This window comes from Puma concolor, chromosome A1 (assembly GCF_028749965.1).
Source record: "Puma concolor isolate L17-30 chromosome A1, mPumCon1.1.hap2, whole genome shotgun sequence".
Lineage (NCBI taxonomy): Eukaryota > Metazoa > Chordata > Mammalia > Carnivora > Felidae > Puma > Puma concolor.
This window is the reverse complement of record NC_141667.1, coordinates 193,846,178-193,908,798: the sequence shown is the minus strand read 5'-3', so window position 1 is coordinate 193,908,798 and position 62,621 is coordinate 193,846,178. Positions and strand designations below refer to the sequence as shown.

At 38.3% G+C, this 62,621-nt stretch overlaps 1 long non-coding RNA gene across 1 annotated transcript; it reads left to right on the top strand.

The window, feature by feature from the left end:
• Window positions 1–18,002: 18,002 nt before the first annotated feature.
• Window positions 18,003–36,731, top strand: LOC147584703 (uncharacterized). Its single transcript, XR_015252622.1, has 2 exons — window positions 18,003–18,170; window positions 36,418–36,731. It is a non-coding gene; the product is annotated as an uncharacterized LOC147584703 (long non-coding RNA).
• Window positions 36,732–62,621: the final 25,890 nt, after the last annotated feature.

Genomic DNA, 62,621 nt, shown 5'->3' with positions numbered 1-62,621 from the left:
GGGGGGGGGGAGGGCTGCTGTAGAAACTGCAAGGCTAATTCTCCATAAGTTGCCCCAATGCCCCAGTATAGTCATAAACTGATCTCTCAAAGCCAACTCTGGGATAGGGTAAGTCCACGAACCATCATGCGACTTCCCTGAAAAGTTCTTGTTGCTAAGACCCACTTTTAAGAAGAATAGATAACTATATTTAGAAAACTCTGTGGATGTCTATCGTGTGTGTATGTGTGTGTAAAACTGCACTCTCCTGGTTTTTCCTCCTACCCTTGTGACAACTTGTTCTCAATCTCTTTTGCTCTTTCTTCTCATTCTAGATGTTCTAGTGAGATAACATTATCTACTGGTAGAGTTTCAATTGCTTACTATATAATAAGTACTCACAAATGCAATCTCAAGGCAACACTGCTCATTAGGGTTTGGAGTCACATATCCGACTAATTACTAGACAGCTGCTCTTCAATGTCCTGTTGACCCCCTTCTATCCTGTGACCTGTGACCTGCATCTCAGTGAATAATATCATCTTTACCACATTTGTTCAAGCCATAAACCTGAGAATCCTTCCGATTCTTCCTCTTCCCTTACTTCCCACATCTAATCAAACCAGGCCCTATCGACTCTTCCTCTCCAAAATCTCTTAGATCTACCCATTTCACTCCACCTTCTCTGGCACATGCAGTCCATGACTCTGCACCATTTCCTGCCTGGCTTATTAGCTGGGCTCTTTGCCTTCAGCCCCGGAAACTGACCTCTCTAAACTATAACTCAAATCTGCCAGTCTTAAAACCTGCCTTAAAGCCATCAATGGCTCCCTCTTGCTCTTAGCATAAAAGCTAAACCTTCTAACGTAGTTTACAAAGTCCGTACATCCTTGAACTCTGATTCCCTCATGGCCTTAACTCTTTACCCTTCACCTCTTAATGCCACACTTCAGATGCCACACTTCAGATTTACTTCTCCATCTTCCCTCATTCTGATTGTTGCCTTTTACCTGGTTATCTTAACTCCTCACATGTGGATGATGCACTGAACTTCAAGTCTTGTTTCTATGAGGCTGTGCTTAGGAATCCTTCTCTAATGTTTCAGCTCCAAGTTATAGCACTCCCTATTGCCCCTCTATACTCCAGCACATCATACATTTATCTCTGTGCATGATGGTCTCTTTAGGAGTTTCTATTTTTCACCCTTCCCCCACCAGGAGGACAATGACTTGCCAAATGTCCAATATGTACTATGTAGTTAATAAATATTTCGATAAAAAAAGAACAAATGAATTCATCAAAACAGGAGCCATCAATACGAACAAGCTCCAACTCATCGGGTGAGGCAAATATGTCTCTTTCATTCTTTTTTTTTTTTTTTTTAAATTTTATTTATTTATTTTTTTCAACGTTTATTTATTTTGGGGACAGAGAGAGACAGAGCATGAACGGGGGAGGGGCAGAGAGAGAAGGAGACACAGAATCGGAAACAGGCTCCAAGCTCTGAGCCATCAGCCCAGAGCCCGACGCGGGGCTCGAACTCACGGACCGCAAGATCGTGACCTGAGCTGAAGTCGGACGCCCAACCAACCGACTGAGCCACCCAGGCGCCCCTGTCTCTTTCATTCTTAAATCCAGTGCTAGTAGAATCAAATTTAATTGAACAGAAAGAAAGTGAGGGAAATGGTAGGTCTTTCAGGATTCTTAGAGATCATCCTCCTTTGATGGGTGAAATAACAAAGTCCCAGAGAGTGTAAGTTATTTCATTATCATATCAGAGGATGACTCCTTTTACTCCTGAGCCAGTATCCTATTTTTTCAGGCATTAACATTTCCGCTGCTTTGAGATATATGAAATGGTAACCCACTTTTTGAGTTTGCTTGTTTTAATGTTTCTTTTCTGGCTATTACTAAGTTGAACATAGTTCTGATATTTATTGGCCAAGGTAGGTTTCTCTTTATTCAGCTGCCTGTTTGTATCATTTGTTCATTTCATATTAGATCATTTTTTTCTTATACATTTTTAGGAATTCTTTATACATTCTGCATACTAATTCTTAGCCATTTGACTTGCAAATATCCAGTAAATTTGAAGATATATACAATCTGTGACCGGTAGTTCCATGCTTAGGCAAATACTTTTGAGAGAGTCTCTCGCACATGGCCAAAGAAACATTTAAGAAGATTGTTCTTGTGGTGCTAAAGGCACAAAATTGGAAATAGCCTAAATGTATATTCCGTAAATGAATAAATCACCAATTTATGGTATACTCACATATTGGAAATGGAAGCTTAAATTTATGAAGTGGCTGTACACATTGTTAGCATTGATGAAGTCAGAAAATATGTTGCCCCCCAAAAGCAAATAACAAATCAATACACAGTATTCCATATACATACAATGTCACAAAACAATTCTTTGAAAAATATACTTTTTAATGTTTATTTATCTTTGACAGAGAGAAAAAGAGAGACAGAGAGCAAGCAGGGTAGAGGCAGAAAGAGGGAGACACAGAATCTGAAGCGGGCTCCGGGCTCCGAGCTGTCAGCACAGAGACTGATGGGGGGGCTCGAACTCACGAACCGTGGGAACATGACCTGAGCCGAAGTGGGACGCTTAACCAACTGAGCCACCCAGGTGCCCCACAAAACAATTCTCAATAATGTTTATAAGTACATATATGTAAGGTAAAAGCAAAAGACAGAATGCACATCTTTGAGGCCTGCAAAAACAAGATGAGTTGGAAGAGCTTAGAGAAGAAGCAGAGTTCTAGTGATGGGAGAAGTTTCTAGTAAAGAGGGTGGTGGGACAACGCAGACCATGAAATACCTTGCTAGCTGACACAGAGTTGGAAAGAGTTGTAGACTTATAAACATTATAATTCCTGGAAGGAGAAACCTATCAGTGGGAATAATAATGTTTGATTATACCTTTATGACCCATTTATATGAATAGATTATAAGAGATGAAAAGGAACTCAAAGCTCATCTTGAAGTTCAACTCCTTCATTTTAGCAACAGAGAAAATAGGCTTAGAAAAGTCAAAGTGTAAAGATAAGGGAAGATAGTTTGTGCCAGAATACTGGGCTACAATGAATCCAGTCATTCGATATATATGTTACTGGCTGACTTCTTAATTGGTGGGTCGCCTAATTGTACCATAGCCATAGTAGGTTTGGGAAAGACTGGAGCAGAGAATAGATACATTTTGATTAGGTATGGATTTGTTTTGATGAATGGGCCATAACAAGGTAGAGTTTTGAACATCAAACAGGTATCGCCAAGTGGGCAGTTGCCTGTGATATGGGGTGTTTTAGAATGGGGAGACATAGGACATTATAGGGGTCATTGGAGTTAAACTACCTCACAGTTTTGCCTGGATAAGTCCTACTTGCTAGCTGATCGATATCACATTGGAACCATTTGGACCCTTATGGCTCCAATAAAGATTATCTCATTAGGTAGCCCAAGGCCAAGAGATAACTATAAGGTCCCTCTGTGATGACCTTACAGAAGTTGACCTAAGGGGTCACCACCATTGATGGGTTGTTTTTGACTTTTCTAAGGGTTTTCTTCTGGTATGGCAGGTTGTGAGATCAGAGAAACACCAGTGATGTCCACCTTTGTCTTGGTGACATCTACCTCAGGCTCACTGTCGGTTCCAGTCCAGATAAAGGTAAAGGAGGCAGCATAAACCACTTTGTCTAAGTTAGCTCATTCATCAGCTTTCCCATCATAATTGACCTCACATTCCCTCAGAGATACTGGTCTATGGACACCAGAGAAGCTGGATATCTCCTTTGACATAAACATATGGGGTTGGTCAGAGATGAGATTCTTTTGAAGGTATCTTCAGGAGTTTCTTCCACAACATATCAATACTGTGATGAATCAGATTAGCTAATTGCATTTTAAAAGGAATAGGGAGTTTGTCCTAAAGCAGAGATGTAAGACTGGCAGGTTTCAGCATGTTGATGATAGGCTAGACCAAATAAAAAACATCATAGCTTTAACCTTCTCCTGGCCAGCTCTTAGACATCTTCTGACATCTTCAGGTTAAGTCCCTCTATTTTATACATTCTCACAACTCTACACTTTCCTTTGTAGCACCGTTCAGTTTTTTAATTAAATACTCATTGGAATAATATGTGTTTAATGTTTGTCTGTCTAGATAACTCCATGAGTAAACTCCATGAGTGGAGGGATCAACCCTCTCTTAGTGTTTGCAATATTCTGGAGCCCTGGCCTGGTATCAAGTTTATCATAGGCACTCAACACTGAATGTATACATGATTAAGTGAATGAGTATAAGGAAAAAAAAAATGGAGTGGATCAAGTATGAGTGGATACATGGATAGTATTGGTGCAGCAGTAGGATTATGTAGGCCACCATGGGTTAGTCCCTGTCTCTCAAGCAATCAACCAGGGGTGAGGCAAGAAGCAGCAAATGTTTTAGGGGCAGAACAGAAAACTCCCTGGCTCATTGGGGGGGTACCAAGAACCTGTTTCTGAGAATAAAGGAAATTATTCCTGGAGAATAATTATTATCCAGTTATCCCTGGAGGTATTCCAAAGTCAATTTTGCCTATTTAAAATTTTTTCCTGGGTTAGCCACACCACAATGCTCTGAGTGATTACTGCGATGTCACCCTGCAGCCTCAAAAGACAATGATGTCTAAAGAAGAACCATGAGAGTGTTTCTTCAAATGTAGATTTAGTCCTTATGGAGTTTGTAAGATTGGACCCTGGTAATCCTCAAATCTTAACACAATGGTTCCTTGTAACCAGCATTGTCTTTTATGACTTAATTGAACTACCCATTAGTTAGATGACTCAGGACATAAAGGCATTACGTAAATATGAAATATTATTACTATACCATAACCATTTGATTCCAGATGACTTACCTTAAAGAACAGTGTATTCACTTCCACTTTCCCATGACATTTAAGTCTTGGTTTATGAGATTCCCAGAATGGGATGTTCAAAAAATTTAGAACATAGAATTTAGTTGTCTGTGTGATCTAGCTACCTCCCTGTTTATGTGCTATGTACATTGGTCAAAAATATAGTAGTCTTATATGATGTGAAATATTTTATCTTTGGTTCTGGATTGAGGAATATAGATGTGAGTTTCATAGTGATCACCACTGTTCTTTACCTTAAAAATCAATATTTCAGGGGTGCCTAGTTGGCTCAGTTGGTTAAGCGTCCAACTCTTGATTTTGGCTCAGGGCATGATCTCATCGTTTGTGGGATCAAGCCCTGTGTTGAGCTCTGGGCTGACAGCATGCAGCCTGCTTGGGATTCTCTCTCTCCTTCTCTCTCTGCCCTTCCCCCGCTCTCCGGTTCAGAGTAAACTAAGAACTCCAAGTTAGTGTTGCTTCTTTTGAAAATGTTGTGTGCACTTACAAGTTAAAGGGTTTTTCTTTTTTTCTTTTCTTTTCTTTTTTTTTTTGTATATGAAAATTTATTGTCATGTTTTCGTCATCAAAACTTATGATCTTGGTCTTTCCTTCTTGCCTTTGTCTAAGGCCAAAAGAGAGACATTGCCTACTTTGACAACCTTAAAGTGAACTCCAGGAATATCACCAACAGTATGCCTTTGCAACCAAATCCAGCAACCAGAACCTCATCATTTTCCTCGATAAAAATTCAAACAACCATAATTGGGCACAAAGCTTGTGATTTTTTTTTTTTTTTTTTTACCATTCTTGATCAGCTGGACCCTGACATACTTCCTGATGGCAGAATTTGGCTGTTTGGCCTTCAACACTTTTTCCAGATGTGCTGTTTTTCTAATAAGGGGGTATCATTAGTATTTTCAAAAATATAACCTCCCTGACTTCCTTTTGTTTAAATTGAATTTGCTTATAGCAACATGAAAGCTTTTTCTTCTTTTTTGAAATAGACAATGATCTAAATTTCTTTAAAGTGATAGACTTTATTTTTAAAAGCAATTTTAGGTTTTCAGAAAAATTGAGCACAAAGTACCGAGTTTCCATTATTTTCTCTCTCCTCTGTCCCTGAAGTTCCTCCTATTATTAACATTTTGCATTAGAGTGGTACATTTTTTACGAGTGATGAACCAATATTGATGTATCATTATTAATTAAAATTCAAAGTTTATATTAAGTTTCACTCTGTGTTATTCAGTTCTAATGGTTTTGACAAATGCCATGTAACCATTACAGTAATATATAGAATAATTTTCCTACCCTAAAAAATCTCCTGTGCTTTACTTATTCACCCTACCTGCCCTTCCCCAAATGCCTCAATGGTTTCATTTTATTAAAAGTAGAATCATATTCTTTTAATGGCAACATAGAAGAATGCCAGAAACATGGCAAATACCAAATGGACATGTATACTCTATTATTCTCTATTATTTTCTATTATTATTTTCATCTTATTACTCTGAGTTCTGCTTTTGAACAATACATTGATAAATATGAATTTAATTTCTCAAGAAGCTTATCAATGAATTCTTTTCATCTATTTTTATCTCTAAATTCTCTGGAATAAGAAGAGCAATTTTCTTTCTTCCTTCCCTCCTTCTTTTATCAAAGGTGAGAGAGAGGTACTGAATTGTCAACCGTGGTTGATGGTAAGTACAACCACCTCTCGCCTCCAAGTCATACACTCCCATCGGTAACACCATCTTCAGCAGCATCAACATTACCAAGAATCTTTATTAAGTACCTAAATGTGCACACTGCTGTTGGGCTTATCAGAAGGAACTACTTGACAGCCATTCTCTGGATCCTTGAGACTTGAGACTTGCCCAGAACTTGTCCTGCCTCCTAGAAGAGGTGCTGAGATTAGGGAAACCTTTCACTCGGCTTTGCCAATCAGGCTTAGAGCCCCGAAGTGGATACCTTCTCTCTCAACATTGCTGCAATGTGTTGTAGAATTAAAACACATATAAAAGATGGCAGAGGCAGTATCTCTCCATTCTTGAGCAAAGGAACAGGAATTTCCCAGCTCTGTAGCAACTGAACTCCCTAAAGAATAGCTTGCTTAATTCATATGAATATTATATTACCTTCTTTGGCATTCATAGACGCCAACATGTCCTCTAGAGCATGGTACTTAATTGTTTTTCTTATTAGTTCAAAAATAAAACATGTTGGATACATTGCCATGGCTGCTTCTCTAATTAATAAAAAGACTGTGTTGAGTTTAAAAACAACTAACTCTTTTCATGTCCAAGTTACTTTTAGTAGCTATTATAAATTATTACCTCCTTCCACATCAGAGGTGTCTTATGACTAAAGGAGGAGACTGCCCCCATGATGCTCTTTAACAATGACTCTTATGTTTCTTTTGGTAAACTCATAATGTTAATTACACTCTGCAACAGATGGAGTGCCTTCCATCAAGGACCTCAATGCACCTTACAAATGTCATGAGTCATCAAAGCCCTTCTTTAATGGAGGTATCTGTGGTCACAATTTTATAGTTAAAGAAGCACAGAGAAGGTAAGTGTTTTTGTTTTTTTAAAGTGGAATATGTTTTAGTCAAAAGACTTAGTCATCTTTTACGAAGGCAGAGACACTCAATGACTACTGAATGAAACTCAATGAATATAAATGAATGAAATGGTTCGTCAACAAGATTTGGCTATCCTGGCAATGAACACCTGGACCATAGTAATTATTTTGAAGAGTGATGAATAGATCAGAAAGGATTTACTGCTAATTAATCAGTCTTTACAATGATTGGTGGAGAAAATGGTGATTTAACCACCATAATAATATAGTAAATCTAGAAAATAGAAATGACCAAACATTTTAGTAACATTGATAAAGAAACATTGAAATTTAGAGTTAGAAGATTCTAGAGATTGTTTAGTCAATCACTTTAATATTTCAGATAGGAACAGTGAAATCCAGAAAGGTTAAAGGGGCTTGCATCAAATTATTCAGCTTTTAAAACCTTAATTTAATTTCTTTATACTCCCTCCTCCTTCAGAAAGGGTTTAATTTGACTCAGTCACTCAGCTAGAATCTAGGTTCCTGACCTAAATTTATCCATGTTTCCACTAAATTCCATTTTATTTTATTTTATTTTGTTTTATTTTATTATTTACTTCCATTAAAAAAAACTTTCACAATTGTCCTTCTGCATTCTAACAATCATAAAATTATAGAATTTGAAAGTTCTAAGGAGGTCACTTTTGTCGATCTTCCTCTTTTAATTGGTGAGGAATCTGATATTCAGAGAGTTTAAGGGAATCACTCAGGTTGTGTGGTGAGTTACTGGCAAACAACTGGAATCTCTATTCCCTCTTCTTTCACTACCTCAGAATCTGGAATTTAATCTATAATCAAGATCCCAGTAACCCCAAACACCAATATAATTTCATCTTAATTTTTTTGAAATCCTCTTTTACTAAAGACAAGTGAAAAGTAAACCAGCTAATATTAGGGATTAAAAAAAAAAAATGTCCAGAGCATGTCATTAGGTCAATAGTAATTAAGATTCCACCCATTTATTTGATATCTTCTGAACTTGTGAATCAAGACAGTGATGACTATACTTATCATAAAGGCACAGGTACTAACGATCCCAAAGTGCTTGCTGAATTTTCAAAGATTGAACCATCTCCATCAAGGAGGTTGTATATTTTTGTTCATGATAAAAATTGACAGCCATAGGTAAAATGATGGTAGTCTTGATTGGAACAACTAAGTAAAACAACACATTGATTCTTAACCATCATTGACAATTAATAATTTCTAGCATTTTTAGGTGTTGAAGTTTGCATCATCCCTGTCTACAGCAGTAATTCTTTAAATGGAAATGTCAAATAAAACAGAAGACTGCTCACATGAGTTTTCAAGATGGACTTTTCTCTTATTTTACATAGGCTTCCTTCTGTAAAAGTTGTCACACAATTATACACTTTGGATCAACTTGCCTATATCTATTTTTTTTTTAATTCTAAAATGAAAGTATTCATACGGAAGAAATCTTGCAATATAACAATTACTTTCCATTTGTATGATGGTTTTAAGTGGAGTTGATAAAGACCTTCTATTATTGAGATGAGAAAGGTGGGGACAGGGTGGGGGTGGGGTGCTGAGGGGAGTGATCAAAACTTTCCCTTGTGCCATAGTTACCAAATCCTCAAGTGCTCCTGCTGTGTCCTTAGTTTTCTTGGTAGATATAGCAGACCTAGGGAGGTTTGTATTGAGCTCTAATTCTGCAAATACTCACCTCTAGACTTATTTGCTATTACTGATAATTGTTCTGCTGCCTTTATAGCTTGTTTTCTTGACACACATGAGCTCACCATAGGAAAATGATTCTCTGCTATTATTTGTATAGGAAATTAACCAAGGAGTTCCCCATTACTCTGTTTATCTCTCTGTGTATGCTAGGGTCTTTGAAAGGCTGTAAGTGGAATTTGTACTGTGAATTGAATGTTAATAAGATAAGGATGGGACGCCTGGCTTAGTCGAAGGAGCATGTGGCTCTTGATCTCGGGGCTGTGAGTTCTATCCCCACGTTGGGTGTAGAGATTGCTTAAAAATAAAATCTTTAAAAAAATAAGGTGAGGATAAGAAACAAGTTTATCCTTTCCTTTAGAGCCCCCAACTGCCCTGTGAGCAGGAACATCCTCTCACAACAGGCACAATGTCCCACTTCTACACCCGGTTCTCCATGAATACGTCACGACAACTTCAAGAGACCCTTTCAAGACAGTTTGAATTTTCTAAGCAAATCACTCAAGAAATTAGCATCTTCTACTTCAGTTAAATGCTCTGTTTTATTAGGAGAGCTCTGAAAGTTTAACATGCTGCTCTTCTTTTTACCGTCTTTTTCAAGAACAGTAAAGGGTTAGCAATGGTATTTAGTACAAGAAGCAAAGCATTTCAAATTCTTTAAATAAATACATCAATAATCTCTTTTATTCTTGTATTTTCTAAGTACAAATGCTTATTTTTATAGATTGTCCTTTTGTTCAGCTCTTACCTTCCTTTCCTTGTCTAGGCTCTTAACTTCAATGTAGAAGAGACAAGGGAGCTATAAAAAAATATTCTAGGTTTATATGTAAATGATGACCAGACAGAGAACACTCAGATGGGAAAGTTGAGACTCTGCAATTTTTTTTTTTTTTATTCTTCCCTAGAGCTGATTGATAGGGAAACCTAGGGGCAAAGTTCTAATCCATGGTTATCACATTTTGTGCTATTACCTCTTCCACCATCTGAAATACCGAAGTGTTTAATAGCAGCTGAAATGGAATCCACATCACATCTTTTCAAATTAAATAAATGACTTGAATTATTAGCTTCATTTGTTAGAGAAAGAAATAAGGATTTCCGTGTATTACCTGAACCCCAAAGCATTGGCCATATAACTAGTAATTGAAAGTCTAACTTCAAGTTCTGGCTCTAAGAATTTGAATTCCGGTCAGTTCAACAAACAGGTAAGGAGTTTTCAGCAATGTGCCATGCACAAGGCCATTTAAAAATTGTCATATGGGGGAAAAAGAATCAGAATGAAATCAAGGTGAGTTTTCAGGCCACTGATTTTGGCTTTTAAAATTGTGACTGTTGAGAATTATATACTTTTCAATGTAGTCTGTTCTGTAGTCAGGAAAAGAAAAAATGAAGAGAGAAATGTGGTGCCCAGTGAATACTCAGGTATAGGAGTGGAGTGAATAATTGGTAACTAAATTATTTCAAACTGATTGAAATACAAATTTACTTTTATACAACAGAAATTTAAAAATGTACGTGCCAAAACTCTGTATATTACTGTAATTTCTAAGAGCCATATCTATCAATAATAATAACTGAATCTTTATCATATACAAAGCATGGTCCCAGGTGCTGAGAGGATCCAGAAATAAGAATCCAAGAGGCTTATTCCGAGCAGTGTTCACCACTAGGTGCTAACATGGAATGCGTGCTAATATAGAGTCATGACTTTTGTTTTACCAATGACAAAAGTCTTATGTCATTTGCATTATCCATTCAACAGCCTTAGTTTATATAACCTCCCACTTTCAATAGAATCTACAGAACTTTCCTATTGACTATTTTTTACTGTATCTTTTTAACATCCTTGTAATCAAAGTAATGCAGTTATTATTATCTTTATCTAATGGACAACAAACTGAAGTTATTAAGAAATGAAGTCAATTGTTCAAGGTCAAGCAAAGTCGCCTGACTGCCCCATTCATTTTTCACTAAACTTTCCTGCCTGAAGGATACTTGAGCTTTCTCAAGAAAAGTTGGAAGACACTTAATAATTTTTTTCAATAAAACTTTTTCTAATTAAAATATTTTACTATAATACCATACAAAGAAAGGAAGGGAAGAAAAACACCTCTCATCCCACTCACCCAGGTGGTTTTTGTAGATAATTTTCTATGCTCGTATAGCGTTTAGAAAATGAGATTGTATTACAAGAACTGTTTTGTGTCCAATTAATGTTGAATGATTGTCTTACTAACTGTGAGAATGAACTATAAAAGAATTTTTCCCCTCTTTGTAGCTTGTGTTCTCTGCCTTCCATCATTTACTTAGTATATTTCTTATTACTAAATGATGTTCAGTTGTTTGGAGGTAAAATCCATACCTGGTTCACCTTTATTTTTAAACTCCTTAGCACTTAGCACTGTATACTGATTAGAGTGTGTATACTCAAACATTTGTTAATGAATGAATGGTTACTTCCACTGGGGAAAATACAACACCAAGGCATCAGTGACAGTAAATTCTCTGCTCACTGAGCTCCCTGATGTCTGTGGCTGGGTCTTTTCTAACGCTAGTAGCGTAGATGGTAACTGAAAGCCTAACTTGAAATTCTGGGTCTCATATTTCTAATGTCTACTTCAGTATCTACCTGGTTCCACACAGGCATTCTGTAAGTGTTTGTGGGATGAAGAGAGCAAGGAAAGGAGGAATGGGAAGGACAGTAGCTTATGCTAATGATGCTCAATTGTTTCATCCTGTTTAAGAGCCACGGACTGGGGCGCCTGGGTGGCTCAGTCGGTTAAGCGTCCGACTTCAGCTCAGGTCAGGATCTCATGGTCCATGAGTTCGAGCCCCGCGTAGGGCTCTGTGCTGACGGCTCAGAGCCTGGAGCCTGCTTGGGATTCTGTGTCTCCCTCTCTCTCTCTGCTCCTCCCCTGTTCATGCTCTGTCTCTCTCTGTCTCAAAAATAAACATTAAAAAAAAAAAAAAAAAAAAAGAGCCACGGACCACTCAAAATGCTTTATCGGGATCATGTCGTTTACCTCTATGAGGTAGATCCAATCAGTTTCCCCATTGACAAAAGACAAAGCACAGAGAGAGAAAGTGATTTGCCCAAGCTCACACAGCTGATAACTGGTAGACAACAGGATTTAAATTCAGTGTTCTTTATCACGGAGTTATACTGCCTCTTGATAGAACCACATGGAGTTTCAGTACAGCACAGACAGGAGGGAAGGAGGAAAGAATGGTTACTAGCAGAGCATCAGTGATAGCCGATACATGATAGTGGTAGAAGCACTAGAGAAAGATCCAAAAATCTTACATCTCAATAATAATCTTTCCTGATTCATTTGACTTCATCTAATATCTCTGGATTCACTATTCTAATCTGCTAAACGGGTATAATCATCCTAGAACCGATTTACTCAAAGTTGTTAATTTATGTAAACACAATTTCCACTGAGTGAAGTATAAAGTCCTGGTACTATGTCAGCTGAATATTCTGATCGCCCTTACATACATGGCACAGTGCATGTAATTAATCTGTTATGCTCAACACATCTTCACGTAGCAAGTAAAATTGACCTTATTTGACTCAATAGAAGCACTAAAATGAGCAGTAATAGACTCTCCATACATTCTTGGCAAAGGCAGTTTGATAAAATACACACATCTTAAATATTATCATAGACTTTCTATAAAATTTTTACGATGGAGCATGGATGGAGTCTCAGCTTAGTGCATGATGCATTGGGCCTTACCCACCCACCTTCCAACACAATGGTGGGGAAGAGGGTGGGAGGGGGTAAATGTCTAATCAGAGGAAAGAGCTCCACCTACTGATCAACAATTCCACTTCCTCCCACAGCCTTGGAAATTCATGTAATCTGCACCTTTGGGAGCACAATTACCGCTACCCCCACCCCACACACAGGCAAACATACAAACCCTGTCATTTATTGAGCATTTATTACTTGACAGACAATTGACAGCTATTTCCATTAGTTCTAAAGGCAACCTTAGCAGGAGTAGTCAACGGCAGACCTGAACCCAGATCACCTGCGCTCAGAGCCTGAGTCTGCCATTTTCTAGGTGTGTGGCCTTGGGCAATTCACTTTAGCTCCCTGGGCCTCCATGTCCCCGTCTGTGAAATAAGGTCTATAATAACATCTATCTCATTGGGTTGTTATGAGGATGAAACGAATCAATGTTTTTGAAGAGTTTACAAAAATGCTTGACATATAGTAGGTACTTGTGAGAAAGATTTCAAGAAGGAGAGAATGGTTGAGGAGGCTGAAGTTTATAGAAGTTTGTCACAGAACTCTTCCAGAGGAGCTGAACACAGACTGTGCTCTTAAGCACTATGCTATGTATCTTCTTCATATGAGATATATCATCAAAATATAACCTAAAGGAACTAAGGAGGATATGCATTTTGGGATCTTGTTCACTGATGGCGACTTTCTATTTTAATTGTTTCACCTTTTCCATATTAGTTCTCCATTCTTATCTTGGATTCCTAATCGGTGCCCAACCCCCCAGATTCATCCAATTGTTACTATAAGAATTTTCATGAAACCTAGCAATAATTCCCCCCAGATTATTACGGTCACAGAACATTTCTCATTCTATTTTTCTGGTAATTTTGAGGGCTTTTCCTAAACATCTCCTTGCTATTGCTTACAAATTTCTTATTTCAAGGTTCTGTCTCAACCTGATTGTTAAAACCACTATCCAACTTCTAATATAAAGGCCTGCAGCAGTAATGATCATGTGTTCACTATATTGAAGCTGCTTGTAGGAATGCTCACGAGGATCATAAAGGAAAGACTTCGTGTTTTTTATAAACTTGAATTAGTGCCGCTAAGGCAGTAACTTCAGACTTGCTGGAAGAATTTGGAATTTGGGTGGAACAGTAGGATTTTGATGACTCCTAACTGAGGTAAATAGGCTAAAGGTGGAGGGAAATATTAGACAAAAGTTCTGAGCATCAGAAACCCCAAAATGAAGATGAATAAGAGACAGATCCATAGGAAGACTGGTAGCCTATGGTTTCTTTTCCTTCCTGCATCAATTAGAAGGTATAGTCGTGATAAAATGATATGTGAGATGGGATAAAATATTTATTTGAGAACATTTTCCCGAAAATAATTAATTGGGGTGACTATTGGTGATTTTTCACACCATTTTAAGCATGGTTGGATCTCTTTATATTTTACATGGGATTTACAAAGTTTATTAAGCACCCAGGGGGAAACAAAGATAATCAAAATGTTGGGAAATAGAATACATGAAGAAAAAACAAAGGACTGTGGGGAATGTAATCTTGGGGAAAAGCAATTAGGGATAACATAAGGGTTTTCAAGTCTATGGATTGCTATTTGTTAAAAAACCAAGTTATTTGTTCCCTATTTCAATAGAGATCAGAAATAGAAATGGACTTGTCGCAAGAAAGCTTATGTTTACACACAATAAAGAACTTCTTGATTAAACTCTAGAACTTATGAGGGAGGAAAATTGTGGGTCTTTGCTTTAGGAAATCTTTAAGAATTGAAAAGGTAAGCCTTGGGTAATCTAATGTGGTGTTGGGTTGAAGCAGAAGGCTTAACTGGAATTTCTTTAGGTCTCTTCTAGTACTTAAATGTCATGATTGCATAAATAAGAATGCATCCACAAAGCAGGAAGAGAAGTAGACAGAACAATCAGGCGTGACCCACTTAGCAATACAGTTGTTATTCCTGAACAAAGATTTTGGAAATCTCTGTTTTGAATTAGAGTTACAATAGCCAAAACCTTGTGACCACCTTGGAAGATTCTGGTTGGGCATTCTTTTTTTTTTTTTTTTTTTTTTTTAGCTTTATGGGTAGGGTTACCTTGAGTAACAAAGGACATAATTGGACAAAGGACATTTGTGTGAAAATTTGTGACGTGTGTGTGTGTGTGTGTGTGTGTGTATCTAAAAACAGTTCATGTTGTAATAAATATAATATCTTAAATAAATTTGTCTGAGACAGACACAATTTAGTCAGTTACTTTTTGGTAGTTTTCTAGTGATAGATCCTGGACTGAAATTTAAGGCTGATGTCTAAATCTGGAGGTGATGGTGAGATGTCCCCCAAGATTTTGGAAATTAGGTCATCCCTTATTATTTTTTTAAGGTTAACTTTAAAAAATTGAAGTTAAAAAATTCTTGCACAATGGCTATGATTAGCCATTTAATATGGTAAATGGAGAATTTAGGAACAATTCACACTTGAATCAAGGTAAACTGAAGAAATATCAGCAAGGAGAACTAGAATGTAGTTCTAACTTTATAAGAAACTTAGACATTTACTTCTTATCCTGTCCTGGAGAAAACCTCTGTGAATATGACAAGACTCATCAACTATGGAAGCTTTGAAAAGGCCAAGTCACAGAAGCCAAAATTATCAGGGGAGACTTGGTAAGACTCTCTTCTATTGGCTGAATGTCTTACACTACTTAAGGTTCTCTTAGTCCTCACGTTCTGATTCCATCCATACTCACCAAGATGATTTGGCTTTCCACACCACTTGACTGTGGGAGATAGATAGATCTGCCAACTCAATCATTCTAACCTTTTTGACAGTTAAATTTTTCATTGTAAATGACTTATAGATCAGTCCCTGTGAGCTGAATAAATGTAAATCTACTCAGGAGAGATGGTTCACCATCGGCATGCTGATATTAGTGGTCTGAATCTGAATCTATAGGTTTCATATCCCGTTCTATTCTCCAAGGCAAATGCCAACATTCAGGGGTTTTATTAGCCTCTCTCTCTCTCTCTCTTTCTCTCATTACTTGCCTTCTTCAAGCTGAAAAGAAAATATGATTTAAAAATATTTTCACACAAGTGACTTTTCAGCTCATACACATGAGAACTCCCTCACTAGTCCTAGAGAGTGGAAGTGAGAAGACCAAGTTAAGACTCAGGAGAAAGAGGAGAGACTCTCAGGCTGTCCAGCAAGAAGAATTCTTATGCCACAAGTGAGTGAAAAATGACTCACAAGGTCAGCAGACACACTTATCAGAGACTTTGTGCCTCAATGATTTTGAAATATAACAGCCCTGGTATTTACTGCGACATATATTAGCAGTTTAGGAATGGCTTTGTCTAGATAACTGGGGTCTCTATGGTGCCATACATCATAAAATTCTATAGATATACGTGCATTGGCTTCAGATGGTAATGGGTTTCCTGACTCTTGCACAAGCACTCTAGTGGATCTTGCTACCACACCAACTCTAGTTGTGACCTTATCAGATTTCATAGGCTAACTAGGCTTTGGCTCGGGCAGTTTGTGAATGGCAGTGGTCCAAGAAAAACCAGGTGCTACAGGAAGTGGAATTGGTGATTCAGTCAGGTGCATTCTTCCTTATGATTCAGGCTGACCCACTAACTCATCATTGTGAGTGGGCACTCTGCTTTCAGGGGTGCTTATGAATAAGATGTATAGTAAAGGTCTTAATCACTTTTGCTGACTGAAGAGCTTTCACAGAGATTACTCTATGTAATGCTTTCAGAATTTCAAAATGGAGGAATCAATTCTATTGTGGTAATAACTGTTATTGCTAATACCATTTTAGGTATGCTATATGCTCTACTTCCTATCTTTACTCAGTATTGAAATGTAGAATATATTATTACATACTCAGGCATTTTGCTCAGAGGTACTTTTGCACTTGGCAGTGGGTAGAATGTATTTCTTCTTCTTTTGTTTTTAATTTGTCAAATCTGTGGACTTTAAAGCAATACTTATAAGTAAGGTTACGTGTTCATTTCATTTGTTTACGCTCTTTCTTTAGAACTTAAAAAGGACTCTGAAGTAGAAGAAAATTAGTAAATAAGGAAATGGAAGCAAGAAGAAAATACAGCTGAGAATGTATGGCAAGAGAGGAGTGAGCAAACATATATTAAAATATCTAAAGCACATATTATTGCTAACCTATAAAATACAATTATAACTAACTATTCTCGCCTAACTCAGAATAATGATTTAGGTCTTTCACTTTGCTGTGAGACGGATCCGAGTTTACATCTGAACTCTGCCATATACTAGCTATGTCATTTTGGGCACGTTACTTGATGATATAGACTATAAAATGGAGATAAGAATAGTATCTACTTCAAAGACTTATTAATAAGTATTAAAGAAGATAGTCCATGTAACCTATTTAGCATGATGTTTGGTACATAGTAAAGTCTATCCAATGGTAACTTTTTATTATGATAATAATTATTATATTAATTCCCATAAATTGATGATTAGATGGAGAAGTTCCCAGTTGCCTTTTTTTTCTTAACAGCTTTACTGAGATTCAGCTGCTTTTTAAAAACACGTATGCTTTTGAATATTAGAAGAAGCATGAATCCAGCAAGTCGTGAAGCATATGACATCATTCAAATCCATTTTTTCCTAAGCACAGAGCAGGATCTCTCAATGACACCCCCAGTCAGCTCCTTCAGGGCTGCAATAAGGTTCTTGCTGTATTTCAGCCATGCCTTCTCCTTGTCACTTTCAACTTTTCAAGGCTACATCTGTGATACCTAAAGGTTTTGATGGCCAATACAGGGATCTGTTAACAAGATATTCATTAATTTTATAAACAGTTGAAGTTTGCAGAGACTGTAGTTTTTTGGTTCGTCTTCATTTTGAAGTGACTTGAAGATCTACTTATCTTTGCTGCCCCTCATTGTGCATGACATGGAGAAAATGGAATCTTACAGGGCTTTGGCAAATACCTTGTATAACCTGCACAGATCCTCACCTAATCCTTCCGTCTCTTCTTCCTTCTTGAGGAGCTGTCCCTGATTCTCTGCCATAGGCACAACCACCTACTTATTGAGAGTGAAGCTTTGATCCTGAAATACAAGCATTATCATAATGAAGCTGAAGCTGCCTTGGGCAAGATCACAGCTCACTATGAATTTGGGGAAATAAAAATCTGCCAAGGAAGGTAAAACCAAGGGGGCAGGGGCTGGTTGTGGAAAATGAGGGGACCTCACTTTCCTTTCTAAAAATGTTTTATGACATTAGGGAAAAAGATCTAATTCTAGGTATTGTTTATTTCTTGAGGGCATCTACTATAAGGAAAATAAATCATCTGCCAAAAGTTTCTTTTCAAACACCCCATATTTTTTTTCAACATTTCTTTTTATTTTTTTTCTTTTTCTTTTCCTTTCTTTTTAATTTTTGAGACAGAGAGAGAGAGAGAGAGAGCACGAGTTGTGGAGGGATAGAGAGAGAGGGAGACACAGAATCAGAAGTAGGCTCCAGGCTCAGAGCTGTCAGCACAGAGTCCAACGAGGGGCTTGAACCCACGAACCTCAAGATCATGACCTGAGCCAAAGTCGGACGCTCAGCTGACTGAGCAACCCAGGTGCTCCAACATTTCTTTTTAAAATATAGTGATAATGTTTACCTATAATTCAGGTAAATTCAAGACTAGCAGAATTTTCCATCTGAAAATAGAGCAGCCATATTTGAGGTGATAAGCTTAAGTGTTCTAGAAATGAGCTCATCAAGCCCTCCTGTGCATTTCCCCAGCATCTTCTGTGAACCTTTGCCTTTAAACAGATATTCAATTAAGTAGAGTGGTTGAACTGCTAAAATAAAATCTCTGCACTGGGTGTATTTGTCCTTGTCAGTTCTTACCTGAGCAAATGCAGATCTTACATTTCAAACTTTTGTATAGTCTCTGAACTTGTTCTCTTCTCAAATTACCAAATATGGTTACTTTGGTGAGCTCTGGAATCAGAGTGGGTTCAAGTCCCAGTTCAAGCACTTAGTTGTGTGCCTTAAAGCAGGCCATCTTGGGGCACCTGGGTGGCTCAGGTAAGCATTTGACTCTTGGTTTTGGCTCAGGTCATGATTTCACAGTTGATCAGATCAGGTCCTGTATCAGGCTCTGCGATGGCAGTGCAGAGCCTGCTTGGGATTCTGTTTCCCTCTCTCTGCCTCTCTCTGCCTCTTTCTCTCTCTCAAAAATAAATAAGTAAGCTTATTTATTTATTTATTTATTTGTTTGTTTGTTTTTTTTCCCCATTTTATTTATTTTTTATTTTTTTTCAATATATGAAGTTTATTGCCAAATTGGTTTCCATACAACACCCAGTGCTCATCCCAAAAGGTGCCCTCCTCAATACCCATCACCCACCCTCCCCTCCCTCCCACCCCCCATCAACCCTTGGTTTGTTCTCAGTTTTTAAGAGTCTCTTATAAGTAAGCTTTTTTAAAAAGAGCTAGAAAAAAAGCAGTCCATTTCATTTTTTTTAGTCTGAAATTTTTTCATCTCTAAGCTAAGTATTAATAATAAGTTTGTGAAGGTTAATACATGTCAATTGCTTAATGTCCTACCTAGCACATACAACTTGTGTTATCTATTGCTGTATTATAGTCATCAGTATTTCAATGTTAAATGTTAACTCCAAAAGAGATCAGTTTAAAGGATATGGATATATGATTTATAAAAGGAGAAATTCAAAAGGCATCTAAACTTATGAAGAAACACCCAAGTTCACAAACACCCAGATAAAGGCAAATTAAACATTGATCATTTGTACTCAACAATTGAAAAAGATTATTGAAAATGATAATTTTCTGCTTAGGCAAAAGCACTGTTAAACAGGCAGGTACTCTCGTACCTAAGTGCGAGATTATAAATTGTTATAACCTTTTGGGAATATGTATCAAGGGTTTTAAAAGTTCTCATACTATTTGACCCTATAATTGGATGTGTCCCTTAAGGAATTAGTCAATGAGGCTGTCAGAGATTTTTATTAAAGCAATATATATAATAATGATAATTGTGAGACTAATGTGTGAAAAGAGATGAATGGTAAAATCTACCAATGGGATGTTGTGAAATTTAAATAGAGTTCTTATAGGGCACTTAAGGTTAGGAAAAATACGACAATATTATACAACTGAATAGAGTGTATGATCTCACTTTGTTATTACATGTGTATTGTATGTGAGTGTTAGTGACACCTTTAGACATCTCCACATGAATGGCCAATAGGCATCTCAAACTTGACCTGTCTACATCCTAATTTTTTTATTCCCAGCCTCCAGTCCCTAAATCTCTCCTTAGTCTTCTTCATCTCGACAAAGGGAAATAACATCCTTCTAGTGGTTCAGGTCAAATCTTTCCTGAACTTCTCTCTTTCTCTCATACCCACACCCAATCCAGCAGCTAATCCGTTTACCTCTTCTTTCAAGCTGTCTCAAATCTGACCACTGTCCATCTCCAGCTGCTTCTCTGGCTGAGGCCTCTGTCACCCTCTGGCTAGGTCACTGCAGACGGCCCCCGGACCTGAGTGCTCACACCAGCCCTTCAACCCACTGTGCTCTTTCTCAGCACAACATCCAGGGTGAACCTTTAAAACACGTCCAATCATGTCACTCCTCTGTTCAAAGCCTCCAAAATAAAGCCAGCTCTCTTATTGGCCTATAGAGGCCATTCTGACTGGCATTTCTGCTCTCTCTCTGAATTCATTCTCTACCACTCTCCTCAAACCATTGGTTCCAGCCACTCTAGCCCTTTGTGTTCTTTTCCAGTGGGCTTTTCCACCTACTCTTTCCCTCTACCAGAAATGGTTCATGTAGCTGGTGCCATCACTATCTTTAGGGATTTGCCTGCATGTCACCTCTCCATGTGACCACTCATGTTAAAGGACCCCTTAGATCCCCTGCCAGAACCTTCAAACAAGCTCTCAGGGTCCGTTTGTGGGAGAACGTAGGGTAGTCGAGCTTCCAAGACTCCAGACACATCCAAATGAGACAGTGCACGTGGATTTCTTTCTTTCTTTCTCTTCTTTCTTTATTTCTTCTTTCTTTCTTTCTTTCTTTCTCTCTTTCTTCTTTCTTTCTTTCATAAAAAGACCCCCAGCCTTAAAGCCCCAGTATTTCCTCTCTCTGCTCTCTTAGATAACCTTTCAAAATAACACTCACCACCAAATGACTTACTTATACTTTCCTTATGCATGCTTTCTCCCTCATAGAATGTAAGCCCTCTGAGAGTTAATGACATTTTTTTTTTTTTGCTCACTGTTGGATCTCTGTTACTTAGAACGCTGCTTGGCTTATTTATTGAATAACCAAGCAAATGAACAAATAACATATCTTTAAATTAATTCGATGTTTTTTATTTCCTTGTTTATACTTTTCTGTACTTTAATTTTCAAAAATGAGATTTTTTTCCTTACTTTTATTATCAGAATAAAAACCACTATAAATATTGTTCTTTTTAATTTTTAACTTGGCAATTGCTTAGTAATTTAAGGACTAACTGAATACATGAATCTTCCAGTCTTGTCTGTATTTTGTCTATGGAGCTCACTATACAGCCCAAGTCAGCCTGATAAAGGGCGAAGTTATTTGCCTTTCCTTAACTCTTTAACTCTCACTTCCCCTTTTTCATGGCATTATTGAAAAATACCATATTTTCCTCACTTTCTAAATCTGAATCACTGTGTATTCAATGGTGAGTTAATTCCTTGCCTGTCCTTTCAATTTATTACTACCATTATGAATACCTTAATTACTTCACTGTTTGTAACCTTTACATTTCTATCACCCCTCTCCTCTTCTTCCAGTAGAGCAAATGCTATGTTGTGGTCGGTGTATCTGTGAACATACAAAGGATGCTAATATTTATATGATGGTCCAAGTTCTGGGAATCTGGTCTAGTCATTTTACATATACTGTATCCTTTTATTCTCAGAATAACCTTTTTTAGCAGCTATTATTGTCCCATGTGACAATGAAGAAAATGAAGCTCGGGGGGCTTTGGAAACTCACCGAAGAGCACACAGCTAGGAAGTAGGAGAAAGCACATCTAGCTGACTCCAAAGCCCACACTCTTTCCACTTTTTATAATACACTGTGGTTGCCTCCCAGCTTGCAATTTGTTTATTTCTACATTTATACACTGCCTCTATTCAGAAAGGATTTGAAGGAGATGATGCTATTGTTATTATTACTCTGGCTTCTACCTCCATTCTGCCCAAGCCTAGGAGGCTGGGGAGGATGGCATGGGCTGGAGATGGGTTGGGGGAGAAAGCTCATCCTGTCCCCACAACCTATCATCTTTAGCATCAATTACCAAGGGTGGGGAACTTGTAACAGAATCTGTAATGTGGGGTATGCCTGGTAGAGGCAGTGTTGGGGGTGTTTGCTATAGGGCGATTCTAACCTTAGCTTGGTAACCACTAACTATACTAATAGGTCTTTGATTTAGAGTTTCCATTGGTACTTTGGTGACTATTTTCATTGCAAAATGACTTTTTCTTTTGATTTTTTTTTTATTACTAAACATATCCTTATTCAATCTTCTTTGTGGAGAATAACTTCATTAGTTTTTAAGAAGGGAAAAAGATGGTAACTAATGTCTGTGGAGTAACACTTTAAATATATTATCTTGTCTAATCTTCACAAATCCCCACGAAATAGATCTCATTATCCTTTTTTTTTTTTTTTTAACAGATGAAGAAATTTGGGTGGAGAAAAATTAAGTAATTTACATGGCAGGGCCCTAATGTAATTCTGTGGGACTTTAAAGTCTATTTTCTGTCTACCACTTTGTGTGTTCATTCTAGATTTTACCTATCTCTGCAAATATTGAGATATGTTGGATTATGGCTCTGGCACCCAGGATCTTTTTAAAAAAGAAGAACATATAGAACAGTTTTAGAGTTTGAGGCTGCTGAGGAAACCGGCGTTATTCCAACCAAGTACAGAAATGCAGCCTCCTGGGCTTCCCAGGAGGTCTGAGCATTGGCATACTATTGATGTATCTATCTATGACTTGCTTTCTGATTTGAAATAGGTCTCTACATGTTTGTTTGTAATAAAAAGATGTTGATATTCCTTACCAAAATTAACATTACCAGGCTGATTTGATGTGTAAACATTTGTGTAAGAAAGTTTAAATGTTGACTTGTCTGGGACAACATGAGGATTAGCAAAATGGCTTCCTCAGCTCCCTTTCTTATTCTGACGGATATAATTCTATTGCTAAACTCACACTGCAGTCATATGTTATTAATGATATATCACTTATCTAGAATGTGATCTTCTAAAAGTTGCTTGCACTTGGGAAGAATCAAGTTCATCTCTGATGGTATTTAAGGGGCTGTAGAAGTAAACTAGTTCCACCAGTGTCGGGAAACTGTGAGTCATTCCATCTCTCATGCTATCTGACTCTGAATGAAGAAGGGCAATGTTCACATAGAAACCGTATAATTTGTCACGTTGAGAACAGACTGATCTTGTTCTAATGCTCTTGCAGAACTGCAGATATCTTTATATAAGGAGAAGTTTTCAGAATTTAATAAAATAAGGTTCAGCCTTAAGGAATGTGACTAATACATCTGAGATGTGTGACTCAAAACACGAGAAGGAAGAAATGCTTGTAGTTTTAACATTTGAACAGTTTTGAGTTACTTGAGTTTTTTTTTTTAGAAAAAAATAATAGCTCATTGTTTTCATACTTAAAACATACAAAAGTTCCTTTAGTTCATAGACTTAAAGGAGAATCAACCACTGGACAGAAAAAGATAAAAAAAAAAAAAAGGTCCCTAAAGGATAATATCTTAGTATTGTTATCTCATTAAAAAGTGAAAATACTTGATGCAATTATTTGCATATTGACCTTAATGTGTGATATCAATCCCAAGATAATTTCTTAAGGTATTTTTCTAATGTCCACATTTCCCTGAGTACTTCGTGCCACTCCTAGGTGTGTGTGTGTGTGTGTGTGTGTGTGTGTGTGTATGATTAGGTCTGCAGACTTGTGGGGACAAGTGTACATGCAAGTGCATGCAAAGGTAATAGCCAGCCCATCAGGGATGTCAGACATGCTGTATATTGGAAATGGGCGACGTTCTGTGTTTGATGACCCTTGCCAAACTGCAAAGTGCAAATTGGCAAAGTGAGTTTTAGCACTCACAACCATAGTTTTGAAGATGGAAGAAATACATATTTACTCAAATCCCTAATTCAATAGAGTTGCAGACTGAGGATTTCTTTATAGCACATATCCCCCCTTTTATACTTAAACATGCCACAGATTGTTTACCTCACCACATAGTAAGGTTGCACAGTGTTCTCTCTTATGTTCTCAACACTTACTGCATAGCATATAGTTACAACGAAATACCTGTTAGCTACTGAATAGATGAATACATGAATAAGTGAATCAATGGTTAATGATAGAATGAGTCTCAGAAAGGCTGTACAAGCACACAACCAGGAAAAGAAAGCCAGGTATTTCTTATTCTTCTATTTTATAGTCCCTGTGAATTCTCTTTAGATGACTTAATTCCTTATTCTCTTTTACTCTTTATTCCTGGAAATACCACCTGTTCTTAGCTGAACCAGGCCCTTCTTTCCCCTATTTTCACTTCTTTCCCAAAGTTTTGTTTAGTGACTGGAAAAAAAGCAACTTCTTCCTCAACTCCACTTTGTCTGAACATGCAGCACACATGAGTCACTCATCACTTCTAAGACACAATTGAGCCTTCCATCGTTCATGTTTGCTATAAATATTTACTGCCCTGATCTCTGATGTACTTAATGTTAACACAATGTCTGGGCAACCTCAGACCTTTGATATATCTATACTAGCCTCAGTATTTGTCTAGTCTAAGATCTCAAACTAATTTAGGTTCTAAATACGGGATCCATTCCAGTTAAGTCAAGGTTTTTGACAAAGTTGAAAACACTGTGTCTTTTTTTCTGGGTTGTTGTTCTAGGTGTTGTTCTAGAGAATGCCTATATGTCTATCCATCTATCACCTGTCCCCAAATTCTTCTAATGATCTTATGGAGTAGAAGGTGTTAGCCCCATTTTTTTTTTTCAGATGGGGATGTTGAGACTCCAAGAAGTGGAGTGACTTTTAGTGCTACATCCAGGATTCAAAGTGAGATCAGTTTGATTCTTCAGATGAAGTTTTTTCCACGACACTGTGCACTTACTTCTTCCCACTCTGTACTTGTAGAGGTCATTTAAAGGCACTGGGACCATTAAGAACTGACCAGTGTGTGCCTATCAGAGCAGACAACTACTCGTTACCCCTTGCAGGTCTCTAGATCCTGGGAAGGCAGAGAGAACAGGAGAAAACAAGGGTGTAGAAAGCTGTTCTCTTGACACATCTCTCATCCCAGTTTATAGTGTTACTGAATGGGGAGTAAAGAGATATGACCACTTCATATTTTCAGAACCAAGGCTCATTAATCTCCCTTTCATATCTATGGGGACACTTCATTTTTACTCACTTGAGCTCAGAATACCAAGTTGGGGTGGGGACATCAGAGCAATTGGTCAGTTATGTTTTAGAAGGCATTTGCGTATGATTTCACATTACTGCTATAAAAATATTCTCACACTTTTCCATTTTCACAGCTCTCATTCACTTTCTCCATTTGAATACTATCTATATTTTGAATAAGTAGACATGCAGTGTCTATCTTATGAGATTTACTCTAAAAGGTGCCAGGGGGATATGAATATGTATAGTGTCACTTCTGCTCCCTTTCCAATGGAGGAGAAAGGCATGTGACTCTTGCAAGCTAAACTGAGGTCAACGCTATAAATTCCCTCATTCATCCCTTCCATCAACAAACATTTATTAGGCTCTACTATGTGAAAGACATAAAATCGTAGAATAAAAGGCAGACTGATAACATGAAGGATGTGCAGATAAGGAGGTACAGAAGAGAAAGAACTTACAGAGAACAGAGAAGGTTTCATGAATAATGTGGCATTTGTACTATATCTTAAGTAGAAAATTCTATACAGATTTATAAGAGATGGGGTCAGGTTACAGAAGGGAAATGGTAAGTTGGCCAGTTTTAATGAAAAAAATTTGAAGAAAGCAAGTGAGGAAGAGGCCAGAGAGGATTAAACTCTTTCTGGAAGACAGGAACCACGTTTAACAAGATTGCTTCATCTTGTCAGTATGTACTTGGAGTGATGTGCAAACCTCACAAATCACAAGTGTAGATCAGTAGGCCAGAAAATATATTTATGGAAGACATGGTGGTGGTAGTAGTGGTGATGCTGTTGGAGGTGATGAGGACTGTGGTGATCTGGTGTTAGGGCTGATAGAAGAGGAAGAGAGGACACAGTAGGAAAGGCAGAGTATTGGGAAGGGAATGGAGATTCCACGTTTTTCCTGTACCACATTATTGGTGAAAGTCTATCTTAATTCTACGTAAGGAATGCAACATCAAAGGTGGTATTAGGCACAGGGGAGATCATGAAATTGATAATACAGTAGATTTAATAGTCAGCTAAACTAATTAAAGAAGGCTATGAATCTAATGAATGTGATCAGGCCTCTTTCAAACAGAAGAAGACCCAATTAAAGACAAGTAAAACTGCTAACAAGGGAACAACCTAAGATATATAATTAACCTGTAGAACTTAGTGTCAGAGGATAGAATTAATGGATAGTATTAATTTAAGTAGAACTGTAAGATGTAAAAAGCATTTGGCACTTACATGAATAAACAATGTTATTAGTATCTAATATCCCAAGAGATAAGTATCATTATCATTTGTTAATGTCACTTAAGATACTGAAATACATATTCTATTGCTTCCCTTATGAAGTTCAATAAATATAAGAATCTTACATTATACAGGCTTGAGTTAATTAGGAGTTACATGAATTCCATAGTGCAACATTGTTGAAATAAATAGAATCGACATAGCAATTAATCTATGTTTTTGTTGCCAGAATTGTTCTCCCTTTTTTCAGAATTCCCATTAATATTATTTTCAGCTGGTTTTCAATGTCCCTACAATGGTTTCCATTATTGCCCTAGGGACATTATTTTTTAAAAGAATAGTTGTTGCTGTATAGCAGCTTTTCTTTACTCATTGGCTTCTTTCTTTCTTATCCATCAACTAAATCTCAAGTCCAGATGTACATTCTTAAAAAAAAAAAAAAAAAAGGCAAAAGTTCTTACTCAAGTCTTACATATATATTTATTTCTTCCTTCTAATGGTGCAATTCCATATTCTTGAATCCTTTTTTCCTGAGCTGATTTCTTGCGTGTATTCATTAGTTTTGACAAACATTTTGGGATGCTGACAGAAGGTTTGGAATGGCAGAGGGAGGGATGGCTTTGGAATATGACGGGTCAATGTTTAGATTCTGGCTATGGTGCATAACATCCAGGTGGCCTTGGACAAGTTGTTTGACCAACTTGAATCTTGTCCTTCATTTGTGAAAGTGGATGGAAATGCCTCCCTAGCAGGTTTCTTGTGAAGATTCAAGACAATGTCTGTCTAGTGTCCATATGATGGACACTCAAGAGGTGTAGGCATTTGGGGCTATTTTCCTTACTCTGTGGCAAATGCACTGGCCTACTTTAGTTTTGCACTCCTGTGCCTTAGGGAAGAATTCAGAGCAAAGTGTCTTTTAGCTTTTTTTCATTTCTGCTGCTGCTTCTTGCTTTCTATATATTTTACTTCTGGAATCTCATTTCATGCCTAACTAGACTCTGAGTCTCATCAGGAGACTCCCAGGGCTCCTGTCTATTTTCCAGAGTTGGTATATTTGTGCTGGCTGACTAGGCTACAGGGAAGGCCACCCCTGCATCCTCGGAGAGCTCACTTTGATGCAGACAGTGTTTCCTTGTCCTTTCTTCCAGATTTATGGGCTATTGTAATGATAGGGAAATAAAAACTTTATTTTATGAAATAATTTTGTTCCTGATTTATAGGAAGGAAATGACTTCGTAAGAAGGAGATTTCTTCTACTGTAAAGGTTCAAAAAGACATGAATGATATTTCTGGAATAGTAGAGAAAATTTTATCTGTTTATTGCTGCCTGCAAAATAGATAAAATATTATGAAGCTGCAACATAACATAAAACGTACCTGTGTGTTTCCTTGTTGCTAGCTTATATTTTTAGTGCTTGGCTGTGTTTTAGCTTTGGGTTGTTTTAGAAGTATGTCAAACAGATAGTGCCCCCAGACTTGAAAATGGGAGAGGAACAGAGAAACATCCCCAGAACGAAGATGAGAAACAGAGATAGGTAGAGAGGGGAATAAAATTCAAGTAGTTAGGGTGCTAGGAATCAGGGAGTCTTGCAAGTTTAACTGAGTCAGGGTTTGCAAAGGAACTGCAGTAAGTTTGGAGTCCAATGCCTGGTATAGGGCATTAAGGCAATAAATATCTGTTGACTGACTGCTGGCAGCTACATGACATCTTCCAGTTCTCCATATAGAAGAGACCAATCCCTCCTCTTCCTTTTAGTCAAACCTTATAAGGAAAAACTAACAACTTCTTTAAACTACTGGAGAGAAGACTTCTACTTTTTCTTTCACCCTTTCCCTCTCAAAGTCTCGAGAGCAACATCCTGAGGTTAGGGCAAGGAGAGATTGCATGTGTAGCTCAGGGGTGCTAGGCTCCCCCCCGTTTCTGTCTAGTCTCTCTAGAAGGTGGACACCTACCTGTCCTACGTCTGTCCCTCCCATCAAGGCACACCTGTCTCAGGGCTTAACACTTACTACCAAAAGACAGGTCAGAGGCCTACCTGACCCTGGGTCCTGTTGGGGGCACTCATTCTGCAGTCTCAGACATGCCTCTTCACAGTTCTTCCCACAAAGGTTTCCAGGTCTAGATTTCTGGGAAATTTGAGGGAAGTCTCTTTCCAACTAAAAACCCAATCTTATTTTCCAGTCCAGGCTTACAACAAAAAGGTATTTGGATTCCTGACTTTTGAGTATATGTTTCAGTGGATGTCAGTCTCAGAGAGGGTAAGAGGATAAAGTGTGTTTCATGTTCCTCCTTACAAAATGCAAAACTTCAGACCTCATCATCCCATGGTGAATTCACTGGGGAAGCTTGAGAAATAGGCCCAAGGGCTAATTTACATCATTATCACTACTATCATCATCAACAACAACAACAAAAACCCTTGGAGAGATCAAGGCTGTGGGCTAAGCAGAGGTGGGAGGTGTGGGTGCTTATTAAAACACTGTTCATTGGTCTTTTTTTTTAATGTAAAGTTTTGATTATATTAGGTTGTTTATTGAACACAATGATATAGTCTAAAGTATGGTGTAGCTGTATGAGGCTTGTTGAGATGTATGGCAACCCAATGGCCTTCTACCCTTCTCCTTTTCTCCAGTGGAAACCACTTCTCAACTCCTATCTATAACTGGTTCTTTTGGTATTTACCTCCAAATGGTTACTTCTGGATTTTGAACTTATCGACATTTCTTATTGACTTAGGCTTTATTTATTGACTTCTCACTTTGGAAAATAAGGATCTGGGTCTGTTTCACACCCCATCTACCTCCACACAAACAACCTTCCTGTGCCCCATTTTCCTAATGTAGTTACATTGTAATGTTGGCTACTTCAATCTTCAGGATTGCGTTATTGTGATTGTGAAAGAATTACTGGCAGCTTAATTCTATAGCATAAGGTCATTGCTGCTCCTTTTCTGCACTACTCTTTGTTTTTTCATGGAATTAGTAATTGTCATTAATTCAAGCCCAAACTCGTGCGTTAGTGCACTAGTTATTCTATCAGTTTCACTTTTGGAAGATGTCTCTCCTGGAGATGACCAATCTCGCTAGTACAGGCTGGTGCTCTACTGTCATCTTGGGATCTCTTTTCACTATAACCCTGAGGACTCCCTTCTATCACTTTTGCACTGAATCCATTCCTTCTTGGACACTAGGCCTTGTTCTTTGCAAGGAGGACATCCTCCGTTCGTTTCCTGCCTAAAACACTCAGTCTAGAGGAATCAGATGTTATTTTCCCCAGAGATGAGTCTCTAGTCATGTAACTCTCCTCAAAGTTAATAGAAGTGAGTTACTTCTTATGATTCAAGATTTTCCAAGCAATTTTATATTATCACTAGATTATACTCTCATAATGAGAACCATCCATGAGAACCTTATTGGAATTTAGAGTTTAGTCTATTATCATGATTAAAAACTCAGATTTAATAACACTGAAAACACACACACACACTCCTTTACTTTTGAAAATCCCATATGACGGATTCACGACACAGTGTTTCATCTTCCTATTGCTGCTGTAACAAGTTATCACAAACTTAAGTGGCTTAAAATAACACAAATTTACTATCTTACAGTTCTGAAAGTCAGATGTTTGAATTGGCTTTCACTGGGCTAAAATCAAGGTATGGACATGACTGTGCTCCTTTCTGAAAGTCCTATGGGAGGATCCATTTTTCGCCTTTCTTAGCTTCCAGAAGCTACTTTCACTCTTCGGCTTATGGCTCCTTCCATTTTCAAAGCCAGCAAAGACCAGTGGAGTCTTTCTCATGATGTCATCTCCCTGGATCTGACTCTTTTGTTTCCCTTTTTCCCATTTTCCCCTAGTGCGATTACTCTAGGCCCACCCAGGTAATCCAGGATGATATTCTTTTAAGTTCAGCTGATTAGCAAATTTAACTTCATCTACAAGTTTGATTCCTTCTTATCACGTGATGTAAAATAATCACAGGTTTGGGGGATCAGCACATGGACATCTTTGAGTGGCCATTATTCTGCTGCAACATGCAGGAACTCTTTTTTCCTCTAAAATGCATTCATTTTTGAAATAGATATGACAGTCTTTAACTTTGCACCCTGAAACTATTGATTTAATGGCATAGGACAAAAAATGAGCAATAATTCATTCAATCCAAACTTGGGCAATTTAAGTCGGCAAACAGCTGGGACCCTGCGTTTGTCCTCAGTTTACCAACTTCTTTGGTCTTGATAAAAACAGATACTTTTCCACCATCATAATCTAGACAGAGAAAATATTATTTTAAACCACTTGGTCCTAAAAAAAAAAAAAACAACTCAGTATAAGTGGTTTAATTCATTTGATAGAAATATAAACTTTTACATTCTTCACAGTACTTTGGGTGGTTTTACTTACAGATTTATTTCATACAATTGATTGAAAATAAAGTTATTAGTGTCATTATACCAACAATGAAAAGAATTCTAACAGCAGTATACACCACACAATTAAAATAAACACACACACACACACACACACACACACAACCACATACCTCCCTATTGTTAATAGTCTAGAAGTCAGAGTCAAAATGGAAAGATTTGTTGTAAAGATATTAACACACTAATAATCAATCATAGATTATTGCTTCAAGAGATACATTGAAAGTTAAAATAGCAGGCATTTTCCAGGAAAATGAATATGTAATACTCTAAAGGGCTGCATCTTTCTTTGGTCCTTCTAATAGGCTCATGGTTTCATTTCCTTTGTTTTGCTCAAGTCAGTAATGCAAATGTTAAGCTCCCTCTCTCTATTAGTGCCCCTTTACAGTAAGTTGATACTTTGGTGCTTTTAAGTGGACCTAAATGGTTTTTAGACATTTTCATTTCTGTTTTCTACCAACCAGGAAGGCCCTAAGGGTGGAGAGTCATGCCTTCTTTGCAATTCTTCACAGTTCCTATAGAGTTTATTACAAACTTAGATTTTTGTTATTCACTCGGGAATATAATAGTTGGTGAGTAGTTGCCTGTAGAAATGAACAGGGAAAGAAACGTTGTTTACATGGGGAAATGGTATAACTTCTAAACTACTAAAGTACATTTTTGAAGCCCATTTTTGAGTTGAGACTTAGAGTGTAGAAAACTAAAGGTTTTATAAGATATCTTTTTTTTAATTTTTTTTTAACATTTATTTATTTTTGAGACAGAGAGAGACAGAGCATGAACGGGGGAGGGTCAGAGAGAGGGAGACACAGAATCTGAAACAGGCTCCAGGCTCTGAGCTGTCAGCACAGAGCCCGACGCGGGCTCGAACTCACGGAACGTGAGATCACGACCTGAGCCGAAGTTGGCCGCTTAACCGACTGAGCCACCCAGGCGCCCCATAAGATATCTTTATCTAGGGTTATTATACTTTAAATTAGTGATGCTGTCTCTCTGAGCCCAATGGTTCAAGAATCAATTAAAATATGTTAGAGTTAAGCTTGCAACCACTCATTCTGTCCCACTCCCCAAGTTTCTAATTGTTTTGGGTGCCCGATTTAGAGACACTTTATAAAACGTGATGGTTTTCTAAGCTATAAACTAACAGGCAACTCAGAATATGTGTGTGGGTCATCTTCTATCTCCAAAGTTGGTGAAGTAAATTGCAGCAAATGACTCATTTCTCACAGCTCCAGCATGTTAAATCAATGAGTGTGTTTGCTTGACTCTTGTCTCCTAATGAGCTGAAACAGATAGAACATTTCTCATGCATCCAGATGGGATTATTTTGGAAAGTAAACTAATGCACATGCCCACACAAAATTCCTCTGCTATCTCTGGCCAGATTCTGTTAGCTGCTCCCCAAGATGATTTACCGGCCATATGAGACTGAGCTGCTCCTGAATGTTATTGGCACCATAGGAATTCTTCCAGAAGACAAATTTTTCTATTTTTCTTTGTTCAGTTTAATAATTTTATGTACAGTATTTTTTTTAGAGATTTTAGATATTGTGTTTGTATGTGTACCTATGAGTGTGGGGGAGGTTTACGTTTTATTACAGCGGGAGGAACTGTATGTTAGTACAGTTATTTGACTTTGGATTGATTATTTATGTCAATGATTGCTAACATTTAAAATTATTTCACAAAGTTTACTCCCCTTAATATGTAAAATTCTCTTATGAGTCACTAAGAAAAAGTACAAACAACCCGAAAGAGAAAAGGAATTTCCTTTGGTTATGTAAACCGGAGCAACTTCTAGAGGCATTTTTTAATTTGTACCAAAAGTGTGATAAAATATACTTTCTGTGCTGCCAGCAGTTACACTTCTAAGATCATATACTAAGGAATTAGTTTATAATAGCCATAGGTCAAATCTTAACACAAGTTTCGCTACAATGCTATTTATTAAAAATAAATAAACACAAAGGCTTGAAATAACCCAACTGCCCCCAAATAAGGAATTGGTCCATGTTAGCTCAGGCCCTCCAAAAACAGAAGCCAGGATAAAATTAGCAATACAAGACGTTTATTAGGGTAAATGGCAGTGAGGGGAAAATGCAGAGGGAGAACCATCACACCGCAATGCAGGTCTCACCCTTGTGAGAGAGAGGGGGAAGGAAGGAAGTTTGAGCGAAAGAGCTTTAGACAGTGCAGTTGAACAGTTTTGGCGAGGTTGAGAGTTCTTAAGCCAAATTGCCTATCAAAGAAGTCCTGTGTCTCTCAGGAATGCTCATGGGAAATGTGACCTTTGCTCAGATTCAGTGGTGATTCAGAGAGCAGCAGCTGAAACCGTCAGTCAATTATACTCTATGCAATAGGAGATTTAGGAAGAGTATTTTTACAGATACCAAGTGTTAAGCAAGTTTTGGCATGACCGCATATGGATTTAATCATTACAGTTTACTGAAAGAGATGAATGTTGACAAGGAAAAGTATTATAATTTATTTTTCTTCACAATTCTATGTTTAAATTTATAATTAAAATATTAATTCACTTAAAATTTTAATTAACTTTATATCCTTTATCATATACATAAAGTAACCACAGATCATCTTTATACCTTTTAAAATTTGGGAAAAAGAGACAACTGAGATTCGAAAATGCACTAGAAAGACACTGCAAAGACAGGGGCGCCTGGATCGCTCAGTTGGTTAAGCCTCTGAGTCTTAATCTCGGCTCAGGTCATGATCTCAAGGTTTGTGAGATGGAGCCCCCTTGGGATTCTCTCTTCCTCTCTGCTCCTCCCTGGCTCATGTGCTCTCTCGTGTGCCCTCTCACGTGCTCTCTCTCTCTCTCTCTCTCAAAATCAATCAATCAATCAATAAATATTTTTAAAAACTAGAAAGAAGCTACAAAGACAATTCAGTCACTTCACATTTACTATAATTTTTCCTTTCCTAACCTTTGATGCTAAGTTTTAATCACAATAACGAGAAAGGAACTTATGAAATTCCATATTGAGCACAGGTCAGTCATACATGAATATTAAATTGAGAAAAGTATTCCAGTTAAAGTATAAGGCTATAACTGAGGTTATTGCTTTAAAATATTTTAAAATACAATTCCTCTTATTTTTCTGGAAAAGACATGAAGTATGTGCGGTGGATACAAGGCTAAATAGAGAAACAGACCTTGTCGATTACTTAGACTTTATATTGTACATAGGAAAGGCCAGGGGAATAACAGGGTACAATGACTAATAGCAGTAATGAGTAATACCAGTTCACACTATGATGAATCTGGGACCTTCTCTTTCTGACCATGGCATGTATGCACAGAAGATCAGCACCCCCCCAAGGGTGAGGAGAATAGGTGGAGAACAGGAAAACCCTCCTGCTGAGGTAGGATTTTAAATATGTCTGCTCTGTTCTGTGTTCCCACACATCCACCTGTGAAGTACATCATTCAGTGATGATTAATAATTTCTGTGACGATGACCTTTGCATACATGCCAATTTGCAATTAGCTACTTCAGATGGAAAAATGGAATTTTAGAGCTGGAAGCAACCTTAGATTACACTAGTCCCATGATAGTCTATGAACAAGAGTCCCATGGTCAAATAAGCTTACATATTATTACATGGCACAGCCCCTCCACTTATGATAGTAATTAGTATATTAAAAGATATGAGAAATCTTGTTGTAAAACTCCATTTGATTTTTAAAATATAGTATTTCTTTTTAAAAAAATTTTTGTTTAGTGTTTATTCTTGAGAGAGAGACACAGAGCGTGAGTGGGGGAGGAGCAGGAGAGAGGGAGACACAGAATCCGAAGCGGGCTCTGGGCTCCGAGCTGTCAGCACAGAGCCCGACGTGGGGCTCGAACCCGCGAACCGTGAGATAATGACCTGAGCCGAAGTCAGACGCTTAACCGACTGAGCCACCCAGGTGCCCCAAAATACAGTATTTCTAAATAAAAGTAAAAATCTTCCTCCATGTAAATCTCATGTTTCTTCATGAGACACACTGTGGGAAACCAGAATCTTATCCTATCTTTTCATTTTTATGTGAAAACTTTGAGCTAAAAGGGTTCAATTTACCTGCCCACAGTCACATAACTGGGTTCTGGAAGACGGTGCTAAGACCAAAGCTGGCTGGCTCAACAGTGCTACTGTTAAAGGTCACGTGGCCATTTTGCCATCTTTAGGTAAAGGTAGTTAAACTAAGACCTTTGGGAACTTGGATAAAAACATCTACAATAGCTGATTCAGAAAGTGTCCAAATATTGTGAAGTGTACCAAAATGACAAGTAGAAAATAAGATTCGTTCTCGTCTTCCTTCCTCCTCAGCTACTGTTTTCAGGATGTGTTTTAGATTATTGGGCTGAAGAGCAAATTTCCTTGAGGAGCCGCTTCTGAGTAGCAACTTATTAATTGCTTCTGAAACGATTTTGAGTTATGTTTCTTTTATTGGATTCCATTGTGGAATCCTACAGAGTGTGCTGCTTTTTCTTCGATGCTTTTAGAGTTATTATGAAGGCATCTATTTGGCCAAGTGGAAAGCAGACTGAAACGCAACCCTCTAAATGTACGCTTTGGGGTGATTGTAGATTCTTCATCTCCTAAGGGAGACTGAGCATCTGGACCCTCAGTTTGCCCCTTCTCCTGCCTTGAACACTGAACTAATTTCCCAGAAGATTAGAAGTAGATTGATGTAAGGGTGTGCAGGCTGGGGGTCAGACCATAGGCTAACTGGCTCTTCCAGTTGTTGATGTTTTTGTTAAAGTTTCCAGTGATCTTGATGCCTCATGTTGAGTAAGAGATCCAAGAATGTAGCCAGGTCGCTGGACTGAGACCAACTATACAAATTCTGAAGCTCTGCTGGGTTTGCACCAAGAAACACAGGTGGTCTTACCGAGCCACTTCAATCCCAGCCTGGCCCGAGAAGAGCAGCAAATACCTGGGCGTGTTTATTATTCTCTAACAAATATTTTCCCATTTATTTCATTTTTAAAACAACCAAAGACAAAGCTTATTCAGCTGTAAAAATGAATTTATGTCTTGATTCGGTTGACTTTCCTTTTGTATTTTTCTCGGCAAAAGGGAAAGTGCTGGGAAATGGTAATTAGTTGTACAAGGCCATCAATTAAGGAGCCCTTAAAAGAAAGTGTAACCTGACGTTTTTTTTGCAGGGGGTGGAATAAGGGTCTCCTGGCTTACTCAATTATTTCTGGACTCTTCCACAAAGACCCTCTGAATGTTTGTTTCCACAGAGATCTCGACAAACACTGGAGACTCATCAACCGGAGTGAATTCCCTCAGTGAAATCGCGATCCTCTGCCAAGAATCAAAGGTCATCCCAGTGGAGTGCCGTCTTCGTGTTCAGCCGCTACGGAGTGTCTGGAACAGAGTGAGAACAAAAATGATCCCAGTTTGGTGCCCCCTGACTCTTTCGGGAAGAATCCCAACAAGACTGCCACCGGGAGTTCAGAGAACACATTTGAAGACTGGGGAAGGGCCAGGCTAAACAAGGGAGAATAGTGATGTAAAGACAATAAGATAAAGGAAATAAATGACTCAAAGACAAGTTTTAAGCCAATATTTACACCCATATTGCCATATTTACAGCTTAAACACTATGCCCCGAACATGCAGGAAGTAAGTTTTTATGAGTCTCTTAATGAATGTTAAGTCAATAATATCCCAAACAATGGGCCCCAGTGAACTTTCTTATGAAGGCCATCCAAGTGAGTTATTCAAATGTAGTCAGCTGAACTCTGTAATGCACATTTGTAGAAAAGAGATTTTCAAATTAGCCATTTCTGATATGACAGAAAGCTTTCTATTTCTTATTTTATTCATTTTAAAATGTATTTATTTTTGAGAGAAAGAGAGAAAGAGACAGAAAGGGCAGAGAGGGAGAGGGAGACAGAGTATCCCAAGCAGGCTCTGCACTCTCAATGCAGAGACTGACGCAGCGCTTGAACCCGTGAACTGGGATCATGACCTGAATTGAAATCACAAGTCGAACACTTAGGCAACTGAGCCACCCACGTGCCCTGATAGAAAGCTTTTTAGACCATGACATAGAATTAGGAGAAATTATCAAAAGAAGCCATGGCATAGAATTAGGAGACTTCTATAATGCCTGACTAAAAACATCTACACAGCAGATTTTACTGTCGACAGAAGCAGTGGTCAAAGAACAGGTGCCACCATCACCATCATCTAAGAGAATAATTACCCATGCAGATAAAACTAATTAAAGGACCAATTAGCAAAATAATATGCACAACTGGAAAGTTCGCGGCAGCCAGGCAACTGAGCAGATAGAATGGATGGGATCAATGGCTTGGTGCCACGTAATCAGGAACTGCTTTTTTTTTTTTCTTTCTGGTCTTAGAGACATCTGACCTATATTGGCTCATTAGCAGGTCCAGATGAATGATCAATAAGGCAGAAACACTCTGATCTCATAAAACACAAGCCCAGCAAAACTACCACTCAACTCTTTGATCTTAGTGAGATGCTCAGATAGCACTTCTAAAACTTGTATTTATTTTTTGGGTGCCCCATTGTTCGGTCTCCTCCGGTTGCATTTATAAGTGTAATAGCAAATGACAGTCCTGCCAGTCCTCCTTAAAATGTCAAAGACCACGTAAAACAAACCTCATTCAGAGACATTGCCCTCATGTGCATATCGTGCTAGACAACCAGCATCACAGAGGGACCTCATATTTTGAGCCCATTCAGTCTTGGAAATTCTAACTTTATAAGAAAAAAAAACCTTCTGATCGCAAGAAGATAGTACTCTGATGGCTCACATACAAATTAGTAGAAAATTATTGTCTCTGCTGATAGTCAAACAGAGCATCACATCCAATTCTCTACCTGGAAAGACTCAAACTTCATTGTCACTCAATTTAGACGAAAACCTTATTATCACTTAATGTAAAGAGAAAGTTGTTTATATAGCTTCTACCCTTTCTTAAAAGGAAAATGTCATTATTCAGGCAAATGTTACTGTAGAGTTGTAGAGGTAAAACCATTGGTGATAAATATAGATTCAAATGCTGGCTGGGGCATAGTGTGGGGCCTGTGTAGGCCACAAAGGTATAAATACATCTCTCCGGGCCTCAGTTAGCTCATGGACAAGACTACCATAGTATCTGTCTCTTAGAGTTCTAATAACAATGAAATATTTGTACATACGAAATTAGTGAGCTCTTTGCCTGGTTATTTATTTATTTTGAGAGAGAAAGAGAGAGAGTGCGTGTGCGTGTGTGTGCTCGAGAGGGGTAGGGGCAGAGATGCGGGACTTGAACCCATGAGCCTCAAGATCACTGAGCCAAAGTCAGACTCTTTTTTTTTTTTTTTTACATGTATTTATTTTTGAGACAGAGAGAGAGAGCATGAACAGGGGAGGGTCAGAGAAAGAGGGAGACACAGAATCCAAAACAGGCTCTAGGCTCTGAGCTGTCAGCACAGAGCCTGACGCAGGGCTTGAACCCACAGACTGTGAAATCATGACCTGAGCCGAAGTCGGACGCTTAACTGACGTCGGACACTTAACTGACTGAGACACCCAGGCGCCCCCAAAGTCAGACTCTTAACTGACTGAGCCACTCAGGCACCCAGACCATTGGTTCTTACTACCAGAGATTTCTATTGATAGAATCCTGTGGTGTGTTTCCAGAAGTGTGCACTCATGAAGGAATGTGAGAAAAAAACAGTTAATAATAATCATCTTATTATTATGAAAAGAGTTTTGACTTCACCCCTCGCAGGGTTCCCCAGTCCAACCTTTGAATGCCACTAGAATAGGCAAGGCATTTGAACCTGTTGGCCAGAAAGAATCCCTAATAGGAGCAGCAAGAAAGAGAAAGAAGAAACGAGGGAGGGGGGATTGAGTTGAGTCCTCCTCTGTCAGGTATTTTTTACCGAAATCTCCAGGCAAAATGTGTCATGGTGGGCAGGTGCCAAAGAAGAGATGGTTGCTAAGGAAAGACACATTAAAACATATGTTGATGATTCTCAGGAAGATAAAATGAGTTGGCAGATAAGAATAGGTATTTTCCCCCCTTAGGCTCTAGCCCCTTACTTACTTCTTTTTAGTTTTATCTATCCTGTTTTTAAATCAATGTTTCTTTAAAACCAATCGCTTTTTACATTATTTATTTACTGCGGTACTTGTAGCTCTAGACAGGGAAGGTGGAGGAGTTTGCATGAGAGGCAAGCTCTGGCCTGGAGAGAAATGAGCTAACCAGGGTGATGGTCAGAGGGCTCACGTGAGCAGTACTGAGAGCGGAAGGTGGATCCTGGGGTTGGTCTCAGAGGGGTAAAGAGGATCAGGGGCCCCCAGGCTAGGACAAGGCTCTGGGAACACACAGCAGGGTATCAGGAAGCAGCCATCTTTCTTCACATGTGTAATAAACCAGGAATGATGCACAGGTTAGAAGCGCTCATCCTGGGAAACCACAAATTTCCATTATCAGGATAAAGGTAAACACATACCTAACATTTTGTTGTGGCAACCAGGGCATTGTGTTTTAGGTGCTCAGTCCCTCAATTCCTCCTGTTGAAAACTGCAAATGATCTATTCAAGCATGTTCATTCTAAATTCAGTAAGTGTGAATCTATGGTGGAGATCTGAAAATTTTTGAACTCCAAAAGATTTTAGGAAAATATGCTCATGGAACATCCAAATTTCAAGGATGAGAATTCAGAGGAAGAGTGGCTTTTTTTCAATCACTATTTTAACAGGTCACAGAATGAAAATCAATGGAAAAACAATTGGCCTGTTGTGTAATTCACAGCTTCATATATTAAATTCAGCATTGTAGTTTCTTAGTTTTTTTAAAAAAATTTTGTTTAAATTGAGTTAGTTAACATATAATATAATAATGATTTCAGAAGTAGAATTAAGTGATTCATCACTTACATATAACACCCAGTTCTCATCCCAACAAGTGCCCTCCTTAATGCCCACTGCCCATTAGCCCATTCCTCCACCCAACACCCCTCCAGCAACCCTCAGTTTGTTCTTTGTGTTGAAGAGTCGCTATGGTTTGCCTCCCTCTTTCTTTTTATCTTATTTTTCCTTCCTTTCCCCTATGTTCATCTGTTGAGTTCCTTAAACTCCACATGTAAGTGAAATCATATGATATTTGTCTTTCTCTGACTGACTTATTTCATTCAGCGTAATACATTCTAGTCCCATCCACCTTGTTGCAAATGGCAAGATTTCATTCTTTTTGATCACCAAGTAATATTCCATTATATATATACCACATCTTCTCTCTCCATTCGAGAGTCAATAGACGTTTGTGCTCTTTCCATACTTTGTCTATTGCTGATATAGTGCTGCTATAAACGTTGGGGTGCATGTGCCCCTTTGAATCAGCATTTTTGTGTCCTTTGGATAAATACCTAGTAGTGCAATTGCTGGGTCATAGGGTAGTTCTATTTTTAATTTTTCGAGGAAACTCTATACTGTTTTCTGGTTTGCATTCCCACCAGCAGGGCAAAAGTGTTCCCCTTTCTCTGCATCCTTGCCAATATCTGTTTCCTGGGTTGTTTAGTTTCTTAATTGTTTAAGTACAGTTTGTACTCAATATGGTAACTTTAAATAATGTAAAAAAAAAAAAAAGGAAAACTATTATCATCCCTTTATCATTCTAAGAAAAGACTAAATGGCACTCAATAAAAATAAAATATATTCAGATACATTTATATGCCAGTATCCCCAGCTTTTAGAAAGTTTGCACTATGCCACTTCACTTTTATGGGAGACCCTCATTAGTAGCTGTTTTCGCTAACACAAAGAAATTGGATGAGGATTTTCACTTTTAAGAAAAAAGGTGAAGAGCAAAAGTAGTGTTCAGTTTGTTTTGCAGCAAGCCCTTACAGAGGCAGCCAGCACACCCCCCCAGCAGTGAGAGTGATCCCGCCAAACTCCTTCCCCAGGAACGAAGCTCAGCCCCTTGGCCTCAAGACACCAAAGCTTTGAACTGTTGTCTATGAACATCTGTGCTTCATCTTAATTTATTTTGTACATCCATTAACAAAATGTGTCCTAAAGTATCAGAAAAGCTTAAAAAAGTTTTTTTTGGGGGGGGCGGGTTCTGGATACACTCAAAGACTTTTCCATGTATTATTGGCAATTGTTTGATTTATGTCATTTCAGCTTATGAAAGTTTTCATAAGAATGCTCTACTTTCGGATGGGGGGGAGAGCTATATTCCATTTCCATTTAAAGCTATAACCATAATTTTGCTTGCTCCCAGATTCACCTTTCTAGTGACTTATAACAAATTTTTTCAACACAGAGTAATGAAATATTATTGAAACATTCTGCTTTTTGTGTGGATTTTTTTCTTTTACATACAGATATAATAGATCCCCCACTCCTGTCCTTTAAACAATAGTATTCGGAGGGGCTCCTGGGTGGCTCAGTCGGTTAAACGTCTGACTTTGGCTCAGGTCATGATCTTACGGTTTGTGAGTTTGAGCCCTGCATTGGGCTCTGTGCTGACAGCTCAAAAACCTGGAACCTGTTTTGGATTCTGTGTCTCCTTCTCTCTCTGCCCCTTCCCCACTCACGCTCTGTCTCTCTCTCTCTCTTTCTCTCTCTCTCTCTCCCTCTCAAAAATCAATAAATGTTAAAAAAAATTTAAGCAATAATATTCCAAAAATAGGTTTTGTTGACACTTTTTCCACAAGATGGTTGTAGGTGTTTCCTAAAGAAAGTTTTATTATCAAAGAAGTTTGGAAAATTATGAGTTCAACAAAGAAGTTTCTTGATAATAGTACTTTCATGAGCTTTTGTTATGAGTGTGTTCATCAAGAAATTTCCAGAAGATTATCCAGAAAGAAATGCTTCCAAACTTGGTTTGAAAAAACTTGATTTCATGGGAGATCTAGCGTCTCTTAGGACTAGTATTCTGAGTAAAAGGGCTTGAGAAATGTTGCTTTGCACTAATACACAAAATAACAAGATCTGTATTTCATATGTTTGCAGAGTTACTGGGTTCTAACATTCTGAAGGCAACTTCATTAGGGTTAAGGAAAAGCAAAATGCAACATGGATATGGCAGACCTCTTATTCTAATGTTTTGTTGCTTTTCAAAACGAACATTGACAAAAGAGCTTAAGTTAGAATAACCAAGTTAGGAGAATGTCATAGTAGAAATTACATTCCTCCTCTTCTCCCTCTACCAGGATGAAATAGAGCAGGTAAGAGGGGGATGGACTTTGCCTCTGAAAAAGAGAATGCTCTTGTTATGGTATATATGTGTAATTCTTTCTATATGTACATAAGTAGACAATAACGGTTTAATTGTCTATAGGTCAACTGTCAGTGGCCACTTTCTCATTTGCTTTTGCTCAGGCTAACACACATACAGCATTGACTAGCCACATTGTCAGTGTCTTGCTTGGGATGTGGAGAAAGGAAGGGTTGTGAAATTAATGGAATGGGGAAGATGGCTGGTCTTCTACCTTTTTGCAGAATTGGGCTTCATTATTTTGTTTGAAGTATTTCAAACGCCCAGAACTCAGACATATCTTCAGTGAAATACAAACCCAAGGAGAAATATACAGGATTCTTTTAATGTTTTCATTTTCAAATGTTATGCTACCATTCTCTTTTATGGATACAGATGTTCCAGAATTGGCAGTACTTGGTTTAGTGCATATACTTAAACATTAAATCAACAATCCGTTCAAAATTAAACTGTTCCCATTTTAAAAGGACTTAACTAGAAAGTAACATATATTAAATACAAAAAAAAAAAAACACCAACTACAGAGAGTTTATAATTTAGTTAAATCATTGTACTTCTCCATAGCGTTCCCACCTGCCACATACCCCCGTACTCTCTGGATCCCTTCAGCTACTCTGAAAAAGCCTTAATTTATTAACTTACTTCAATAACCATATGAGCCCATGTGGTCTAAAGTAGAAGACAACACTGATTCCAAAAAAATTAGGGGTGTGGGAGAGGAAGGAAGGCTGACGTCTAAACCTAATTAGCCAGTTCAGAAAGTGGCCAGCACAAATGAGTTCAGAATTCCTTTTAATAGTGATAGCATTTGGTTTTCTATATTTATATTCCTATATCCTAGTGTGTACAATGTAAGCTTTGTGATGCTGTGTCTGGCGGTGTTTTGTCTCCCTTTATGACAGGCAGTAATTGTAGCTAGTACGTCATGTACCTGGGGGTGAAAAGTTGCTGGAGTCTCCTTTTGGGCAGGATGCTAGCTGGCACAGCCATGATGTTTTCTCCCGCCCTGTTCCTCCAACCCTTCTCAGTTTAATGACAGTCTTATGTTTTATTTGTTTCCTCTGATCCAACATGTTTATGTGAAGGCAGTTCTGGAATACATAAAAGTCAGTTGCAGGGTGGTAATTATTGACCATGGTTTTACATAGCAGCTCATGTGGTGAGAAGATAAATGTATAATCACCCAGTAATATGAAAAACTCTGACTGAAGGACCAAAGGACTTTGTCATTTTACTCCACCCTCCGTGAGTCAGTGAAATGGATTGAATTATAAACCAGAAACAAGCACTTCAATTTGATGAAACTCATCCTAAAGAGGAAAGTGTCATTACATGTTGGCAGTTTATAAAATGTGATGAGCTGCCCTAATCCATTGGAACCAACATGTCCTTAATAATAGCAACATTCTTTGTAAATTAAATAGCTATTAATTTTTTAAAAAACTTGTCAGGATATGCTTATGCAGTGATGCACATGTGATCACAGGCATTTCCATTGTGTCAGATATACAGAAAAATAGCACCCACTTGGGAATTTGTAAAACAGTGTCAGCATCTGTGTATCTAAAGGCAGGGACAGAACCGGACCTGAAACTCTGGAGTGATTTTCCACGTCTGAAAGGACAGAGTCCTTAGGTGGTGATATATGTCACATGGCCATTGTGCATCAGACCCCCAAATCAATCATCCAACAAATATACATCACTGAGTGCCACTGTGGGTCCAGGAACAACGCAAAGGGGAATGCAAGGAGGTGGCTGGGATCTGATCTACTCCCATCCCTCTGCAGCTTGTGTAAGCCTCTTCAGTCAGCATCTGGATATTCTGATATTCTGGTGCCTTCTTTTGTCTCATGTGAGGAAGTTCCCTGTCTCCAAGGGGATGACCTTCCCTGGGGCCTGGGCCTTCGAGGCTGTCCCTGCAGAGAACACTATGCTCACAGAAAAAGGAGTGTGTTATGTTGGTGACTTATTAGTCAAAAAGAAATGTGTGTGTAGCATGGTTCTAAGTTAACTTTTTTTTTTCTTGTATCCACCATGGACCTCAAGAGAAATTCCCTAGAATTATGTTAGAACACATTAACAATTCTCTTGCAAGGCTATTCAACTGCTTGATGATTAGAACACATAGAGTTTGTCACATCAAGTCACCGAAGCCAGGCTTAAAATTATTTGAGAATACAGAGTTTTCTGACAAGTCTTACAGATAAACCACGGCAAGAGTCATCTTAAAGTAAGGCTTTATCGTTGATACATCTGTTTATAACCTTGGTAATGACGTGTCTGAAGCAGACAGGATATGGCAAACTGGGATGTAATTAGAGGGCTTACTATCAGCAGATTTCACTTAATGGAATGTTATCAATGTTTTGCTGAAAATTGCGAATATCAAGCTTGAAAAAACTGATGGCTGCTATTTTGTCCATAATCCTGAAGTGAAAACAGCAAACGAACAGTGAAGATCAGAGCTATTGTATATGTAAGCTGGGCCCGGTGTAAGAGCACCCCGTGCGGAAGGCAGTTGAGTGGGGGTAAAACCCAGCTTGCATCATGCTCACTGGGCCATGTGCCCTGTGGTTAGGCTATGTCTTCCCAGAGCGGTGCTTTTTTCATACTTGCACAGAGGTGCGGTATGGAGTGACTCTGGCACTAGCATGCTTGTCTTCCCAAGGCAGATTTTTGAAAGTTCTGCTAGTCCGATGAGAAAGGAGGCAGGCTTGACATGGCCAGGATTTGGGAAGAGCCGTCTTACTGCTTAATTGGGGACTGATTCCAACTACGGTTGATATTCTTTCTTTAAGCAAGATGGGCATACCTCAGTGATTCCAAGTTCTTAGGCGAATCTGGGGGTTGAAGAGAATTTTTGCTCCACCCACCTCCTTTTCCTGGAGAGTTGTCAAGAATCGAGATTTCCCCAGAGCTAGAATAATTAGCAGTGTCCAGCCCTGCTGAGAAGTTGCAGAATAGATTTCCCCTGAAGGGGATGTCTCTCTCCTGCAACCTGCCACCTGAATCAGAGGTGTAGTTTAAAACTCTGGTCCAAGAGCACTGCAGAAACGGAGAGCCTGGACTTAGAGCTGCTCTCTGCATGGTGCGAACATATCGGCTTGTAACAATTTCCTAGGTTTCCAGTGTTATCACACACCACTTCCATGAAATTCGATTGGATCTCATTGACTTTGTGGAATGTTCCCTATCTTAATGCCATCCTCTTTTGTGCGTGTGTGTTATGTTAGACAGCCCAAGAATTACCACACTGTTCCACTCTACATTTGCGAGCTCAAACACATACACATGCCAACCACTATCAGTACCAGTAAAATTCAATGAGAGAAGCTATCAGGAAATAGAGTCATACAATAGAGACTTTTTTTTTTTTTTTTTTTTTTGGAGAGAATGAGGCCAGGCAAATGGATTTTAAAATTCTGTTACTATGACTGCACTACATTTATAAGCTGAAGGCATCAAGAGTTGACACTGCTCATAGAATACCAAGGGAAAATTCTGAAAAGGAAGTATCTATTCTCTTATTACCCAAATGTAAATTATATGTGCTCTTGAAGTATGCCCTTTATTTAATTTTAATGCATTTTAAATTTTAATATGGATTGCTCTACATGAATCACGCTCTTTGTTTTCAACACCATTAGCACACAAAAATTGAGGAAGGGCTTCTATTTTCTGGCAATTCAGAGTATTTTATAAAGTGTAGCACATAATATTGCACCTTCTATAGAGGAGGGACTCAATATTTGTTGAAGCAATTTCAATGTGATATGTTAGCTATGATCTATCATGAGTAGGTAATGATTTCCTAAATTTCCAGCTTAAAAGGATTCTTCTATTGCCATTCACATTTAAAAAATTCTCGGTTCTCAATAAAACCAAAGCGTGGTTTTATTAGAATATGTTGGCATCCCTCTCAAAGACTTATGCAATCAAAGAGATTCAAAGTCAATTGTTCTGTGCCAAATTATTTTCTTATTCTATAAAGATGCTCTACAAAGTCTGAATTCTTTTTCATTTGAATAAATCCAGTTATTGAAGAACCTGTATTTGAAGCATGGCTTATTTATGTTAGCAAGGTATATAGAGTAAGAGACAAAGGTATTTTAAAAACAAACAGACAAAAAGAGATTTGTCTCATGTTTTGATGTACTTTGGACTTTGTAAAGGAGAAAAGACAAGCATACAAATAATTGTGTTGCAATTTAGAATACAAAATATGTGAGACAAGAGACTCCCAAAATTAGGGCAGAAGTTCAGAGACAAGTCTGGGGCAGGATGGAAGACATCATGGAGAAGGTGAGGAATACGGCACGGATGAAGGCACAGTGGTAGAAAGGCTTATAGCCATTGGAAGAACACAGAGCAGTCTCATTTGGTAAGAGTAGAAGACACACAAAAAAGAGAAGTTGTAAGTTCAGGCTGCAAGATAGGTTGGAGCCAGGTTGAAAAAGGCCTTCAACACTGGGTATAGGAAGGAACATCCTGTTAAATGTTGAATAACCAGATACAGGGGTGGGGGGGGGTGTGCGGGGGTAAGAGTTGCTAGATTTGTAGTATTTGCTGATTTTTTATCCTCACATGAGGCCACCGTATGTGGAATTGAGAAGAGATGCCAACAATCAGCTCTCATGAGTTGGGACAAGCTGGCTCCAACGCATTCCTGGCTGTTGAAGATATGAGAAGGGAGGGAATTGGAAAGGAGGAATATAGAAAAAAACAAAAGAAACAATCAAAGAGGGAAAGACAACCTACAGATTCCCTGCCTAAGGATAGTGCAGATGATGTGGAGAGGTGCTAGAAGTTAAGAAAATAGGACATCAACATGAGTGAGTGTCATAGAAGTCAAAGGAAGAGAAGGAATATCATGATGGAAGAATTACTGCTGAGTTTGGCAATTCCAAGAAATTTGAGAGTTTTAAGAGAACATCCTTAGGCAATTGGTAGTCATAGAAGACAGAAAAATAAGGGATTAAGAATTGAGTCTGTGGTGTATGGATTTATATTTACTTGCAATCACCATTGGGTCATATTCAAATAATTCCACTGTCTCAAGGAAAAACTGTAGAGAGAATGAAAACACAAATTAATCCAAAAAAATGAAATAAAAAATTCCACACTCAAGATTTTGGCAGACTCTCCATGACTCAGCTGATTTGAGATGCTTCAATGACTTTCTCATTCTTCTCCATTTCTTGCAATTGTCCTTTCAAAGAAAGCTTTCTCAAGGCTTATTCGTGAGCAATTAGCCATGATATATGGGACAATTTTTTTTTCTAATTCCACATTGAAAAGAATTTTCAAAATGATTAAATCCAGAGAGTCGGCTTAACTCTTACAAGACCCTTTGGCACTGCCCACATTTAACCACCCTCCTCTTCTCCTGTTACCCTCCTGGGCCTTTAACTGCTGTCCATCTCTCTAAGGGCACAGGAACTGAAGTCTTCAGCAATGCTCTAAGAGCTCCGGGCCGTGGAATTATCATATATATCATTCTTCTCTGACCCTTTATCTAGAGTGACCAAAAGATTTATTTTACAAACTAAGACACTTTGGAGAGTGAAAGAGTATGTCACAATAATTACTCTGGCACGATATGCTTACAACTGCCTTTACCTCATGTGATGGCTTGCCAGATAAAATACAAGATGCCTAGTTAAAATTGAGTTTTATATAGACAACAGGTAACTTTTTAGCATACGTATGTCTCATGCAATATTTGGGACTTATACTAAAACTAAGTGTCTATATGTTTATTTGCCAAATCCGGTGACCCTACTCATGAACACCTTACCCATTTACATGAGCACCACACTGCATATACACTGAGCAACAAAACTATTCTGACCTCAAACTGGCTAACATAATTTTCAAGGCCTGGTGCAAAATGAAAATATGAGGTCTCCTTGCTAAAAAATTATTCCCCTTTTTAAGACAGTGACAACGAAGTATTAAATTAAGCATGGGGCCCTTGTAAGCATGGGTGATGGCACAGATCACACGTCCATAAAGCTGGCCCTGTTTTTACCATTTTGTATGGTGTGTGTGTGTGTGGGGGGGGTGTGGGTGTGTATGTGTGTGTTTTACAGTGAAATCTAGAAATATTTCCTCTATATACAAAAAGTAAATAGGCAGAAATGAGCAACTTTAAACTTGGGATTTTGATGAAACATTCTAGGTGATAATTGCATCTGGAGGGGAGCTTGATTATAATGTGCATGAGAGTAGGGATTATATATGCCCTGCTCACCCAGTTCTATGTATAGTGCTTGAGATATGGAAATTGCTTAATATGTTGAATGAATGTTTTATAGGCACACACATGGTGTACATTTACCTGGAAGTGGCATTCAAATTAAATAAAGGACACATTTCAAGAGGAATTGTAATTTTCACTTGAATAATAAGAGATCAAATGGCAAAAATGCACCAGAACATTATGTATACCATGGCATATGCATGTATATTATGTAATATGTATGTATGCATATTAGGTGGTATTATGTATGTTCCTGGCTTCTCACTGTAGTTGGTGAATATATACTTCATTGACAGTAAATGTCCATGTCTTGATGCTGTGAGCTCCCCTACTGATAACAGATAGGTCCTAACTTTTCCAGATTCCCCTCCCTCAATATTTCTGAGAAACTTTAGAAGTATTATGTGTAAGTCAAGTGTCCCGTATGCCACCTTGTTGGTGTTAGGCAAGTCTCTTGACCTTGCGAGTGCCAGGAGGGGGATAAATGGTGGAAGTTCCAGTGCCAGGGACTGTGGCTGTCACTCTACCTCCTTCTCATGGTCATTTTGCTGCTTTTGGACATTGTGTCACTGCTGGCTGTGTCCCTGGGACCAAGAGCTCTCACACTGTCTGTGACCAGGTCCTTCATGGTAGACTCCCACAGCAGAATGGTTTGGGTACCAGTAATACAATCCTTGCATTTGCGTCCTGTAGGGGCTCCAGGAATGAGGGAAAGTGGGTCAGTGGTGGCCACCCACAACGCTGGACTTCCCCCCCTCAGGTATGGAAGCCAAATGATGTTCTGTTTACTGCCAGGGTCCCGTTTTTTCCTCCCTAGAGGGGAAAGGGCGTTGTTTCATGCATATCAATCTAACCCCCAACTCAGTTACAGTCAGAGGTCAAGATCTTTCCCAGGGAAGCTTGGGCCTCAGGCAAATCCAAGAGACATTGGATTTCTGTGGTCCTGAAAAATCTGTGATAGTTCTGAGGCCAGTCTGCCCAGTGCATATGAAGGACATCTCGGTGATGGTGTTGTCTATTTTTCTAACGTTACAAGGACAGTGAAAGGAGTTCTCAGCTGGTTTTGTAGGAGAACAAGTGAATATCTGTGTAAATATTAAGCTTCTGGAAACTTCTTTTTGCTCCATGTTAATTTGCTCCTAATTGTATTACATAATTGTTCCTTAAATTTTTACTAATTTTTTTCCATTTTCAAACTTATTCACAAAAAAAAATCTTGGATGAAACTAAGTAGGCAGTGCTTTCTTATTCTCCAATCCAGCCAAATCAGAGCTTACTCAGGAATCAACTTGAGCACAGGCATTTTGTTTTCTGAAATATGATTTATAAACTCTTCAAAACTGTCAGTCTATTTTTAATGGATTCTTTTTTATGTATGCAACTTACTTAAAAATTAATCATTAACATTTATGTTAATCAATAACAACTCAAGATGGCATCCAGAAAGCCCTCATCTGGTATAAACATAACAATACAATTAAATTTTATATTTTATATTTTTAAATTTTTGCTATCTATGTATTAATCCTCACAGTATGAGGATCCTTATGCATATCTGTTTGAATACCTCAGCTCATCCATCCAAGCTTCATATATATACATATATGTATGTGTGTGTATACATATACGAGAGTTTTCCTTTTTTCTACATATGGGCTAAGTAGAATGATTATAGTAAGTTATTAAATGCTGATCCACAACATCAATGTTAAACAGTGATTTTCATGGTACACTAATGGGTATGTTTTCTGGTGAGAGAATTGTACCTAAGTGATAGCATAGCTTCTTATTCCTAAACTGGATATACCTGAGTAGATGATGCATAAGGATATTATAACATTATTTTTCAAGACTGCATCAAGAATTTCAAATATGCCATGAGTTGAACACCATATATTTGTGTTAGTGGGGTGTTTCTTTTCATTTTGTGCAAGAAAAAGATTTTGGCATTCTCAAGTTTTGAGGTAGCAGGATATGGTGGAAATAACATTGGTTTGGGAGTTGGTAGTCCTGGCCAATAATCTCTAGCAACTACTAACTGTGTGAACTTGGGCACATTACTGATCTCTCTGAATGTTGGTTTATGTATTCATTGTAAACTCAAAGGTTATAAGGATTAAAGATGCTAATGAAAGACATATGACTTTAGGAATGAAAACACACATGGTATTGACTAAATAACCATTTTTTTCTCAGATTTGTTCAAAAATGTTTATTTTCTAAAAATACTCTACCCTTATTCCACCCTTACTTATTGGCTGTCATTTGTCCTATTGTCTTGTTATTTCTTCCCAAACCAGTTCATAAACTATGAGGCTAGCTCAAGAATACAAATGGAAGCCCATATACCATATATCTAAATATTTACAAGCTATAAATCAAGCTAACACACTGCTAACTTAAGTGTATACTGTCTTCCAGCTTGATGAATCTACATTCACAATGGCCTGGAAAGCTAGTTTGATTCAGAATTCTCAGACTCTTGATGTGGTGGGGTGAGAAAATCTGGCTCGAGACTTTAGTTATTGGTCTGTCAGTTTTCTTCTCCCATCCTAGCTCCCACTCACACTATGAGGATCCTTATGTATATCTGTATGAATACTGCAGCTCACCGATGCAAACTTCTTTCACACTCTCTATAAGCAGTCACTTCTTGACCACGAGTTTGGCCTACTGATGTGTACAATAGAGAGTAGATACACTTGGCCTTCAGGAGAATGAACCAAGTAAGAGGACACACAAACCCTGGATGCAGATTTAGGACGGGAAACAACAAATCTGGGATCCCAGATACCCAGAGCATGGTCTAGATGTGGAGGTAGGGTGGGACAATTTCCTACTGGATATATACACTAGTTCCATGGATTTTTCATTCTATAGGAAAGGGAACAGTTAGAGGAAAGCCAGGGCAACACCCTCAAAAGCACAGAGCCCAAGACTTAGGCCATTTTCTATAGATCTTAAGGCAGTACTTTCTGGTCCTTGTACAAACACTTGGATTGTATTTTTCAGAAATGAGCTCTAAGATGTCATTAGTCTTTAATATGGTCATGTATACTGTGAATCTCCAAGGTTTCTTTTCTTCTCTTTCTTTTCTTTTCCCTTTCCTTTCCTTTCCTTTCCTTTCCTTTCCTTTCCTTACCTTACCTTACCTTTCATTTCCCTTCCTTTCTTTTTATTTGAGAGAGAGAGAGAGGCAGAGGGAGAGAGAGAGAATCCCAAGAAGGTTCCATGCTCAGTGTGAGCCTGAGACAGGGCTCGGTCCCATGACACTGGGATCATGACCTGAGCCAAAATCGAGCCAGAGCTGGACCCTCAACTGACTGAGCTACCCAGTGCCCCTGAATCTCCAAGATTTCTGACCATGGAACAATTTGTGTGTGTGTATGCATGCACATGTGCCTGTGTGTGGAACACCTCCATAGGACAGGTTTTGGCAAAACCTATTCTAATCTCTAATGTCATAGAGTGTTTATTTCTCTTCCTCCTACTGTCTCTTAAATGCAGGGGATTCTACGTTTACTTGCTTATATTTTCTTGTTCCACATTCTTGCTAGATGATTTCATCCATATCCAAGGCTTTAATCACTAACTGTATTCCAATGATTCCAAACCCTCCATCCCTCACCTCTCTTTTCAGCTCTACACTTACTACTGAATGACTCTACCTGGATACACAAGTTCCACATGTTGGAAACTCAACTCATTATCTCCCTCTGGTCCTGTCTATCCTAACATGCTTCTTTAGTGAGTTTCTTAGTGAGTTACTTCTCTCACTAAATTCTTCATTATCTAACACTATTTTGCCAATTGCCCTGGCCAGAGTCATCTTTGATTGTTTTCTCGACCTCACCTCCTTCCCAATTTATCTCCATATTTTGTTGATTTTATCTCCTCAATATTTATCCAATCTCTCAGATCTATAATTTTCCAAGGATCTTCTCATTTCTTGAGCACATACTTGCAATTTTCTATTTCACCAACCCTTCTTCTACATTGTAATGAGAATATTTCTTTATAAAAGACTGGGGAAGAATTTTACATTATGATATGGAAAAATCTCCATGATATATTTTTAAGTAAAAAAGGGATTCAAAACTGGACATAGATTTTGAGTTTTGTGTAAGAAAGGAAGAAAATAGGAAAATATATTTATTTGTATTTGCAAGCAACTAATAAAATTGGCTGTATTTAATAGGGGCGTTTGAAATGAATGTTTCAGGGCAGGGATGTATATGAGATAATTTATTGTATACTTTTTATTTGTCTTGATTTTTTAAAATGTAAATCTGCTAAATACAAAAATTAAAATTCAAAACTATTAAAAAATTTTGGGGGCGCCTGGGTGGCTCAGTCGGTTAGGCATCTGACTAGGCTCAGATCATGATCTCGCGGTTTGTGGCTCGACACCCGTGTTGGGCACTGTGTTGGCAGCTCAGAGCCTGGAACCTGTTTCGGATTCTGTGTCTCCCCCTCTCCCTGCCTCTCCCATGCTCACGCTCTGTCTCTCTGTATCTCTTAATAATAAATAAGCATTAAAAAAAATTTTTTTTAATATTTAAAAGTGTATTATGTACTACTCTCTCTTCCTCTCAAAGTAAATAAATATATATTTTTAAAGGGGCGCCTAAGTTGCTCAGTCGGTTAAGTGTCTGACTCTTGACTTCGGTTCAGGTAAGGATCTCATGGTTCGTGGGATCAGGCCCCACGTCGGGCTCTGGCGCTGAGTGTGCAGTCTGCTTGGGATTCTTTCTCTCCCTGCCCCTCTCCTGCTCTCTCTCTCAAAATAAATAAATCAACATAAAAAATAATAGTGTATTATGTATTACAATGTAGTTATTACATATTATAATACATGATAAATAAAAATTTAAAAATTAAAGAATGAAAAGATTAATAAATTCTATATCTAAATATGCTATTGCTTCACTTAAAATATATCTTGGGTCCACTATTACATTTAATACCAAGTAAAGATCATTTAGAGTGGCATGGAAATCTTTTCAGGATATGGATTTTGTCCGCTTCTGTAGCCATATTTCTTCCCACAACCCAAAAGATTTCACGCTATGGCCATATTAAATGGTATGATCATTCACATCACATATTAGGTCTCCCATGTCCACATGTTTCCACTATTTGGAGTTCCATCCTGTTTGATTTGGTCTGCCTGTTCATCCCAACTCAGTCTTTTTTTTTTTTTTTTAATTTTTTAATGTTTTATTTTTGGGAGAGAGAGAGAGAGAGATAGAGCAAGTGGGGGAGGGGCTGAGAGAGAGGGAGACACAGAAACCAAAGCAGGCTTCAGGTTCCTAGCTGTCAGTCCAGAGTCTGATTTGGGGCTTGAACTCAAGAGCCATGAGATTGTGACCTGAGTTGAGGTTGGAAGCTTCACTGACTGAGCCATCCAGGTGCCCGCCAACTCAGTCTTTAGAGCTTAGCTCAGACTTCCCCTTTCTTCCCCTAAGTTGGATTCAGTGATTTGTTGCCAGCTTTATTACTCTATACCTTTATTTCTTATTGTCCTCCCCAATCTTTATTGAATTGACTTATATAATTCCTGATCTAGGCTGTGCGTACATTAAAGATGAAGACTATCCTGTATTCACCTCTGTATCTGAGGCACACAACATAGTGCCTGGTTAAGAGTTTGTTCAATGAATCTATACATGGAAAATGAACAAAAGAATAAATGAGTGAGTGAGCCAACACACAGGGGAAGGATATTTACAATGCTGGGAACCTGCTATGAACCCAGATGGGGTACATGAGATGAAGACATTGTTTTGTACCTGACTTCTAGACTCTTGATTTTGGCATAGCTTGTTGTTAATCCCTCATACTTAAATCAGATTTATCCTTTGGAAATTAGTCCCAAGTGTTTTCTCTCTCGACCTGAATAGTTTAGCTCTCTATTTTCATTTCACTTCAGCTTTCTGAGAAACGGTCAGTTACTCTAATGATCTTTCCAAAATTTCCCTGAAGTAGTCTTTGTTGGAGGATACTATAATACTCCTGTCTCAGTGTTAGGGTTCAGCCCTTGAATAATAAGACAAAATAAAGAAAAAATAACGCGCAGTTTTTTCCTTCATAAATAAGGCTCATGTATAATAATCAAACACAGTATGTCATTCTCTACAGAAAACTGCCAAAGAGAAGAAGAGTGCAGTTCAGTGTTCTGGGAATTGAGATTTCCATATTTCACAGGTCATAGAACAAATATCCTTCTAAAATTAGGTATTTCTGTTTTAAGTTTTCAGAATGCATTTTAGTGACTCTTGGAATAAACTTCCTTGGAAGACACGATCTTTCCAAATAATACTAAGAAATGAATTGTGACTAGCAAAATCTAAAGTAAAAGACATCAATAACTCATTTTTTATGCCAGGCTATAAGTAAACCTAATTCACAAGTAGTGGGTGAATTAATCTGGAACTCTGAGCAGAGTCAGGCCCACTCATCTGCTTCCCAGGCAGCAGATCCTGGATATAGGACTGCCCCAAGGGCTCCGGGAAGATGGTTGCTGCTCGGGTCTTGTGGTGAGAAGAGCCCAAGGGACCAAACCCCAGGCAACTGGCCTCTTCCAAGGATTTGGTTTTATTGGATACAATTTTCTACTTTGATGTTATTCCACTTACTTGGGCTCTGGACTCATCAATACCACAAGTTTATAAATATTTTAATATTAAAAGAGATTGTGTTCATGGACTACGCTGAGAAAATTATTCTCTTGGACCTACTTGGTTGAACCCAACTGTTTGTTTTTTTGCATCTGAGCTCAAATCTCATACTTTGTCTATCATTGTTCCATTGAGATGTGAAGAAATAAGGCCATATTTTCAGAAATGTTTAAAATTGAGTTAGAGAACATGCACTGTGAAAGATGTGTTACTATTAGGATTTCCAACTTGTGACTGAAGCAACAGACAATTAAAAAACTTGCCCATAGCCAGTAAATGAATCTCTGTCAGTGTTACACCTTAGTTTTGGACTGAGATTTCTGTGGTCATCTGTGCTTATTAATGTTGTGTTTAAGCTCAAACACTCTTCTCTTTCTCTCTCTCTTCACACACACACACACACACACACACACACACACACAATTATATTGTACGTAATATAAGGACATATTTTGTTACCTATTATAGGCTGAGCTAAAATTCTAACTTTATGTTTTTAAATGTCAGAGTCCTGAGAAATGTGAAACTCATAGTTAGAGCATTCAGGCCTCTATTTTTTTTAAAAGAGTAAAGGGTAATTTTAATATAGATGTTAGTACCTATGAAAGACATCAGATAAAAAGATGCAATGTCCCATTTCTTCTATTTATGCACAGAATAGCTATTCAGTTGTTCTGATCACATATTGTTCTGGTAAAATCAAGGGCACTTGATGCATTGTGGTACCCTCCGTTTGGGAGATTATTTGACTTTTAATAGGGGTGAATCTTTTGGGGAGATTTGGACTAAGAAATGAATACATTTTTGGTAGGACTCCTAACTCGATCCTCCCTAGGCACAGAAGCCATGATGACTGCTACAACAATATCATCATGTGCAACAAGCCTATTTGTTCATGACCTGCACACTGCCAAAGAGCAACACAGGCTCATCCCTCCCATCTCAAAGCTTTGGGCTGGCACTGGGGTGTATCTGTCTGTGTGATCTGGCTGTATGTACCTTCTGTTTTCTGGTAAACTTGGTCTATTATTAATTACAGATTTTGATCACTGATTTATTAATAATTCATCCAGTAGCTTATTATAAACCTTGTCTGTAATACTATTTTAGGTGATTTCATGAGTGGATCCATCCCATAAGAAAACATTTGTTAGGTACTTTCTGGCAACATCTGTTAGGCTTGGGCTCACTGTCCTTGGGTGTGATACCACTGCTACAGGCCAAGATAACGTGGACTGGGAGACGTATACATCTGACAGCCAGACATCAAGAGAAGAAGTGAAATGAGCATGCTAATCAGTTTGTTTTGGGGGAAGACAGGAATAGCCATAATAAGGCCCTTAAAGGACATTTACTTATAAGGAGATTTGAAACCTGACTTGTGAGGAGAGTTCTAGTGTTAAATATAACGTCATTGCATTATCCAAGTGTCGATTTATGAGTCAGTTTTGAGAGTTAAATGAAAAGCTTTTCATAAAAAGTTATTAGAATATAGGATTATTAGTTTTCTCTATGCATTAATTGGATTATTTAGTTCCATCCGGTGGCTCAGCAGCATTTGCATGCACAAATATAGAATAAACATCTGCTTAAGTAAATTAAAAAGGCATTTTTGACGTTTTAGCCTAGAAATCTGCTAGTTTTGTTAATATTCCAAACCTTTCTTTTCAGGCGTGATTATAGGTGAGCTGGCACTCAAGCTACAATTGCATCTATAAGGTTTAAGATATTTAAGAAGACATGCTATTGCTTCACACAATATGAAAAGCTTTGATTTGGAACTGAGGATGAGAAGGAATGGGGGAGGGTGCCTGGGTGGCTCAGTCCATTAAGCATCTGACTTCCAGCTCAGGTCATGATCTCAGGGTTCGTGAGTTCAAGCTCCACATCCAGTGAGCATCAGCCCAGCTTTGTGTGAGCCCCACTTCTCTCTCTCTCCCTCTTTCCCTTTCTCTCTCTCTGCCACTTATGGAATTCTCTTTGTCCCTTTCTCTCTGCCCCTTGCTCACTTGTGCCCTCTCTCTCTCAAAAGAAGAAGAAGAAGAAGAAGAAGAAGAAGCAGCAAGGGGGGGATTTTTTGCCTCAAAAGAATCAAGCAAGCAAGGAAGAAATCTAAGATAACCTCTAGGTAGTTGCTACCAAGAGCATTGGTCAACCCAAGTTCCAAGCATTCTCTTAGAACAAGGAGAACGGTTGACAGAGCTTTTTATAAATGGGAACCTTGCAGAGAAGAGAGTAGACTTGGAATTATGGAAACCAACCAGCTTTTTGGTAGGCAGCCAAAAGCTTTGTTGGAAATGTCCGTGTCTTTCCCAAACCATTTGGCTCCCCTCCTGACGTAATTGCAACTGAAAGAGAAATATTTAAATGGGCTGGAGTGAGGGTAATGGAAGGATTTCAATTACCAAGGTACATACGAGATTACTTTAAGTGGCATAAATCGGCCTTAAGGCAAACTCACAGATCAGGCCCAGCATTGCCTTCCAATGCACTCTGCATCTACCCTCTCCGAAGGTAACGCTGTGTGCTTTTCAGTAATGTAAAACAAAGGTTAGGAGTCAAGATGTAATTTGAGCACATATCTATTGGGAAATACAAATCATAATTTCGAATGTGGAATAAAGCCAAAATAATTGAGCATGCTGAAATAATGGTCAAGGGGCTTTAGGTAAGTTTGAAATGATATAAATGATTTTAAAAATTCATGTAAATATATATTGAGAAACAGTTGGAGGCACCAGAAAAAGCAGTTCCAAAGTTTTAGAGCAAAACATAATATCTTGACTATCCAGCCAATAAAAAAAAAAAAAAAAAAAAGTACCTTTGTATTTAAACACTTAAGCAAAATAGAATAGAGCTTAGCACTAAATGTAGTGATACATGTTTCGCTGTTTCATGGCATTGGCTGTGTATGAGCAAGGCCTACTTACTGAATGCAGAGGGATTTAGCTGGATCTGTTTGCAGTTGTAGAGATATCTGGGCTGTGTAGATTGAGTGAGGCAACTGTCTTTAACATGACTTATTGTTCTTCTAATCCCTGCCCATCTTGTCGCTTTGCTTTCTTCTTACACAGATTTTCTCCTATAACACTTCTCCCTTTTAATTTTTTTCCCCCAACGTTTATTTATTTGTTTTGAGAGAGAGACACAGAGAGTGAGCGGGGATGGGGCAGAGAGAGAGGGGACACAGATTCCGAAGCAGATTCCAGGCTCTGAGCTGTCGGTACAGAGCCTGACATGGGGCTTGAACTCATGAACCGCGAGATCATGACCTGAGCTGAAGTCAGACATTTAACAGACTGAGCCACTCAGGGTGCCCTTCCTATAACACTTCTTAAATTCACTTGTCTTCCTCCTCCTTCCCCAACTAAGACCCCACTTCCGACTGGAAGCTGGTTTCTTCTCTGAAAGTGTCACATTCATTTTGCCCACCTGCCAAAGCCTCCCTGACTGGAATGGCATCTTCTAAACTCTTCCTTATTTCCTCTTTTAAGTCACCTTATATTCTACCCATCAAGCTTTTCTGGTACTTGGTCAAGTCAGTCAGGAACAACATGTGTATTTTAAATACGATTGTCTGAAAACAGGGATTGAGACAAGACTAGTCTGAAATAGCCTATACCTGGAAAAGAACAATAAACAAAATAATATGATAATGGTACAAATATAGGCATATGTGTTGATGGTACAGTAAAAGAGGCCAGAAAGGAAATCTAATGAATTTTGAAATGTCACATAGCTAACATTTACTGATTACTTACTATGTATGGGATGCTGAATTCACTTGTCACAGTGAGTGGATGAGAATGTCATTTGAGATGAAGGGGTTGAAGCCTACAGGAACTTTCCCCAGGTGAGCTGGGCTGGAGCTAATGTGAAATCCAGCCCACTGGGCCTCAGAGACATATCTTAACCTTTACACTCTACTGCTTTGGAAAAAGGAAGTTTAATAAAGCATTTGGGAGAGTAATCATTAACTAATAAGTATTTGGGAGTATAATTAGCCTTATGGTATTTTATACCATTAGCCAAAATGTACCAGGAAAAGTGATACATATATATTTAGGCCATGGAAAAAAAACACTAGAAACCACAACATAAAATTCATTTCAACCTTGTAGGAATGATAATTTTCTAATTATTGAACAATACAAAACATGACAGGGACAAAGTCACACATTTGTCTGTAATTTATCACAAGTTATAGTATTGAATTTTAAACTTCATCACAATTAAAAACAATAAAACAAAACTTTAAAAACTAACAGAACAAGAAAACACTTGTAATGAGTATGATTAATAGAATTGGTGCATCCAACGTATAAAGAGCTTTAATGTTTATGAAAAAAACAAGGATCTCAAAGAGCGAAATTGGCAAAAGTGATTCACATAAGAAGAAATACAAACAAAAATGAATAAATATATCGGTCAGGCCACATACAGAGTGTTACAATTATTTATTTAAACTAATTTTGTTGTAAAAGGGATATAGAAAAATTAAGTATGTCACAAAGATCAATGAGAATGATGAAGTGATCCGAAACAATTTTAAACAAGGAATGGTGTGCAGAGAAGTTACCAGGGAAAGGAGATTTGGAAAGTAACAGGAGATGATGCCAAACAAGGTGCCAGGTGGTCATGTTTGGTTCACAAGACTACCAGGCCTTGAGCTGGAAGGAGGCTCAGAAATTAGGATGTAGCTCATGGCCGTAGTTATCAAATTATAACATGCATCGAAATCACCTTAGAACTTGTTAACACGAAGCCGGGCTTCACTCCCAGTTTCTTATTCAGTGGGTTTGGAGGGAGCCCACTGCCTCATTTCTAGGAGGTTCTCAGGTGATGCTGATGCTACTGGTCTGGGGCCCACACTTTGAAACCGCTGGCTTATAGAATCACCTGGAGACATACAGCTGAAGACAGGAAGCACAGTGAAATCAATAATGGAGAAAAGGAGGGGTGGAGGGAGAGAAGGAGACAGAAAAGGATGGAGAAAGAGAGAAGGAGAAGCAGTTAAGTATTTAAGGAGGCAACAATGAAAAAGGAAAATATTTTTCTCATTAGAAAGTATCTAGCCAGGGCAGCTGAGTAGGGCTAGAGTGAATTACAAGACTGACATCACTCTAAATTTATCATCACCATTTTCTCACCCTTCTCTACCCTCCTTCCTTCCCTTTCCTGTTAATGATTTTGTGACTAATAATCTACTCTACTCCAGCCCCCTGCACCCTCAAAATGCACCCCAGCCTTCACCCCTAGCATGCATTCCTGAACTCTCCAAAGCCCATCTCCTACCTTCACCTCACCATTGAAATGATTTTCTTAAAAGTCACTGAATCTGTAGGTCTGTTCTCGGTCCTATGTCCTTGACACATCAGCAGTGTTTGTCAGTTCACTTCTCCCTTAGTTTATATGACACATTAACCTGCTTTTCCCAAATATTGGGTCTCTGACCCATATCTTTAATTTTCTCCTTGTTTACAAAGCTTATATTTTAGAGTAAATCTTCTGGAATAAATTCTTCTCAGAGTCTCCAAAATTGCTTTCTTGTACCAGAGGAGATAACTATGTTTTGCCCACTTGGGCACAGAGAGACAGTAACTTTCAGTATTTATCATTTAGTAAGTATTTATTAAGTATCTATGGAATGTCATGCCCTGGTGACACTGCAGTGCACTGGCTTGATAAAGCCTTTGCACCTGTGAACCTGACATTCTACAGGAGAGGATATAGGCAATACCCTGGTTAACACATGAATACATTAGATAATTAAAGCTGGTGAAAAATACTCTAAAAAATAATAAAACAAATTGATATAGTAGTGTGTCAGGAGGGGAGGCAGTAGTTTGGGTAAGGAAAGTCAGGAAGGTATCTCTGAAGAGGTGACTTTGAGCTGAGATCTGAATAACAAAAGGAAACAAGCCATGAAGATTTGAGGACAAAGTCTTTAAACAATAGGAAGGAAGTCAATATGGATGGAGTGTAGTAAGTAAAGTGGGAGGGGTAGGTAATGGGGCAGAAAGACAAACAGGACCAGACCATATGGGGCCTTGAAGGCCATAGTGACATGTCTAGATCTTTTTTTTTTTTAAGTTTTATTTAGTTATTTGAGAGAAACAGAGACAGTGCTCGTGGGGGAGGGGCAGAGAGAGAGGGAGAGAGAGAATTCCAAGCAGGCTTCACGCTGTCAGTGCAGAGCCCAATGCAGGGCTTGAACTCATGAAATTATGAGATCATGACCTGAGCTGAAACCAAGAGTTGGACACTTAACCAACTGAGCCACCCAGGTGCCCCATTGAGCTTATTCTTTTTTTTTTTCCTTTCAGATTTTTTATTTTAAAGTAATCTCTACACCCAATGTGGGGCTCGAACTCACAACCTGGAGATTAAGAGTTGAACGTCCCACCAACTGAACCAGTCAAGTGTCCTTTGGATCTTATTCTTTATTTCTTTCTTTATGTTTTGAAGGAGAGAGAGAGAGAGTGAGTAGGGGAAAGGCAGAGAGAGAGGGAGAGAGAGAATCCCAAGCAGGCTCTGCACTGTCAGAGTGGAGCCCTATGTGGGGCTCGAAATCATGAACCATGAATGAGATCATGATGTGACCCGAAATTACAAGTCAGATGCTTAACCAACTGACCTACCCAGGCAACCCTTGGATATTATTATTATTATTATTATTACTACTACTACTACTATTATTATTATTATTATTATTTGGATCTTATTCTTAGCGTGATAAAAATTCATTGGAGAATCTTAAACAAGTCATTTATTTTGGATAAAGATGATAAGGATGAATGTTTGACCACATGTAGCTTTCTCCTTTTATTCCAAAGACTTTTCTGAAATAATAGTGAAGGAATAAAAAAAGGCACAAAACTTTAAGAACAATGAAAAAAGGAGAGGAGAGAGCAGGAGATGAAGCATTACCACATATTTTTGGAAAATGCAAACAGATAGAGGAATGGTAACTGATTTAGATAGAAGTGGGTAATTATAGCCTAAAGTATGTGCAGAGAGTAACAAAGATGAGTGAGTCAATTCTTACTGACCAGGATTTGAAGTCATGGGGTTCCAAAGGGAGGAGGAAAGGCCTAGAAATAGAGGGATTGAATGGAAGTTTGAATGCAAAGCTATTAGTCTCAAGATAATCATGACCAGTCATGCATCAAGATGATATCCTCTCTGGGAAGAAAAAGGGCATACACTCGATGGAGTATTTGAATTTGAGTAGTGAAAGAATGAGGG